The 72,089-nt window shown below is 45.4% G+C and overlaps 1 protein-coding gene across 1 annotated transcript; it reads right to left on the bottom strand.

The window, feature by feature from the left end:
* Positions 1 to 44,492: 44,492 nt before the first annotated feature.
* LOC137097986 (carcinoembryonic antigen-related cell adhesion molecule 19-like) lies at positions 44,493 to 71,450 on the bottom strand. Its single transcript, XM_067473546.1, has 8 exons — positions 71,311 to 71,450; positions 67,176 to 67,396; positions 61,684 to 62,058; positions 58,214 to 58,409; positions 50,347 to 50,387; positions 47,428 to 47,522; positions 46,394 to 46,435; positions 44,493 to 44,648 (listed from the first exon to the last, which is right to left on the bottom strand). The coding sequence occupies exons 2-8, from the start codon at positions 67,225 to 67,227 to the stop codon at positions 44,601 to 44,603; spliced, it is 849 nt and encodes a 282-aa protein (XP_067329647.1). The 5' UTR covers positions 67,228 to 67,396; positions 71,311 to 71,450; the 3' UTR covers positions 44,493 to 44,600.
* Between the last annotated feature and the right edge of the window lie 639 nt (positions 71,451 to 72,089).

Genomic DNA, 72,089 nt, shown 5'->3' with positions numbered 1-72,089 from the left:
ATGGTAGATAGTACTGTTCCCCGTGGGACCTCACAAATCAATGGTTGTGATGACAACTAGGTGTCCCCCAGCAACACCTTCTGGGAATCTTACATATTTTTGTGCATGAAACCAAAATTAGAACTATCAGAGAAAAAAAGGTGTCACTCTCTCAGCCATCCATGGGCACAATTTAGGATTATTTTGGGTTTCATGCTTCTAGGTAAAGTATGCTTGAGTCAATGTATTGTCGAAGGCTTTCATGGCTGGAATCACTCAGTTCTTGTGGGTTTTTTCGGGCTATATGGCCATGTTCTAGAGGCATTTCTCCTGATGTTTCGCCTGCATCTATGGCAAGCATCCTCAGAGGTGACTTCACCTCTGAGGATGCTTGCCATAGATGCAGGCGAAACGTCAGGAGAAATGCCTCTAGAATATGGCCATATAGCCTGAAAAAGCCCACAAGAACTGAGTATACTTGAGTCAATTTGGGAAATCTATAGATGGGGATTGTGGGATATACGAGAGGGGTATTTTTTAAGTAAGGTCCATTTGAACGTAAGTACACAACGAAAGTTTATTTCAGAAAGTACATACATCACTCTATTTTTCGACATAGTAGCCAAGTTTGTTCAAACACTTATAATACCTCTGAACCAATTTTAAAATACCCTCTTCACGAATCCTCGCTTCAACTGAAGCCACCAAATCGTCTGTAAACAAAGAAGGGCGAACGGAGCAGTCCTCATCATGGATGTTGTCACAGCCATATTTGAATTTTCGTACCCACTTACGCACTTTGCTTTCACTCATAACAGTATCACCGTAAACTTCACAAATCTGTCGATGAATTTCTGCAGCAGGCAGGTTCCTTGCTGACAAAAACCATATCACTGAGCGAACCTCACATGTGGTGGCGGGTGAGTTGATAGTCTTAAACATTTTTAAAGCACAGAACATAGAATCATAGAATCATAGAATCAAAGAGTTGGAAGAGACCTCATGGGCCATCCAGTCCAACCCCCTGCCAAGAAGCAGGAATATTGCATTCAAATCACCCCTGACAGATGGCCATCCAGCCTCTGTTGAAAAGCTTCCAAAGAAGGAGCCTCCACCACACTCCAGGGCAGAGAGTTCCACTGCTGAACGGCTCTCACAGGTGAGCTACAGAGCGGAAACTGAGCACAGTTGTTCACGAGGCATGCCGGTACATGAGGCACGCGCTCGTTGCGGTATGTGCACGAACTACTAGTGTCTACAACAAAACGGACCTTACTTAAAAAATACCCCTCGTATAATCCCATTTGTTTGAAATATATACATGTATATTCCAATCAAGTTTCTTACCTACAAGGAGAAACCTTGGCCAAGAGGTCTTCCTCGCAACGGAGACTTGTTGGTGTCCCATTGAGTGATGCTCAAATCCGGCTATGAATGCTTGCCCCTGAATAAATGAAGTATTATAAAGAAATAAAATCAAGTTATAAAGAGCCTGCGCTGGTTAAAATGTATTGCAATGTCTTAAACCTCAAAATCTTGGAAAATACGTTCGTAGATGACAACTTCTTCGTCTTGGAAGATATTTGGAAGGCAGAATCTCGTCTTACTGGTTGGTTCTCCACTCTTCGCCTTGGAGGTGGGTCACAGTTATGGGTTTGGACCTTTGAGGTTTCACAGTTTAATACCCAGACACCTGAGTTGTTTGGGACGGACCATCGAGATGCACAAAAGATGTCAAATTTTGAATCCCTCGCTTTTTGGAGCCATTCAGAGTCAAAACCAAGCAAATCTCCATCTTGGACCGATACCATCTATGCAAAGCAAGGAGACAATGGGACCCTTGTGTGAGTCCTAAAACAGGTGCATGCAACACACACTGGGAGAGGAGGGTGATGACAATAACAATCATTCCAGAACACCCTAGAAAGGTTACGTATCCTCTAGTAAAACTTTCCACTAAAATGTAAACAAACATTAGTGGAATTGCACAATATTGGAACACTTTGATATTACTTCCTAAAATCGTTCTGGGGCCCCATCTACCTTGCCATAGAATGCAGTATAGGGTCAGTGTAGACTGCTGGTTCTCAAGTTTTGGTTCTCCAGTTGTTCTGGACTATAACTCCCAGAAATCCCACCCAGTTTTTTACCAGCCATTAGGAATTATGGGAGCCGAACTCCAAAACTAACAAAATGAAGTTCATCAGGGACAAATGCAAGATACTCTACTTTGGCAGGAAAAACAAAATGCAAAGAGACAGAATGGGGGACAATGCCTGGCTCGAGAGCAGTACGTGTGAAAAAGGTCTTGGAGTCCTCGTGGACAACAAGTTAAACATGAGCCAGGAATGTGATGTGGCAGCAAAAAAAAGGCAATGGGATGTTGGCCTGCATCAATAGTAGCCTAGTGTCTAGATCTAAGGAAGTAATGCTCCCCATGCTCTATTCCGCCTTAGTGAGACCACACCTGGAATATTGTGTCCAATTCTGGGCACCACAATTCAAGAGAGAGATTGACTCTAAGCTGGAATGTGTCCAGAGGAGGGCGACTAAAATGATCAAGGGTCTGGAGAACAAGCCCTATGAGGAGCGGTGTAAGGAGCTGGCATGTTTAGCCTGAAGAAGAGAAGGCTGAGAGGAGATATGATAGCCATGGATAAATATGTGAGAGGAAGCCACAGGGAGGAGGAGGGAGCAAGCTTGTTTTCTGCTTCCTTGGAGACTAGGACGCAAGGGAACAATGGCTTCAAACTACAAGAGAGGAGATTCCATCTGAACATGAGGAAGAACTTCCTGACTGTGAGAGCCATTCAGCAGTGGAACTCTCTGCCCCGGAGGGAGTGTGGTGGAGGCTCCTTCTTTGGAGGCTTTGAAACAGAGGCTGGATGGCCATCTGTCAAGGGTGATTTGAATGCAATATTCCTGCTTCTTGGCAGAATGGGGTTGGGCTGGATGGCCCAGGAGGTCTCCTCCAACTCTAGGTTTCTATGATTCTATCTGGAGGACTGAAGGATGGGAACCACTAGTGTAGACTCATATAATGCAGTTTAAATGCATTGAACTGTATTATATTATGATTCCCCTTTGGAAGAGATAAAGCAGGGTATTAATAATAATAATAATAATAATAATAATAATAATAAATGCCATAAAATGCAGTATATGGTCATATAATGCAGTGTAGACTCGTATAATGCAGTTTAACTGCATTGAACTGCATTATATTATGAGTCCCTTTCAGAAGAGATAAAGCAGGGTATAAATAATAATAATAATAATAATAATAATAATAATAATAATAATAAACACCATATAATGCAGTATATGGTTATATAATATAGTGTAGGCTAATATAATGCTGTTTAATTGCATTGAACTGCATTATATTATGAGTCCCCTTCAGAAGAGATAAAGCGGGATATTAATAATAATAATAATAATAATAATAATAATGCAGTATATGGTCATATGATGCAGTATATGGTCCTAGAATCTGTAGTTTTACTAAGGGTGCATCTACGCTGTCGAATGAATGGAAAAAGATCAAGGTTTTCTGAGAGTGTACCTACATTGTGGAATGAATACAGTTTGGCACAGCTTTCACTGCCATAGCTCCATACTACGGAATCCTGGGATGTGTAGTTTTACTAAGGGTGCATCTACGCCGTCAAGTGAATGGAAAGACATCAAGGTTTTCTTAGGGTGCACCTACACTGTGGAATGAATACAGTTTGGCACCACTTGAACTGCCATGGCTCCATGCTATGGAATCCTGGGATCTGTAGTTTTACTAAAGGTGCATCTACGCCGTCGAATGAATGGAAAGAGATCTAGGTTTTCTGAGAGTATGGAATGAATACAGTTTGGCACCCCCTTCACTGCCATAGCTCCATACTATGGAATCCTGGGTTCTGTAGTTTCACAAAGGGCCCATCTATAATGTAGACGTAATATTTGAAGCTGTAGTTTCCCCAAAGGTGCATCTATGCTTTGGAATGAATGCAGTTTGGCACCTTTTTCACTGCCATAGATCCATACTATGGAATCCTGGGATCTGTAGTTTCACCAAGGGCCCATCTACATTATTGAATGAATATTGGAAGCTGTAGTTTCACCAAAGGTGCATCTGCACTGTGGAATGAATGCAGTTTGGCCCCACTTGAACCGCCATGGCTCCATCCTATGGAATCCTGGGATCTGTAGTTTCACCAAGGGCCCATCTACATTATTGAATGAATATTGGAAGCTGTAGTTTCACCAAAGGTGCATCTGCACTGTGGAATGAATGCAGTTTGGCCCCACTTGAACCGCCATGGCTCCATCCTATGGAATTCTGGGATCTGTAGTTTCACCAAGGGCCCATCTACACTGTTGAATGAATATCGGAAGCTGTAGTTTCCCCAAAGGTGCATACACACTGTGGAATGAATGCAGTTTGGCACCTTTTTCACTGCCATAGCTCCATCCTATGGAATTATGGGATCTGTAGTTTCACCAAGGGCCCATCTACATTGTTGAATGAATATTGGAAGCCGTAGTTTCCCCGAAGGTGCATCTGCACTGTGGAATGAATGCAGTTTGGCCCCACTTGAACCGCCATGGCTCCATCCTATGGAATTCTGGGATCTGTAGTTTCACCAAGGGCCCATCTATAATGTAGAAGTAATATTTGGAAGCTGTAGTTTCAACAAAGGTGCATCTACACTGTGGAATGAATGCAGTTTGGCACCACTTGAACCGCCATGGCTCCATCCTATGGAATCCTGGGATCTGTAGTTTCACCAAGGGCCCATCTACACTGTTGAATGAATATCGGAAGCTGTAGTTTCCCCAAAGGTGCATACACACTGTGGAATGAATGCAGTTTGGCACCACTCGAACCGCCACTGCTCCATCCTATGGAATCCTGGGATCTGTAGTTTCACCAAAGGCCCATCTACACTGTTGAATGAATATTGGAAGCTGTAGTTTCCCCAAAGGTGCATCTACACTGTGGAATGAATGCAGTTTGGCACCTTTTTCACTGCCATAGCTCCATACTATGGAATCCTGGGATCTGTAGTTTCACCAAGGGCCCATCTACACTGTTGAATGAATATTGCAAGCTGTAGTTTCACCAAAGGTGCATCTGCACTGTGGAATGAATGCAGTTTGGCCCCACTTGAACCGCCATGGCTCCATCCTATGGAATTCTGGGATCTGTAGTTTCACCAAGGGCCCATCTATAATGTAGAAGTAATATTTGGAAGCTGTAGTTTCAACAAAGGTGCATCTGCACTGTGGAATGAATGCAGTTTGGCACCTCTTTCACTGCCATAGCTCCATCCTATGGAATTCTGGGATCTGTAGTTTTACTAAGGGCCCATCTACACTGTGGAATGAATGCAGTTTGGCACCACTTGAACTGCCATGGCTCCATCCTATGGAATTCTGGGATCTGTAGTTTTACTAAGGGTGCATCTATGCTGTCGAATGAATGCAGCCTGGCACCACTTTCACTGCCTTGATATCTCCGTGCTTTGGAATCCTGGAAGTCATAGTTTGGCACTCTTGGGCAGAGAAGGCAAGAGATCTTGCAAAACTACAACTCCTGGGACTCCATAACATGGAGCCATGGCAACCTGCATTCATTCCACAATATAGAGACACCCTTGGAAACCCTGGAGAGGTTGTTGAGGGCAAGGTAGCTTGAATCATGCCCTCGTAATCCTTTTTTGCAGACAGCGTCGCGAGTGAGTAACCCATCGCCCACGATGCTGCTTCCCGGCTTAGTGCGCAAAACACAACACGACTCAGGTTTGCTTCGTTTGGTTGCGAAACCCGCTTCATGCTCTGCCCGTGTGGCAACCTGTGGCTACGGGCTTCCTGGCAAACATTGGGAAAGAACCTGTTGCTGAGATAGTTTCTCCAGCCGTTTGAAATGGAGCAAGCGACCACATCAATGCTGCAACACAGCTGGTCTGGAAAACATTGCACACCGTGCAGCAATGGTCCTTCTATTGGAGGTTGCCAAATGATCAGGAGGAAAAGGCGCATGAGCAGAAAACATGGCAAACTGTGCATAATTGGGGTCTCTCTTGGAGAAGAAAGGTTGCCAAATGATGAGGAGGAAAAGGCGCATGAGCTGAAAACATTGCACATTGTGTGTAATTGGGGTCTCTCTTGGAGAAGAAAGGTTGCCAAATGATGAGGAGGAAAAGGCGCATGGGCAGAAAACACTGCACACTGGGCGTAATTGGGGTCTCTCTTGGAGAAGAAAGGTTGCCAAGTGATCATGAGGAAAAGGCGCATGAGCTGAAAACATTGCACACTGTGCATAATTGGGGTCTCTCTTGGAGAATAAAGGTTGCCAAATGATCACGAGGAAAAGGCGCATGGGCAGAAAACATTGCACACTGTGCATAATTGGGGTCTCTCCTGAAGAATAAAGGTTGCCAAATGATCACGGGGAAAAGGCGCATGGGCAGAAAACACTGCACAATGTGCATAATTGGGGTCTCTCTTGGAGAAGAAAGGTTGCCAAATGATCACGAGGAAAAGGCGCATGAGCTGAAAACATTGCACACACCAGGTGTAATTGGGGCCTCTGTTGGAGAATTAAGGTTGCCAAGTGATAATGAGGAAAGGCACATGGGCAGAAAACATTGCACATTGTGTGTAATTGGAGAAGAAAGGTTGCCAAATGATGAGGAGGAAAAGGCACATGGGCAGAAAACATTGCACACTGGGCGTAATTGGGGCCTCTTTTGGAGAATAAAGGTTGCCAAATGATCAGGAGGAAAAGGCGCATGAGCTGAAAACATTGCATACTGTGCATAATTGGGGTCTCTCTTGGAAAAGAAAGGTTGCCAAATGATCAGGAGGAAAAGGCACATGGGCAGAAAACATTGCACACTGTGCATAATTGGGGTCTCTCTTGGAGAAGAAAGGTTGCCAAATGATCGGGCGGAAAAGGCACATGGGCAGAAAACATTGCACACTGTGCATAATTGGGGTCTCTCTTGGAGAATAATGGTTGCCAAATGATCATGATGAAAAGGCGCATGAGCTGAAAACATTGCACACTGTGCATAATTGGGGTCTCTCTTGGAGAAGAAAGGTTGCCAAATGATGAGGAGGAAAAGGCGCATGAGCAGAAAACATTTCACATTGTGCGTAATTGGGGTCTCTCTTGGAGAAGAAAGGTTGCCAAATGATGAGGAGGAAAAGGCGCATGAGCTGAAAACATTGCACACTGTGCGTAATTGGGGTCTCTCTTGGAGAAGAAAGGTTGCCAAATGATCAGAAGTGAAAGGCGCATGAGCAGAAAACATTGCACACTGTACATAATTGGGGCTTCTGTTGGGGAAGAAAGGTTGCCAAATGATGAGGAGGAAAAGGCGCATGATCTGAAAACATTGCACACTGTGCGTAATTGGGATCTCTCTTGGAGAAGAAAGGTTGCCAAATGATGAGGAGGAAAAGGCGCATGGGCAGCAATGCAACCGGTTTGGATAACATAACATACTCTGTGGCGATGGGCCACTTATAGGAGAATAAAGGTTGCCAAATGATCACGAGGAAAGGGCGCATGAGCTGAAAACATTGCACATTGTGTGTAATTGGAGAAGAAAGGTTGCCAAATGATGAGGAGGAAAAGGCGCATGAGCAGAAAACATTGCACACTATGCATAATTGGGGTCTCTCTTGGAGAAGAAAGGTTGCCAAATGATCAGGAGGAAAAAGGCGCATGGGCAGAAAACATTGCACATTGTGCGTAATTGGGGTCTCCCTTGGAGAAGAAAGGTTGCCAAATGATCAGGAGGAAAAAGGTGCATGGGCAGAAAACATTGCACACCAGACGTAATTGGGGTCTCTCTTGGAGAAGAAAGGTTGCCAAATGATCAGGAGGAAAAAGGCGCATGAGCAGAAAACATTGTACACTGTGCGTAAGTGGGGCTTCTGTTGGGGAAGAAAGGTTGCCAAATGATGAGGAGGAAAAGGTGCATGGGCAGAAAACATTGCACACTGTGCGTAATTGGGATCTCTCTTGGAGAAGAAAGGTTGCCAAATGATGAGGAGGAAAAGGCGCATGGGCAGCAATGCAACCGGTTTGGATAACATAACATACTCTGTGGCGATGGGCCACTTATAGGAGAATAAAGGTTGCCAAATGATCTGGAAGGAAAGGCACATGAGCAGAAAACGTTGCACTCCATGTGACAAAATAAAATTAGAAAATAAAGGTTGCCACAAAAAGAAAAGACTCAGGAGAAGAAAACATTGCACATTGAATGACAAAGCGCGCTTTATTGGGGAGTAAAGGTTGCCAAATGATCAGGAGGAAAAGGCACATGAGAAGAAAGCATTGCACATCAAGTGACCAAGGGCCCTTTCTTTAAGGCACCATTTCTCAACTGGGAGGAAACATGAAGGGGTGTCAAAGGGGTCGCCAAAGATCATCAGAAAACACACAGTATTTTCTGTTGGTCATGGGGGTTGTGTGCCAAGTCTGGTCCAGTTCTATCATTGGTGGGGTTCAGAATGCTCTTGTATTGTAGGTGAACTATAAATCCCAGCAACTACAACTCCCAAATGTCAAGGTCTATTTTCCCCAAACTCCACCAGTGTTCACATTTGGGCATACTGGGTATTCATGCCAATTTTGGTCCAGATCCATCATTGTTTGGGTCCACAGTACTCTCTGGATGTAGGTGAACTACAACTCCCAAACTCAAGGTAATCCCCGCCAAACTCTTCCAGTACTTTCTGTTGGAGTTCTGTGTGCCAAGATTGGTGCAACTCCATCATTGGTGGAATTCAGAATGCTCTTTGATTGTAGGTGAACTGTAAACTCCCAGCAACTACAACTCCCAAATGTCAAGGTCTATTTTCCTCAAACTCCACCAGTGTTCACATTTGGGCATATTGAGTATTCATGTCAAGTTTGGCCCAGATCCATTATAGTCCACATCGATCTCTGGATGTAGGTGAACTACAACTCCCAAATGTCAAGGTCTATTTTCCCCAAACTCCACCTGTGTTCACATTTGGGCAGATTGAGTATCCATGCCAAGTTTGGTCCAGATTCATCATTGTTTGGGTCCACAGTACTCTCTGGATGTAGGTGAACTACAACTCCCAAATTCAAGGTAATCCCCGCCAAATTCTTCCAGTACTTTCTGTTGGAGTTCTGTGTGCCAAGATTGGTTCAACTCCATCGTTGGTGGAATTCAGAATGCTCTTTGATTGTAGGTGGACTATAAATCCCAGCAAATACAACTCCCAAATGTGAAGGTCTATTTTCCTCAAACTCCACCAGTGTTCACATTTGGGCACATTGAGTATTCGTGTCAAGTTTGGCCCAGATCCATTATAGTCCACAGTGCTCACTGGATGAAGGTGAATTACAACTCCAAAATTCAAAGTCAACGCCCACCATAGCCTTCCAGTATTTTCTCTTGATCAGGGGAGTTCTGTGTGCCAAGTTTGGTTCAACTCCATCGTTGATGGGGTTCAAAATGCTCTTTGATTGTTGTTGTTCATTCGTTCCGTCATTTCCGACTCTTCGTAACCTCATGGACCAGCCCATACCAGAGCTCCCTGTCGGCTGTCACCACCCCCAGCTCCTTCAAGGTCAATCCAGTCACTTCGATCCATCTTGCCTTTGGTCAGCCCACCTTCTTTTTTCTTTCCATTTCCCCCAACATAATTGTCTTCGTATTGTCGAAGGCTTTCATGGCCGGAATCACTGGGTTGTTGTAGGTTTTTTCGGGCTATATGGCCTTGGTCTAGAAGCATTCTCTCCTGACATTTCGCCTGCATCTATTCTGAGGATGCTTGCCATAGATGCAGGCGAAACGTCAGGAGAGAATGCCTCTAGACCATGGCCATATAGCCTGAAAAAACCTACAACAACCCAATAATTGTCTTCTCCAAGCTTTCCTGTCTTCTCATGATGTGGCCAAAGTCCTTCATCTTTGATTGTAGGTGAACTATAAATCCCAGCAACTACAACTCCCAAATGATAAAAGCAATCCCACCCCCAACCCCACCAGCATTCAAATTTGTGCCAAATGTGGTCCAGTGAATGAAAATACATCCTGCATATTAGATATTTACTTGACTATTCATAACAGGAGCAAAACTACAGTGATGAAGTAGCAACTAAAATAATGTTCTGGTTGGGGGGTCACCACAATCTGAGGAACTATATTAAGGGGTCACGGCATTAGGAAGGTTGAGAACCACTGGTTTAAGGAGTAAAGGAGTAAATTGGGAGGGAGAGCCAAGACTCCAGAGAACAGGAGCAGGATTCGAAAGGGATCTTGAAAGATTGGAGAGATGATGGGCCAAAAGTAACAAAATGAAGTTCAACAGGGACAAATGCAAGATACTCCACTGAGGCAGGAAAAACAAAATGCAAAGAGACAAAATGGGGGACGATGAGGCCTGGCTCGAGAGCAGTACGTGTGAAAAAGATCTTGGAGTCCTCGTGGGGAGGAAGTTAAACATGATGTGATGTGGCGGCAAAAAAAAAGCCAATGGGATTTTGGCCTGCATCAAGAGGAGCCTAGTGTCTAGATCCAGGGAAGTCATGCTCCCCATGCTCTATTCCGCTTTGGTTAGACCACACCTGGAATATTGTGTCCAATTCTGGGCACCACAATTCAAGAGAGATATTGACTCTAAGCTGGAATGTGTCCAGAGGAGGGTGACTCAAAGGATCAAGGGTCTGGAGAACAAGCCCTATGAGGAGCGGCTTAAGGAGCTGGGCATGTTTAGCCTGAAGAAGAGAAGGCTGAGAGGAGACATGATAGTCATGTATAAATATGTGAGAGGAAGCCACAGGGAGGAGGAGGGAGCAAGCTTGTTTTCTGCTTCCCTGGAGACTAGGACGCAATGGAAGAATGGCTTCAACTACAAGAGAGGAGATTCCATCTGAACACGAGGAAGAACTTCCTGACTGTGAGAGCCGTTCAGCAGTGGAACTCTCTGCCCCGGAGTGTGGTGGAGGCTCCTTCTTTGGAGGCTTTGAAACAGAGGCTGGATGGCCATCTGTCAGGGGTGATTTGAATGCAATTTTCCTTCTTTTTGGCAGAAAGGGGTTGGACTGGATGATGGCACAGGAGGTCTCTTCCAACTCTTTGATTCTAGGATTCTATGATTCTAAGAACTTCCTGACTGTGAGAGCCGTTCAGCAGTGGAACTCTCTGCCCCAGAGTGTGGTGGAGGCTTCTTCTTTGGAGGCTTTGAAACAGAGGCTGGATGGCCATCTGTCAGGGGTGATTTGAATGCAATATTCCTGCTTCTTGGCAGAATGGGTTGGACTGGATGGCCCAGGAGGCCTCTTCCAACTCTTTGATTCTAGGATTCAATGAAAGGTTGCCAAATGATCAGAAGCAAAAGGCACAGGAGCAGGGTGGCAACTTGAGCATCCGTATATGCGTGGACCCCAAATCTGGCTGTGTTAGGACCATGGGAGCCTCAAAAGTGGCTACGCACTGCTTCCAAAGAGGAAATGCTCACTGAAAATAATAATAATAAACATCATCATCATCATCATCACCATCATCATCATATTAGGAAAACAGAAGTCGCCCATTTGCATGGCATTTGGGCATGTTGACAGGTGTAGGTGTGGATTTAGACACGCTTATAGGGATGTAAATAGAATGACGGTTTCGTGTCCTCCCATGTTTGTGTTTTGTGCGACTCTGTGTAAATTTGCATGGCAAAGCGACGACACTTTGGTCCTGCTTTAACTGGTTCCGCTCAATGAGATCCTTGGGATCTCTAGTTTGGTGAATTTCTCCTTCATGTTTTGGTGCGGCAGGTTGTAGGTTTTTTGAGCTATATGACCATGTTCTAGAAGCATTCTCTCCTGACGTTTCACCTGCATCTATGGCAAGCATCCTCAGGGGTTGTGAGAGCTCACAACCCCTGAGGATGCCTGCCCTATATGCAGGCGAAACGTCAGGACAGAATGCTTCTAGAACATGGCCATATAGCCCGAAAAATCTACAACAACCCAGAAAATAACCAAAAACAAAACATTTTCCAAATGTTGTTACGTAGTGTTACAACCAACTGGGGTCCCATTGCTTCTTTTTTAAGGTGCTTCTCCATTGCCAAGCTACCTCTGACCCACAAAATTAAAAGCAGAACTGGGTTGGACCCCCTTCCTCGTAGGCCTTTGGACTCATCCTTTGTCACGCAAAGGTGGCGCAAATCAATGGCAGCCACAGGTCTGAAGATGACAACTCTGCACAATGGTGTTGTGACCACAACTGCATCACCGGTTGTGCAACCCTCCTTCCTTCCTTCCTTTCTTTTGGAGGACAAAAAGGAGAAACACAAGAGAGAGGGGGGCTTGGGACATCCAGGCACAACAGAGGAAGGAGGAGAAGGAGAAGAAGACGAAAGTGTCTCCAACCACCAGAGATTGAACCAGACGCACGAAAGCAATGCTTCTGTCAGGTCAGTTGGGGAAAGAGCCACCATGCGCCTTTATTGGGTGCAAAACTGGTCCTTTATCAATTGCATCCAAAGGAAATGGGGAAAGCAAAGAAAGGAGAAACATAGCCAACCAAAGCAGTCTAGGGAGGCATCTACACTGTAGAATTAATCCAATTTGATGCCACTTGAGCTGCCAGGGCTTTATGCTATGCTATGGGAGTTGTAGTTTGGTGGGGCACGCAGGACTCTTTGGCAGAAAACTGTAAAACTACAGTTTCCACAAGCCGTTGTAGTTAAATACTTCAGAAGACAGGAGCAGAATTCAAAATGATCTTAACAGATGAGAGAGATGATGGGCCAAAACTAACAAAATGAATGGGTTGTTGTAGGTTCTTTCGGGCTATACGGCACCTGCATCTATGGCAAGCATCCTCAGAGAACCCTCACTACCTCTGAGGATGCTTGCCATAGATGCAGGCAAAACGTCAGGAGAGAATGCCTCTAGGCCATGGCCATATAACCCGAAGAAACCTACAACAACCCAGTAATTCCGGCCATGAAAGCCTTCGACAATACATAACAAAATGAAGTTCAATGGGAGCAAATGCAAGAGACTCCACTTAGGCAGAAAAAAGGAAATGCAAAGAGACAGAATGGGGGACGCATGTGAAAAAGATCTTGGGGTCCTCGTGTACAGCAAGTTAAACATGAACCAACAATGTGATGTGGTGGCAAAAGAAGCCAGCGGCGGGATTTTGGCCTGCATCAAGAGGAGCCTAGTGTCTAGATCTAAGGAAGTAATGCTCCCCATGCTCTATTCCGCTTTGGTTAGACCACAGATGGAGTATTGTGTCCAATTCTGGGCACCACAATTCAAGAGAGATATTGACAAGCTGGAATGTGTCCAGAGGAGGGCGACTAAAATGATCAAGGGTCTGGAGAACAAGCCCTATGAGGAGCGGCTTAAGGAGATGGGCCTGAAGAAGAGAAGGTTGAGAGGAGACATGATAGCCATGTATAAATATGTGAGAGGAAGCCACAGGGAGGAGGGAGTGAACTTGTTTTCTGCTTCCCTGGAGACTAGGATGCAATGGAACAATGGCTTCAAACTACAAGAGAGGACATTCCATCTGAACATGAGGAAGAACTTCCTGACTGTGAGAGCTGTTCAGCAGTGGAACTCTCTCTCTGTCCCGGAATGGTGGTGGAGGCACTTTATTTGGAAGCTTTTCAACAGAGGCTGGATGGCTACCTCTCGGGGGGCTTTGAATGCAATTTTCCTGCTTCTTGGCAGAATGGGGTTGGACTGGATGATGGCCCACCAGGTCTCTTTCAACTCTAGAATTCTATAATTCTATGATTTTATGAGATGGCCTTAAGTTGGAAATACCTTGAGATGTTTTAGATGACCATAGGTTGGAGATACCTTGAGATTTTTTAGATGACCATAAGCTGGAGATACCTTTAAATGTTTTAGATGACCATAAGCTGGAGATACTTTGAGATGTTTTAGATGACCATAAGTTGGAGATACCTTGAGATGTTTTAGATGACCATAAGTTGGAGATACCTTGAGATGTTTTAGATGACCATCAGTTGGAGATACCTTGAGATATCTTTGATGGCTACAATGGCTTCAAACTACAAGAAAGGAGATTCTACCTGAACATTAGGAAGAACTTCCTGACTGTGAGAGCCGTTCAGCAGTGGAACTCTCTGCCCCGGAGTGTGGTGGATGCTCCTTCTTTGGAAGCTCTGAAAAAAAGAGGCTGGATGGCCATCTGTCAGGGGTGCTTTGAATGCAATTTTCCTGCTTCTTGGCAGAATGGGGTTGGACTGGATGATGGCCCACCAGGTCTCTTTCAACTCTAGGACTCTATGATTCTATAATTTTATGAGATGGCCATAAGTTGGAGATACTTTGAGATATTTTAGATGACCATAAGTTGGAGATATCTTGAGATGTTTTAGATGACCATAAGTTGAAGATACCTTAAGATGTTCTCGATGACCATACATTGGAGATACCTTGAAATGTTTTAGGTGACCATAAGTTGGAGATAACTTGAGATGTTTTAGATGTCCGTACATTGGAGATACCTTGAGATGTTTTAGATGACCATAAGTTGGAGATACCTTGAGATGTTTTAGATGACCATAAATTGGAGATACCTTGAGATATCTTAGATGTCTTCAATGGCTTCAAACTACAATTTTCCTGCTTCTTGGAAGAATGGGATTGGACTGGATGGCCCACGAGGTCTCTTCCAATTCTTCTGGGATTCTATAATTCTATGAAATGGCCATAAGTTGGAGATACCTTGATATGTTTTAGATTACCATTAGCTGGAGGTACCTTGAGATGTTTTAGATGATCATAAGTTGGAGATACCTTGAGATGTTTTAGATGACCATAAGTTGGAGATACCTTGAGATATCTTAGATGGCTTCAATGGCTTCAAACTACAAGAAAGGAGATTCCACCTGAACATGAGGAGGAACTTCCTGACTGTGAGAGCCATTCAGCAGTGGAACTCTCTGCCCCGAAGTGTGGTGGAGGCTCCTTCTTTGGAAGTTTTCAAACAGAGGCTGGGTGGCCATCTGTTGGGGGTGCTTTGAATGCAATTTTCCTGCTTCTTGGCAGAATGGGGTTGGACTGGATGGCCCATGAGGTCTCTTCCAACTCTAGGATTCTAAAGTGGGTGCCAAATGGCATCAATTCTGCAGTGTAAATGCACCGCCATCTGCTTCTCTGGCCATGGAACTCAACAAAAAAGCTCCTGTTTGGTAGCTGATTTCCTTGAGTGGTGATGGCACGATCATCAGCATAGATGAAGCTCTCTGTCCCTTCTGGCAGTGGCTGGTCATTTGTGTAGATGTTGAACATGGATGGAGCAAGCACGCTCCCCTGAGGCAGGCCGTTCTTCTGTTTCCGCCATCTGCTTCTCTGGCCCTGGAACTCAACAAAAAAGCTCCTGTTTTGTAGCAGGTTTCCTATGAGGCGGGTGAGGTCGTCGTCCTTTTAGGACATTTCATGTGAGGTGGCCATTTTGTGACACTTCCTGAATATTGCAAATGCAAACCTGATCATTGAGAAACAGCTGCAAAAATTAATCATGTCGTCTTCCTTTTCCTTTTTTTGCTTTGCAGGCTTAATCCTAGGCTGCTTTTTGCAGCTGGCTGCAACACAACAGCACAAGTTTTTGGTGCTCGGTAACCCTCACCGACCCCAATTGGGTCAGGATGTCACACTGTCCCTGCAAGGCGGGCCATCCGAAATTGAGGCATGTCAATGGATCCAAGTGGTCGGGACGAGGCGTGTAAAGGTCTTTTCCTTCGGCCCTTCCCCGACTGAAAGCCAGGCCAACCGCAGGCGACACACACTCCGACCGGATTGCTCTCTCCGAATCACAAATCTCGAAGCGGCGGATGAGGGAAACTACTCTGTGACCGTCAACACGAGTTTGAGTCAGAAACGAGAGGATGCCCCGAGTCAAGAGGAAACCTACCAAGCCTATTTCTACCTGCAAGTCTCCAATAAGGGTTAGTACCAGAGTGGCCAGGTCTCTGAATCAGGGGTAAAGGGAGGAATCTCAGGGCAAGGGTGCTGCCTTGAAAGAGGGTCAAGCCAGCAACAAGATGATACCTCACATTGAGGGGGAACCCACCAAGCCTCATCCTGTTTGCACATCTCCAGTAAGGACATCTCTATATAAGTAACTAGCTTTACCCGCCACACATTGCTGTGGCCAACCTTCTCTCCCTCTTTCTCTCCTTCTTTCACTCCTGCCTTCATTTCCTTTTCTTCTTTCCTTTCTTCCTTCTCTACCTGTTTACTTCCTTCCTTAGCTTTTTGCTCCCATCCTTCCTTCTCTTTATTTCTTTCCTTCCCTCCCTCTTTCTCTCCTTCTTTTTCTTCTTCCTTTGCTCCGTCTTTCCTCCGTTCCCTTTTTTCTTTCCTTCTCTCCTCCTTCCTTCTCTTCCTCTTTCCTTCCTCCTCCCTTTTTATTTTCCTTCCTCTTTCTCTCCTTTCTTCCCTCTCTATCTCTTTCCTTCCTTCCTTCGCTCTTGACTTCCAGTCTTCTTTTTCTTTCTTTTCTTCCCTCCCTTTCTCTTCTTCCTTCGCTTTTTCCCTCTCTTCCCCTTCCCAAATTCCCCTTCCTTCCTTCCTTCCTTCCTTCCTTCCTTCCTTCCTTCCTTCCTTCCTTCTGACAACTTCCCTTCCCCTTCCCTTTCTTCTTTTTTTCTATCTTTCTTTCCTTTCCTCCTTCCTTCCTTTCTCCCTTCATTCCCATCCTCCTTCTCTCTCTGTATTCTTTCTTTCCTACCTTTCTTCTTTCATATACCTTCTCAACTTCTCCTTCCTTCCTTCCTTCCTTCCTTCCTTCCTTCCTTCCTTCCTTCATACACCTTCCCTCTCTTCCTTCCTTCCTTTCCTTCCTTCCTTTCTCCGTTCTTTCCCATCCTCCTTCTCTCCCTTTCTTCTTTCTTTCCTTCCTTTCTTCTTTCATATACCTTCTCAACTTCTCCTTCCTTCCTTCCTTCCTTCCTTCCTTCCTTCCTTCCTTCCTTCATACACCTTCCCTCTCTTCCTTCCTTCCTTCCTTTCCTTCCTTCCTTCCTTCCTTCCTTCATACACCTTCCCTCTCTTCCTTCCTTCCTTCCTTCCTTCCTTCCTTCCTTCCTTCCTTCATACACCTTCCCTCTCTTCCTTCCTTCTTTTCCTTCCTTCCTTTCTCTGTTCTTTCCCATCCTCCTTCTCTCTCTGTATTCTTTCTTTCCTACCTTTCTTCTTTCATATACCTTCTCAACTTCCCTCCCTTCCTTCCTTCCTTCCTTTCTTTCCTTCCTTCCTTTCTCCGTTCACACAGCATCCTGGCCCCCAGCGAGCAGGCCGCATTCTAGAACTACAGTTCCCAGAGTGCATTGCGTGTGTACTTCCTCCCCTGGGTACTGCGCATGCTCAGTTGGTTTTTGTAATTGTGAGTTTGTTGAAATGTTGTTTGGAATTTTGATGAGTGTTGTGCATACCTTGTGGGTTGAGGTATGTGCACGGCAAATTTGGTGAGTTTTCGTCGGGGGGTGTTAGCGTTTTGCTGTCCCGTTGAACACCCTTTCCATTTTTATATATATAGATAGCCATCCCCTGCCACACATTGGTGTGACCCAGTTTGTGTATATGTGTTTTATTTGTGTACATATGTGTTTATGTGTATATATATTTGTGTATATATGTGTGTTTGCGTATATATATATGTGGGTGTATATATCTATATACATAAAAATGTAGTGTCCGTTTGTGGGATTAACAGAACTCAAAAACCACTGGACGAATTGGCACCAAATTTGGACACAAGACACCTAACAACCCAGTGTATGTCCTTCACTCAATAATTTTTTATTTTGTCCTGTGGTAGTTGTAGTTGCTGGGATTTATAGTTCACCTGCAATCAAAGAGCATTCTGAACCCCACCAACGATGGAATTGAACCAAACTTGGCACACAGTTCTCCCAAGACCAACAGAAAATAGTGAAAGGGTTTGGTGGGCGGTGTCCTTTGGTTTTGGAGTTGTAGTTCACCTACATCCAAAGATCACTGTGGACTCCAATAATGATGGATCTGGACCAAACTCTACACGAATACTCAATATGCCCAAATATGAACACTGGTGGAGTTTGGGGAAAATAGAATCTTGACATTTGGGAATTGTAGTTGCTGGGATTTATAGTTCACCTACAATCACAGAGCATTCTGAACCCCACCAATGAAAGAATTGGGCCAAACCTCCCATACAAAACCCCCATGTGGGCCACAGCAAAGCGTGGCAGGGGACGGCTAGTCTATATCTATATAAATAAAAATGTAATGTTTGTTTGTGGGATTAACATAACTCAAAAACCACTGGACAAATGGACACCAAATTTGGACACAAGACACCACTCAGGCCAACGAGTGACCATCACTCGTAAAAACACTGAAAAACACAGCAGAAGAGACTTTAAAGGCAAAAAAATACATTACACTGCATGCACAAAACAACACACACACACACACATGTATGCAAACATACATATATATACACATATACACAAATATTTGCACACACATATCTGTACACAAAACACATATACACAGACTGGGCCACAGCAATGTGTGGCAGGGGATGGCTAGTGTATGTATGTGTGTGTATTTGTGTGTGTGTGTGTGTGAGAGAGAGAGAGAGAGAGAGAGAGAGTGAGTGTGGCACAGTGGGTTAAAGCGCTGAGCTGCTGAGCTTGTTGACCGAAAGGTCACAGGTTCGATTCTGGGGAGCGCCATGAGCTTCCGCTGTCAGCCCTAGCTTCTGTCAACCTAGCAGTTCGAAAACATGCAAATGTGGGTAGATCAATAGGTACCGCTCTGGCAGGAAGGTAACGGCGCTCCATGCAGTCATGCCAGTGGCCACATGGACAATGTGTGGCAGGGGACGGCTAGTGTATGTATATATATGTGTGTATCTGTGTGTGGCACAGTGGGTTAAAGCACTGAGCTGCTGAGCTTGTTGATCGAAAGGTCACAGATTCGATTCCGGGGAGCGCCATGAGCTTCCGCTGTCAGCCCTAGCTTCTGCCAACCTAGCAGTTCGAAAACATGCAAATGTGAGTAGATCAATAGATCTACTCCGGCGGGAAAGTAACGGTGCTCCATGCATTCGTCCCGGCCACATGACCTTGGAGGTGTCTATGGACAACGCCGGCTCTTTAGCTTAGAAATGGAGATGAGCACCACACCCCAGAGTCAGACATGACTGGACTTCATGTCAAGGGACAACCTTTACCTTACACACACACACACACACACATATGGTTTTAGGGTAGCCAAATCTCTAAAGTCCCAAGACTGGAATCCAGGATAAAGGGAGGAATCTCTGGGGAAGAGCGCTGTCTTGAAAGAGGTACATTGCGATTTGAAGGCCCAGTTTTCCCCCTTTTTCAAATACTAATACAACACCCTCTGAAAATAGAAAATATTCATCCAGTTTTCATCAAGTAAATGCCATTCGAGATGGAGACGCCTCCACTAAAGACTATGAGGCACAGACATAGATAAATAAAATGCAAACTTTGTGTTTTGCCACTGCCAGAAGGGACAGAGAGTTTCATCTATGCTGATGATAGTGCCATCACCGCTCAAGCAGGGTGATGGTTTGAGATTGTTGAAAAGAAGCTCTCCGAAGCTCTAGGTGCTCTTACTGCCTATTACAGGGAAAACCAGCTGATCCCTAATCCACTCTAAAACACAGACATGCACCTTTCATCTCAAGAACAGACAAGCATCCCGAGCTCTGAGGATTATTACCTGGGAAGGAATCTCACTGGAGCATTGCAGCATACCCAAGTACCTGGGAGTCACTCTGGACCGTGCTCTGACCTACAAGAAGCACTGCCTGAACATCAAGCAAAAAGTGGGCGCTAGAAACAATATCATACGAAAGCTGACTGGCACAACCTGGGGATCACAACCAGACACAGTGAAGACATCTGCCCTTGCGCTGTGTTTCTCTGCTGCTGAGTACGCATGTCCAGTGTGGAACACATCTCACCACGCTAGTGGATGTGACTCTTAATGAGACATGCCGCATTATCACGGGGTGTCTGCGCCCTACACCACTGGAGAAATTACACTGCTTAGCCGGTATTGCACCACCTGACATCCACCGGGAAGGAGCAGCCAAGAGTGAAAGGACCAAGGCAGAGACATCTCCAGCTCATCCCCTGTTTGGGTATCAGCCAGCACGTCAACAACTTAAATCAAGACATAGTTTTCTTAGATCTACAGAGACACTCGCTGGAACACCTCAGCAAGCGAGAGTCCAAAAGTGGCAGTCCCAAACCCAGAACCTCAATCCGTGGGTGATACCAGATGAGAGACTCCCTCCTGGGCACACAGAAGACTGGGCGACTTGGAAGGCGCTCAACAGACTGCGCTCTGGCACCACGTGATGCAGAGCCAATCTTCAGAAATGGGGCCACACAGTGGAGTCCACGCCATGCGAGTGCGGAGAAGAAGAAACCACTGACCACGTGCTCCAATGCACCCTGAGCCCTGCCACATGCACAAGGGAGGACCTTCTTGCGGCAACACCAGAGTCCCTCCAAGTGGCTAGATACCGGTCAAAGGACATTTTTATCTATGTGTTTGTTTTGTTGTGTTAGAAATGTAATACAATGGTATGGTTGCTGATGACATGATAAATAAATACAGACATAGAAAAATAGATGGCTGCCTCTCCTTCCAAACTTTGGCTCTTCTGCTCTCCAAGGTCCTGAATAATAACCGCTCTGGTCTCAACTTCTATTTGCAGGGTCAGGCCGAAATATCATTACGGTGGAGGCCAGGCCGAGGTATCCCACTTCCGGCCAGAAAGTCATCTTGCTCCCCAAAGAAATCCCAAAGAGGTTTCATTTCTGCAAATGGCAACGACAAACCCGTTCTCAGGGCAACGAGTCCCTCCTGTCCTACTCCTCGGAGGACCAGCAGACCCAGCAACGGCAGGATATGGCGTTGAGCGCTGACTGCTCCCTGTCCATCTGGAAAATCAAGGAGTCGGACGCCGGCCAGTACAGTATCCTCGTGAAAGCCCCATTGCAGCATCAGCACCGGCCGGGGACTGGGACCGGTCAGCAAGACACAGAGGAGCCTTCCCAGTTCTACTGGGGCCAAGTGGATTTGGAAGTCAATGACCAATCCAGTAAGTAGCAGGAGGTGATAGGATGCAGCGAGACTGTCAGACGAATTCAGTTTGATCTCGCTTATGTCATGAATATTATAATAATAATAATAATAATAATAATAATAATAATAATAATAATTTAAGAGAGTCATGGTCTCTGGTAATGTAAACATGTTGTTTTCCACCCAAGAGTTCAACCGGTAATCATTGTCAGTGAAATGGCAGGGAGAAGGTTTGAGGAAAAGAGACAAAAGAGAGTTCTTAAGGTCTGTAAAAGCATGGTTTATTTTCAGTTGGCGCCAACTATGGACCCTGCTGGTACTCCAGGAAACAGGGTGGTAAACAAAAGAATGCCCTTGGTCTAAGAAATGTCTAAGGCTTCTGGCAAATATCAAGAGACCCTCCCATTTCGTACCAAGCAGGGCTTATCGTAAGATTAATGAGCCTTGCTATCAAGAGGCTTATTCAGGAGGGATTTATCTCAAGATGGATGGAAGCTCTTGCTATCAGTAGCCGTTAGCAGACAGTCTGGCACTATGGGGTACAGGTGGTCCTCTAATGAGCATGAAGCAGTGTTTGAGGACCGGGACATCTGTAGGGATACCAAGGTGCTTGTCTTCAGGTGGCAGAGTATTATATACCCTTTAAAATAATATGCATCATACAAGCATCACAAGGTGCGTCACAAAATTCCACTTTTACATTGACTTCAATAGCATATTTTAACTTCAACACCTTTAATCTTCCATTAAGCATCTTTATCTAAAGAGCTCCTCATTACTTACTTAGGCGATCCCTCATTGGACGAGTAGGATAGTCTTCCATTATCAGTAGTCTTGTGGATCCATAGGTGGCTGTGGAGCCCTATTCTTGACCTGCATCTTCTCCCACAGTGAGGACATTGGTTTCCAGGTGGAAGGCGGTCTCGGTCGGGGTTGGCTTGACGCACCTTCCTCCTGGCATGTTTCTCTCTTTCGCCCTCCATTCATGCCTCTTCAAATTCTGCAGCACTTCTGGTCACAGCTGACCTCCAGCTGGAGCCCTCAAGAGCCAGGGCTTCCCAGTTCTCAGTGTCTATGCCAGAGATTTTAAGGTTGGCTTTGAGCCCATCTTTCAATCTCTTTTCCTGTCCACCAACGTTCCGTTTTCCCTTCTTGAGTTCAGAGTAGAGCAACTGCTTTGGGAGATGGTGGTTGGGCATCCCGACAACGTGGATGGTCCAGCAGAGTTGATGGTAGAGGAGCATCACTTCAATGCTGGTCATTTTTGCTTCGTCCAGCACGCTGACGTTTCTCCGCTTGCCTTCCCAAGAGATTTGCAGGATTTTCCGGAGGCAACGCTGATGGAATCATTCTAGGAGTTGAGTGTGATATCTGTAGACAGTCCACGTTTTGCAGGCTTAGAGCAGGGTTGGGAGGACAATAGCTTTATAGACAAGCACCTTGGTATCCCTATGGATGTCCCGGTCCTCAAACACTCTCTGCTTTATGCTCATTAGAGGACCAACCTGTACCCCATAGAGCCAGAATGTCTGCTAAAGGCTACTGATAGCAAGAGCTTCCATCCATCTTGAGATAAGTCCCTCCTGAAGAAGCCTCTTGATAGCAAGTCTCATTAATCTTACGATAAGCCCTGCTTGGTACGAAATTGAAGGGTCTAGAAGCATTCTCCCCTGACGTTTCGCCTGCATCTATGGCAAGCATCCTCAGAGGTTGTGATGTCTTACTGTATTCTTACTGTATTCAAAAACAACCTGAGAAATGGAATTAATATTGTCCTTGTTTCATTTTATTTCAGAGGCTCCATCTATACTGTTTGGAACTGCTTTATGTGGTCAGTGTAGACTCATATAATATAGTTCAATGCAGTTTGCACTACATCCCATGACTGTACACTGACCATATAAGGCAGTTGTAGATTTTCACCCCTTCCATGGGAGTCTTGGGAGTCCTGGGAGTTGTAGTTTTACAAAGGTCTATGGCCTTGTCCTAATATAACATCATCATCATCATCATTACCATCATCATTTATACTCTGCTTTATCTCTCCTAAAGGAGAATCAAGTGGCAGTTTGGCACCTTTTCAGCTGCCGCAAGTCCCATGCGACCCTGGGACTTGTAGTTTTACAAAGGTCTTTGGCCTTGTCGTAATATAACAACATTATTACTATTACGATTACTAATATCTCTCCTTAAGGAAACTCAAAGTGGCAGTTTGTCACCTTTTTGGCTGCCACAACCCCATAGTATGGGACCCTGGGAGTTCTAGTTTTACAAAGGTCTTTGGCCTTGTCCTCATATAACAACATTATTACTATTACTATTAGTAATATCTCTCCTTAAGGAAACTCAAAACGGCTGTTTGGCGCCTTTTGGGCTGCCACAACCCCATAGTATGGGACCCAGGGAATTGTAGTTTTACAAAGGTCTTTGGCCTTATCCTAATATAACAACATTATTACTATTACTATTACTATTAGTAATATCTCTCCCTAAGGAAACTCAAAGCGGCAGTCTGGCACCTTTTTGGCTGCCACAACCCCATAGTATGGGACCCTGGGAGTTCTAGTTTTACAAAGGCCTTTGGCCTTGTCCCATCCTAATATAACAAAATTATTGCTATTACTATTACTATTAGTAATATCTCTCCTTAAGGAAGCACAAAGCGGCAGTTTGACACCTTTTTGGCTGCCACAACCCCATAGTATGGGACCATGGGAGTTCTAGTTTTACAAAGGTCTTTGGCCTTGTCATAATATAACAACATTATTACTATTACGATTACTAATATCTCTCCTTAAGGAAACTCAAAGCGGCAGTTTGGCACCTTTTGGGCTGCCACAACCCCATATTATGGGACTCTGGGACTTGTAGTTTTACAAAGGTCTTTGGCCTTCTCCTGATATTGCAACACCATTGAATGAATGCAATTGAACAGCCATGGCTCATTGCAATGAAATTGTGGAAGTTGTAGTTTGGCAGGGTCTTACTGCCAAGGAGTGCCAGTGCTTGACCAAACTACAATTCTTAGAATCTCATTGTATGGAGCCAAGACCATTCGAACCATATCAAACTCCATGGAATTTGCAATGTTAAGACGCACTTGGGACTTTTGCAAAATTGGGTCATCTGAGTATGCTGCAGAATTAATGCGGGTTCACCCTGCTGTAACCCCTGTAGCTTAATGGGAGTTGTAATTTGGCAGAGAAGGCGAAAGACCTTGTGAAACTATAACTCCCAGAATTCCATCGGATTGAGCCACAGCAGCTAAAGTGGCGTCAAACGGCATTCATTCTACAATGCAGACAGCTGTGTGATGCCAATTCTGGCCCTTTTCTCTCTTCCAGAAACAGACCCACACGTTAAAGACAGCACTTGTGGGCCCCTCTCCGTGAGCTTGGGGGCCTGGATCGTGGCCGTAGCCTTCTTGGGGTCCATCGCTTGGTGAAGTCCTTACTGGTGAGTGGCATTCTCCTTTGGCGAGAAATTGGGGAGGGGGATTTATATTAGATGACTAGGGATCCCCTTTTTAATGGAGCTGTCGGTGGCGCAGCGGTTTAAACCGCTGAAATGCTCAACTTGCTGACCAAAACGTTGGTGGTTCGAATCCAAGGAGTGGGGTGAGCTCCTGCTATTAGGCCCAGCTTCTGCCAACCTATATTTATATACCGACCCTCTCAGCCCCACATAGAGTGCATTGCAGAATCTATTCTAAAGGTAACAAGAATGTGGACCACTGGACAGTCTTCAAGGGCAGCCCCATGTAGAGTGCATTGCAGAAGTCTATTCTAGAGGTAACAAGAGTGTGGACCACCAGACAGTCTTCAAAGGCAGCCCCACATAGAGTGCATTGCAGTAGTATATTCTAGATGTAACAAGAGTGTGGACCACCGGACAGTCTGCAAAGGCAGCCCCACATAGAGTGCATTGCAGCATTCTATTCTAGATGTAACAAGAGTGCGGACCACCACGCAGTCTTCAAAGGCAGCCCCATATTGAGGGCATTGCAGTAGTCTATTCTAGAGGTAACAAGAGTGTGGACTACCAGACAGTCTTCAAAGGCAGCCCCACATAGAGTGCATTGCAGTAGACTATTCTAGAGATAGCAAGAGTGTGGACCACAGGACAGTCTTCAAAGGTAGCCCCACATAGAGTGCATTGCAGTAGTCTATTCTAGAGGTAACAAGAGTGTGGACCACTGGACAGTCTTCAAAGGCAGCCCCACATAAAGTGCATTGCAGTAGTCTATTCTAGAGGTAACAAGAGTGTGGACCACTGGACAGTCTTCAAAGGCAGCCCCACATAGAGTGCATTGCAGTAGTCTATTCTAGAGGTAACAAGAGCGTGGAACACCGGACAGTCTGCCAAGGCAGCCCCACATAGAGTGCATTGCAGTAGTCTATTCTAGAGGTAACAAGAGCGTGGAACACCGGACAGTCTGCCAAGGCAGCCCCACATAGAGTGCATTGCAGTAGTCTATTCTAGAGGTAACAAGAGCGTGGAACACCGGACAGTCTACCAAGGCAGCCCCACATAGAGTGCATTGCAGTAGTTTATTCTAGAGGTAACAAAAGTGTGGACCACCGGACAGTCTTCAAAGGCAGCCCCACATAGAGTGCATTGCAGTAGTCTGTTCTAGAGGTAGCAAGAGTATGGACCACCGTACAGTCTTCAAAGGCAGCCCTGCATAGAGTGCATTGCAGTAGTCTATTCTAGAGGTAACAAGAGTGTGGACCACCAGACAGTCTTCAAAGGCAGCCCCACATAGAGTGCATTGCAGGAGTCTATTCTAGAGGTAACAAGAGCATGGACCACTGGACAGTCTTCAAAGGCAGCCCCACATAGAGAGCATTTCATAGTCTATTCTAGAGGTAGCAAGAGTATGGACCACCGTACAGTCTTCAAAGGCAGCCCTGCATAGAGTGCATTGCAGTAGTCTATTCTAGAGGTAACAAGAGTGTGGACCACCAGACAGTCTTCAAAGGCAGCCCCACATAGAGTGCATTGCAGGAGTCTATTCTAGAGGTAACAAGAGCATGGACCACTGGACAGTCTTCAAAGGCAGCCCCACATAGAGAGCATTTCATAGTCTATTCTAGAGGTAACAAGAGTGTGGACCACCGGGGGACATGAGAGAAGCCTCCTCACAGGATTGCAAGACATCCGGGCGTCTCCTGGGCAACGTCTTCGTAGACGGCCGATTCTCTCAACCCAGAAGCAACCAGAGACGACTTGAAGCATGAAAACAAGGAAGCAAAACAACCAACGGTCCTTTTCAGGACCAACCATGACAATAATCGCAATCAACATCGAAGGCATGTCAGCTGCCAAAGAACAACTGCTCTATGAACTGTGCCGAGATAAGAAATGTGACGTGCTGTGTGTCCAAGAAACACACAGGGATGAACGACAGAAACGACCCAAAGTTCCAGGAATGATCCTAGTAGCGGAAAGACCACATGCGCAGTATGGAAGTGCTGTCTTTGTCAAACCAGGCCTCCAAGTCAGCAGTGCCCACAACACTGAAGAAAACAATATCGAGGTTATAACAGTAGAGCTTAATAACATCACCATCACCTCTGTGTATAAGCCCCCAAATGAAGAGTTCTGCTTCTCCTCCCCCAAGAACTTTGACAGGCACCAAAGGGCGGTAGTAATTGGTGACTTCAACAGCCATAGCCATGTATGGGACTATGCCCAAGAGGACAGAAATGGAGAGGCTGTCCTGTCCTGGTCTGAACTGCACAAACTATCACTCATCCATGATAGCAAGCTCCCACCATCCTACAACAGCGGGAGATGGCACCGAGGTTATAACCCAGACCTCTTATTTGTGAGCAACAGCATCGTACAGCAATGCACCAAATCAGTGGGACCACCAATCCCAAACACACAGCACCGACCAATAATATGCCAACTGTTCCCAACAATAAGGCCTCAGGAAGTTCGATTTAAACGAAGATACAACTTCAGAAAGGCAGATTGGACTAAATTCTCAGGCATGTTAGACGACATGATCACATCGGTCGCGCCAATCCCTGAGGAATACGAGCATTTTATTGAAATAGTGAAAACCTGCTCACGGGCCTCTATACCGAGAGGCTGCAGAACCCACTACCTCCAGGGCATTACCCCTGAAACAGCTGCCTTGTTGGAAAACTATTACAGGCTCCACAACGAAGACCCATTCAGTGAGCAGACTCTTCAGGCAGCACAGAGCATTGTGTCCTCCATCTCTGAAGCCAAGAAAGAACAGTGGATCAAGTTGATCACAGAGGTCGACATGGGCAGGAGCAGCCAGAAGGCGTGGAGGCTGCTGAGACGGCTGAGCAACGATCCCTCACAAACTAATACCCATGCCAACATAAAGGCAGATCAGATAGCACACCAACTCTTGAAGAATGGGAAACCCAACTTTGCCACCAAAGTAGGAAAGAAACCAATAGCCAGGCAACCAGAGATTGAGAACAACAACCTTCATGAACCCTTTACATCTACTGAATTGGACATGGCTCTCAATAAATGTAAAAATGGCAAAGCAGCTGGCCTGGATGATCTACGGATGGAACAAATCAAGAACTTTGGTCCAAAAGCAAGGCACTGGCTGCTGGAGCTGATGAACAATGGCACTGCATCCTGTCAGATCCCCAAAATCTGGAGGAAAGCAAGAGTCATCGCCACCTTGAAGCCAGGCAAAGACCGTAATGACCCAAAAAGCTACAGACCAATCTCCCTGTTGTGCCACCTCTACAAAGTTCTGGAGAGACTTATTTTGCATAGAATTATGGAAAAAATAGACCCCTGTCTGATCCCACAGCAAGCTGGCTTCAGAAAAGGCAAAAGCTGCACATCGCAAGTGCTGAACCTGACTCAGCACATAGAAGATGGCTTTGAAAGGCAGCAGATCACAGGAGCTGTCTTCATAGACTTGTCAGCAGCCTATGAGACTGTGAACCACCATTGCCTCCTCCTGAGAAAAATGTATAGTATCACAAAGGACGACCACCTCACCCGCCTCATAGGAAACCTGCTACAAAACAGGAGCTTTTTTGTTGAGTTCCAGGGCCAGAGAAGCAGATGGCGGAAACAGGAGAACGGCCTGCCTCAGGGGAGCGTGCTTGCTCCATCCATGTTCCACATCTACACAAATGACCAGCCACTGCCAGAAGGGACAGAGAGCTTCATCTATGCTGATGATCGTGCCATCACCGCTCAAACAGGGAGCTTTGAGATGGTGGAACAGAAGCTCTCCGAAGCTCTAGGTGCTCTTACTGCCTATTACAGGGAAAACCAGCTGATCCCTAATCCATCTAAAACACAGACATGCGCCTTTCACCTTAAGAACAGACAAGCATCCCGAGCCCTGAGGATTACCTGGGAAGGAATCCCACTGGAGCATTGCAGCGCACCCAAATACCTGGGAGTCACTTTGGACCGTGCTCTGACCTACAAGAAGCACTGCCTGAACATCAAGCAAAAAGTGGGTGCTAGAAACAACATCATACGAAAGCTGACTGGCACAACCTGGGGATCACAACCAGACACAGTGAAGACATCTGCCCTTGCGCTATGCTACTCTGCTGCTGAGTATGCATGCCCAGTGTGGGACACATCTCACCATGCTAAAACAGTGGATGTGGCTCTTAATGAGACATGCCGCATTATCACGGGGTGTCTGCGCCCTACACCACTGGAGAAATTACACTGTCTAGCCGGTATTGCACCACCTGACATTCGCCGGGAAGTAGCAGCCAATAGTGAAAGGACCAAGGCAGAGACATCTCCAGCTCATCCCCTGTTTGGATATCAGCCAGCACGTCAACGACTTAAATCTAGACATAGTTTTCTAAGATCTACAGAGACACTCGCTGGAACACCCCAGCAAGCGAGAGTCCAAAAGTGGCAGGCCCAAACCCAGCACCTCAATTCATGGGTGATACCAGATGAGAAACTCCCCCCTGGGCACTCAGAAGACGGGGCGACTTGGAAGGCGCTGAACAGACTGCGCTTGGGCACCATGAGATGCAGAGCCAATCTTAAGAAATGGGGCTACAGGGTGGAATCCTCGGCATGCGAGTGCGGAGAAGAGCAAACCACTGACCACCTGCTGCAATGCAACCTGAGCCCTGCCACATGCACGATGGAGGACCTTCTTGCGGCAACCCCAGAGGCACTGCAAGTGGTCAGATACTGGTCAAAGGACATTTAACCAAATACCAAATTTACAAAATCTGTGTGGTTTTTTTTTTCTTTCTTTTTTTTCTTTTTCTTTTTAATCTCTGTGTTTGTTTTGCTCTGTTAGAATTGTAATACAATGGTTGCTGATGACACGATAAATAAATACCGGACAGTCTTCCAAGGCAGCCCCACATAGAGTGGATTTTACATTTCCAAATATATGGAATTTCCTACCTGAAATAAATGGAAACGGCCAATAGATGTCAGTCTCACCTCAAACAACTAATTTTGCTAAGGGCATATCAGCACCACAATCATGAGAGTTGTAGTTTGACTATAGGCACATCTACCAAGGAATCCTGGGAGCTGAAGTTTGACTAAGGGCACATCTACCAAGGAATTGTAGTTTTACTAAGGGCACATCTACACTGGAATCCTGGGAGTTGTAGTTTTACTATGGGCACATCTAATCTAGAATAATGAGAGTTGTAGTTTTACTAAGGGCACATCTACACCAGAATTCTGAGCGTTGTAGTTTGACTATAGGCAGATCTACCAAGGAATCCTGGGAGCTGAAGTTTGACTAAGGGCACATTTACACCATAATCCTAGGAATTGTAGTTTTGCTAAGGGCACATCTACACCGGAATGCTGGGAGTTGTAGTTTTATTACAGGCGCCTCTACACTGGAATCCTGGGAGCTGTAGTTTTACTAAGGGCACATCTACACCAGAATCCCCGGAGTTGTAATTTGACTACAAGCACATCTACACCATAGTTCTGAGAGTTGCAGTTCTGCTAAGGGGCACATATACACTGGAATCCTGGGAGTTGTAGTTGTACTAGGGGCACATCTACACCGGAATCCTGGGAGTTGTGGTTTTACTAAGGGCACATCTACACCAGGATCCTGAGAGCTGTAGTTTTGCTACAGGCATCTCTACACCTGAATCCTGGGAGTTGTAGTTTTACTAAGGGCACATCTAAACCTGAATCCTGGGAGTTGTAGTTTGACTACAGGCACGTCTACACCATAATTCTGAGAGTTGCAGTTCTGCTAATGGCACCTATACACCATAATTCTGAGAGTTGCAGTTTTGCTAGGGGCATATATACACCAGAATCCTGGGAATTGTAGTTTTACTAAGGGCACTGGGGGATGAATGCACTTTGAGACCACTTCAACTGCCATGGCTTCATGTTATAGAATCCTGGGAGTTCTAGTCTTATAAGGTACTTCGTCCTTCTAGGCCAGAGAGGGCTGGTTGGCAAACTACAACTCCCCAAAGCATTAAACCGCCTCTTTTTCCTCTCCAACTCTTTCCACAGTTTCTTCGGTTGATAAACGGATCGCAATGGATTAGAAGAACCACACGACGCCTCTTGAGCTGGAATCCCAACGCTGCCTTTTGAATATCCATTTATTGCCTGCGTCCTTTGTGTTAATGCTGTTGTTGTAACCCACAATAGATGCAACCCTATAAGAAGCTATATCAGATACTGCATATGTCTTTGTATTTTTTTTTCCTCACTTTCCTGGACATCAATGTATGTTTTCTCGTTTGGAATAAAATTATTTTAATGGAGCGCTCAGAGATTTCATTTGTGAAAGTTTCGTTTGTCAGATGAATGTGTCTTCCAGTCATTTCTGGTTGAGAGTGACCCCAAAGCAAACTTATTATAGGGCTGCCTTGGTCAGATATACCCTCCCCTTTGAGGCTGAGAGTGTGTGACTCGGACAAGGTCTCCCAATGGGCAGAGGCGGCCCTAGGTAATTTTCAAAGGTATCTAGTCTCCTTCCCTCCAGTGAGCTTTAGTTGGGCTTTCTTTCCTGGAGGATGGACGGGTTGGATCTTCTCGCCGTCCAAGGCACTCTCAGAACTTTCCTCCAACACCACAGCTCAAAAGCATCTCTCTTCCTTGGCTCAGCCTTCCCTAAGGTCCATCTCTCACCTCCGTAGATGTGACTACAGGGAAGACCATGGCTTGGACTAGGCAATGGATCTTGGTTGCCAGTCTGATGTCTCTACTCTTGACTATTTTATCGAGACTGGACCTTGCTCTCCTCCCAAGAAGGAAGCGTCTCCTGATGTCCTGGCCACAGTCTGCATCTGCACTCATCTTTGCGCCTAGAAATACAAACCCTGTCACGGCCTCCACATCTTCTCCCTCTATTTTCCAGTTGTCAATCATTCTTGTTGCCATCATCTTGTTTTTTGTTTTTTTTACATTTAGCTGCAACCCAGCTTTTGTGCTTTCTTCTTTCACCTTGATTAGAAGGCTCCTCAGCTCCTCCTCGCTTTCGGCCATCAGAGTGGTGTCATCTGCATATCTGAGGTTGTGAATATTCCTTCCAGCCATCTCCACCCCAGCTTTGGATTCCTCAAGCCCCGCACATCCTCGCATGATGTGTTCTGCATACACGTTAAAAAGGTTGGGTGAGAGTATGCAGGCTTGCCGGATGCCTTTCCCAATCTGGAACCCGTCTCCTGTTCTGTGGTCAGTTCTGACCGTGGCTCCTTGGTCCTTGGACAGATTCCTCAGGAGAGAGGGAAGGGGGCTTGGGATGCCCATCCCACCTAGAACTTTCCACCATTTATGATGTTCCACACAGTCAAAGGCTTTAGAAGAGTCAATGAAGCAGAAGTAGATGTTTTTCTGAGACTCCCTGCCTTTCTCCATTCTCCAGCATCCGGAGATTGGCAATTTGGTCTCTCATTCCTCTGCCTTTTCTAAGCAATGAGGCACGGTCGTTCAAAAGCTGCATTCCTTCCTGTGTTTTGCACCTTTCCGCTTCTGCCTTTTGACAGGTCCTTGCTCAAGAGAAGAATTAGAAGTTGAGGATCTTTCCCAATTTGCAAGGAAGTCTCTGCAAGCCTTTTGCAAGTTCTTGCAAACGAAAACCTTGGGTGCGTCTACATAGCAGAACTCCTGCAGTTTGACACCTCTTGAAGTGCTCGATGCTACGGAACCCAGGGAGCTTTAGGTCTTTAATGCTGCCAATGTTGGGGCCTTCCTGATGTCCTTGGGGAGGAGTCCCAGAGTCACGGGGACACCACCGAAAAGGCCCTACAGTGTAGACTAGTGTTTCTCAACCTGGGGGTCGGGACACCTCATGGCGTCGCGAGGGGGTTGCAAAGAGGTCATCAATGACCATCAGAAAGTATATTTAATTTATTTATTTACTATATTTATATACCGTCCCTGTCGGCCCACAGGTGATTCGGAGCGGTGAACAGTTGGTACCAAGACCATAAAATACAATTACAACAACATAAAAACAATCAGAGAATATGAAGCCATCGCAAAGTCAATTAAAAACACATATCATTAGGGTCTCCTTGTTCAAACATTGTCCACTCACATGGTCATCCATTCCATTTTCCTATGTCTGTTACACTGTATTTGCAAGCGCCTGCTCAAAAAGCCAAGTCTTGACTCTTTTTCGAAAGGTCAAAATGGAGGGGGCCAATCTGATATCCTTAGGGAGGGTGTTCCATAGCCGAGGGGCCACCACTGAGAAGGCCCTGTCTCTAGTCCTCACCAAACCTGCTTGTGACAAAGCCGGGACGGAGAGCAGGGCCTCCCCAGACGATCTTAAAGTCCTGGAAGGTTTATAAGGAGAGATGCATTCGGACATATAAGTTGGACCAGAACTGCTTTATAGGCTAAATCCAGCACTGAATTGATGATCTTGGGAACCCATTTGGCAGAGAAGGCTGAAGATCTCTCCAACTGCCCTTCTCTTCCTTTCTGGAAACAGATGGTGAATCTTCCCACCAAAAGCCCTCCTCCTGCCGTGATTAGCTGGCCTCTCAGCCAAGGGGAAGGCTGCTTCTGAGACTCCAAGGGGAGAGCAGGTGTGCTCAGTGCATGGCAACGTGGTGTGCATATACAGAGGGAGAGCGTGCAAGGCTGGAGGGAGGTTCACGTCAGCGAGTCCCTTCAAGGCATGGGGGTTCTGTGTGCCAAGACTGGTTCAATTCCACCGTTGATGGAGTTTACAATGCTCTTTGATTGGAGGTGAACTATAAATCCCAGCAACTACAACTCCCAAAAGTCAAGGCCTATTTTCCTCAAACTCCACCAGTGTTCACATTTGGGCATATTGAGGATTCGTGCCAAGTTTGGTCCACATCCATCATTGCTTGAGTCCACAGTGCTCTCTGGATGTAGGTGAACTACAACTCCAAAACTCAGGGTCAATGCCCACCAAACCCTCCCAGTATTTTCTGTTGGTCATTGGAGTTCTTCTGTGTGCCAAGTTTGGTTCAATTCCATTATTGGTGGGGTTCGGAATGCTCTTTGATTGTAGGTGAACTAGAAATCCCAGCAACTACAACTCCCAAGTGACAAAATCAATCCCGCCCTCAACCCCACCAGTATTCAAATTTGGGCATATTGAGTATTCATGCCAAGTTTGGTCCAGATCCATCATTGTTTGCATCTTCAGTGGATGTAGGTGAACTGCAACTCCCAAACCTCAAGGTCAATGCCCACCAAACCCTTCCAGTATTTGTTGTTGGTCATGGGAGTTCTGTGTGTCAAGTTTGGTTCAATTCCATCATTGGTGGGGTTCAGAATGCTCTTTGATTGTAGGTTAACAATCAATCCAAGCAACTACAACTCCCAAATGTCAAAGTCTATTTTCCCCAAATTCCACGAGTGTTCATAATTGGGCTTATTGAAGATTCATGCCAAGTTGGATCCAGATCCATCATTGCTTGAGTCCACAGTGCTCTCTGGATGTAGGTGAACTACAACTCCCAAACTCAAGGTCAGTGCCCACCAAACCCTTCCAGTATTTTCTGTTGGTCATGGGAGTTCAAGTTTGGTTCCATTCCATCATTGGTGGAGTTCAGAATGCTCTACAACTACAACTCCCAAATGACAAAAGTATTCAGATTTGGACGTATCTGGCATTTGTGCCAAATTTGGTCCAATGAATGAAAATACACCCTGCATATCAGATATTTACATGACAATTCGTAACAGTAACAAAATGACAGTTATCAAGTAGCAACAAAGATAATGTGATGGTTGGGGGTCAACACAACATCAGGAACTGTATTAAGGGGTTGTGGCATTAGGAAGGTGGAGAACGAGTGCCTTAACTTTTCCTTAGCTCTCTCCAACCAGAGACCTAATCTCATATCACGGGACAACAGTAGCAAAATTACAGTTGTGAAGTAGCAACGAAAATAATGTTATGTTTAGGGGTCACCACAACATGAGGAACTGCATTAAGGGGTTGCGGCATTAGGAAGGTTGAGAAACTCTGGTCTAGGGAACTGTATTAAGGGGTCGCGGCATTAGGAAGGTTGAGAACCACTGCATTAACTTTTCCTTGGCTCTCTCCAACCAGAGACCTAATCTCATATCACGGGACAACAGCAGGATGAGAAACACTGCTTTAATGGCTCGGTTTGCAGGAAGAGTCGCATGCAATGCCAGCAGCATCCCTTCATTTTTGATTCCGGACTTGGGATATAGGACTCAGGCTTTAGGCCAAGTCTTATTCACACCCGGAACTTCATATTGTTGTGATTTTGGATCCTGGATCCAGATAATTTGGGGATTTTGATTCCAAAATATCATGCAGGTTGGACTCTTTGCTGCCCATGACTAGAGACCACAACATGCCCATCAATAGGTATTTCCTGAGCTCGAGATGGAACAGAAACAACTCATTCGGTGCCAAAAGGAGGTGCCTCATTTGGGTTACATTTGCACCACAGCTCCTTGTGGAAAAGGGCTGCTGGGAAACGTAGCGTGGCTCAGGGCAAAGGGCAAGCATGACTTCAACAAGCTGGGCTGTGCAAGCCAACATCGAGCCATGAGATCTCATTGTTTCGGCGTCGCAAAGCCAACGGAGTGGTTTTTCTCTCTCTCTCGTCTCAGACCTTTGCCCGAAAGTTTCCTGACTTCGGGGAAGCTTTTAGTTATTAGCTAATGGGTGAACAAACACAAGAAGAAAGTGTTCCAACTTTGCAAAGAAAGAGTTATGAAAGCGGAGTGCCAGGAAATGTGCAAGCAAGGATATAAAGATTAACAAAGGTGTTCCGTAACCAAATTTGGCAGCGCAAAGTGCAGCAGACGATATCCAACTCCATTATTATTATTATTATTATTATTATTATTATTATTATTATTTGTATTGTTGAAGGCAGAGGCAGCCCTAGGTAATTTTCAACGGTAAGCAAACAGTATCCCCCCCCCCCCCCAACCAATCATTGATTATATATTTTCTGTTCGTCGTGGGAGTTGTGTGTGCCATATTTGGTTCAATTCCATCCTTGGTGGAGTTCAGAATGCTCTTTGATTGTAGGTGAACTATACAGTACATCCCAGTAACTACACTTGCCGCACTTGCTCCCTTGCCTGGCCCGCTTTGGGTCCAGAGGTGTGCCTGAAGACCCCGGCGTGTGCACCAAAAGTCACCTCTTCTCCTGACTTTCTCCTCAGCCATTGGGACCGAGAGAGAGAGAGGGAGAGAGAGAGAGAGAGGTGGAGATGCCCACCTTTCCTGAAGGTAGGCACAAAAACAAAGGAGGGAGCGGAGGTGGGAGATACCTCCAGCCGGAGGGGCTCTCTCTCTCTCTCTCTTGGTCCCAATGGCTGAAGAGAAAGTCAGGAGAAGAGACGACTTTTGGTGCGCATGCTGGGGTCTTCAGACACACCTCTGGACCTGAAGCTGGCCAGATATGGCGGCTCCGCCCCTTGGCCCACCCGCGGATTGGGGAGAGGAGAGGAGGCGAGTGGAGCATCAGGGGATCAGGAAAGGGAGCCGGTCATGGGGAAGGGATCAAACGCGGAGAACGATTGAGCGCCGGCTCCGTTCGCGCACCCGGTGGCTGGGTGGAGCAGGAACGAGAGGGGCTAGGCGAGGCTCAAGGGCCCAGTCCCTTTGGGAAGAGGATCGCTTGGCAGCGAGGCAAGAAAGCCGAGGCTCCCCCCGGACTGCGAGGGCTGTTGTGAGCTGAGGGGGCGCTCCTCACGTGGCGGTCGAGGGGCATTTACAGAGGAGCCTCTGCGCCCCTGGCAAAAAAAAGTGTTCTGCGACCGCTTACTTCGCGTAATGGACGAACCACCCCTGGTTGAAGGTTTTCATGGCCAGAATCACTGGGTTGTTGTAGGTTTTTCGGGCTATATAGCCATGGTCTAGAGGCATTCTCTCCTGACGTTTCACCTGCATCTATGGCAAGCATCCTCAGAGGTAGTGAGGTCTGTTGGAACTAGGGAAAAGGGTTTATATATCTGTGGAATGGCCAGGGTGGGACAAAGGACTCTTTTCTGCTGGAGCTAGGTGTGAATGTTTCAACTAACCACCTTGATTAGCATTTGGTGGCCTGGCAGTGCCTGGGCTAATCTTTTGTTGAGAGGTGATTAGATGTACACAGATATATAAATAATAATAATAATAATAATAATAATAATAATAATAATAATAATGTTGTTGACGGTTTTCATGGCCGGAATCACTGGGTTGTTGTAGGTTTTTTCGGGCTATATGGCCATGGTCTAGAGGCATTTTCTCCTGACGTTTCGCGTGCATCTATGGCAAGCATCTTCAGAGGTAGTGAAGTCTGTTGGAACTAGGAAAAAGGGATTTATACATCTGTGGAATGACCAAGGTGGGACAAAGGACTCTTGTCTGTTGGAGCTAGGTGTGAATGTTTCAACTGACCACCTTGATTAGCATTTGGTGGCCTGGCAGTGCCTGGGGCAATCTTTTGTTGAGAGGTGATTAGATGTACACAGATATATAAATAATAATAATAATAATAATAATAATGCATTGTTGAAGGTTTTCATGGCCGGAATCACTGGGTTGTTGTAGGTTTTTTCGGACTATATGGCCATGGTCTAGAGGCATTCTCTCCTGACGTTTCGCCTGCATCTATGGCAAGCATCCTCAGAGGTAGTGAGGTCTGTTGGAAGTAGGAAAATGGGTTTATATATCTGTGGAATGACCAGGGTGGGACAAAGGACTCTTGTCTGCTGGAGCTATGTGTGAATGTTTCAACTGATCACCTTGATTAGCATATAATGGCCTGACAGTGCCTGGGGCAATCTTTTGTTGAGAGGTGATTAGATGTCCTTGTTTGTTTCCTCTCTGTTGTTGTGCTGTTTTAATTTTAGAGTTCTTTTTAAAACTAGTAGCCAGATTTTGTTCATTTCCATGGTTTCCTCCTTTCTGTTGAAAATTACAACAGCACAACAACACAAACAAACAAGGACATCTAATCACCTCTCAACAAAACTTTGCCTCTTATTGGAATACCTCTCCCCATGCAATCTTTTCACCAACTGAGCTTTCCTTCAACCTGCTGGGAATAATGCAGAACTGCTTTGGGGACTACAGATCCCATTATCCTTCCCTCCAAAGCTTGGCAAGTCCAAATAAGGAACTCCAAGTGAGTTAGTCCCAGTGCGAGATGCTTTTCCGCATACACAAACAATGGCCCAGACACACTTTGGGAACGGAGGAAGCCAGCTATGATTCATTGGAGGGAACCGGTCCCGGCTGCGAAACTCTGGTTTGGAGTCATGAGGCAACAACACCCATGTTCCGGATTCTCTCTCTTGCAAAGGCCCTTTAATAACACGGTACATACATGACAGGTTGGCTCTCCCTTCTCTGAAACCCTTGGGAACGGAAGTGCACATTATTTTGGAATGTTTGCATAGACATCACGGGAGATCTTGGAGACGGCGCCCAAGTCAAAGCTTCAATGGAGAAGGCATCCAAGTCTAAGCATGAACATTCTTGCTATTTCATACAAATCACATGAAGATAATTCCATACACAACATATTTTTAAAATATTTTTGGGCATGAAACAGACCTGTGGATTTTAAATGGCAAAAGTGGATAATAATAATAATAACAACACTATGCAACAAAATTTGGAAAATGTTCTGTTCCTGGTTTGAAAGTGTTGTTTCCTGTTTGACTCTTCTATATACCTGCGAAACGTGGACTGTCTACAGAAGTCACACTCAACTCCTGGAACAATTCCATCAAAATGGGCAGGACCTCCAAGACATAACAAGAGCGTCTGAGGACCGGAACATCCGTAGGGAGACCAAGGGGCTTGTTGATAAAGTTATTGTCCACACAACCCTACTATATGCCTGTGAAACTTGGACTGTCTACAGAAGTCACACTCCTGGGACGATTCCATCAAAGCTGCCTCAGAATGGGCAGGACCTCCAAGACGTAACGAGAGTGTTTGAGGATCAGGACATCCGTAGGGAGACCAAGAGGCTTGTTGATAAAGTTATTGTCCTCACAACGCTGCTATATGCCTGCGAAATGTGGACTGTCTACAGAAGTCAAATTTAACTCCTGGAACAACTCCATCAGTGCTGCCTCAGAATGGGCAGGACCTCCAAGAGGTAACGAGAGTGTTTGAGGACCAGGACATCCGTAGGGAGACCAAGGGGCTTGTTGATAAAGCTATTGTCTTCACAACCCTGCTATACACTTGTGAAACTTGAACTGTCTACAGAAGTCAAACTCAACTCCTGGAACAATTTCATCAGTGCTGCCTCAGAACAGGCAGGACCTCCAAGATGTAACGAGGGTGTTTGAGGACCGGGACATCCGTAGGGAGACCAAGGGACTTGTTGATAAAGCTATTGTCCTCACAACCCTGCTATATGCCTGCGAAACGTGGACTGTCTACAGAAGTCAAACTCAACTCCTGAAACAATTCCATCAAAGCTGCCTCAGAATGGGCAGGACCTCCAAGATGTAACGAGAGTGTTTGAGGACCGGGACATCCATAGGGAGACCAAGGGGCTTGTTGATAAAGCTATTGTCCTCCCATCTCTGTTATACACCTGTAAAACTTGGACTGTCTACAGAAGTCACACTCAACTCCTGTAATGATTCCATCAACCTTGCCTCCAGAATGGGCAGGAATTTGGGAGATGAATGCAAGCAAACTCCCTTCATATGAGGTGCAGTTTTGAGAGAATAAGAAATCATTTATCATTTGCATCCCCTTGGCAGACACCTCTCCACAAAAGTCAACATTGACACTGAAATACTACACCGCCAGAGCACTGTGAGTGCAGCATTTTTCCAAATGAAGCAGAGAGTGTTTGAGGACCGAGACATCCATAGGGAGACCAAGGGGCTTCTTGATAAAGCTATTGTTCTCACAACCCTGCTCTATGCGTGTGAAACTTGGACTGTCTACAGAAGTCACATTCAACACCTGGAACTATTCCATCAGCACTGCCTCTGGAAAATCCTGCAAATCTCTTGAAAGACAGGCGGGGAAATGTCAGCGTGCTGGAAGAAGAAGCAAAGGCCACCAGCATTGAAGCAATGGTCCTCCACCATCAACTCCACTAGACTGAAGGCCACATTATCCGAATGCTTAAAGATTACCACATCCCAAAGTAGTTACTCTACTCCCAACTCAAGAATGGGAAACATAATGCTGGTGGGTGGGAAAAGAGATTGAAAGATGGGCTTAAAGCCAACCTTGAAAACTGTGGCATAGACATGGAGAACTGGGAAGCCCTGGCCCTTGAGCACTCTAGCTGGAGGTCAGCTGTGACCAGCAGTGATGCAAAATTCGACGAGGCACAAATGAAGGGCGAAAGGGAGAAACGTGCCAAGAGGAAGGCACATCAAGCCAACCCTAACCAGGACTGCCTTCCGTATGGAAACCGATGTCCTATCTGTGGGAGAGCATGCAGATCAAGAATAGGGTTCCAGAGCCACCTACGGACCCAGCAAGAGAGAACTGGGAAGCCCTGGCCTTTGAGCGCTCTAACTGGAGGTCTATGGCGGGTGATAGAGATTTGTTTTTAACCTGAATCTGACCCCCAACCTCTGAGGATGCTTGCCATAGATGCAGGCGAAACGTCAGGAGAGAATGCTTCTAGAACATCTAGAACCTAGTGATTCCGGCCACGAAAGCCTTCAACAATACATTCTATAAATTGGTTGTGAGTCCATGAGAAATTCATTGAAAACAACACTAAAATGCGCTGCAGGGATGTTCTCCAAAAAATAACATTTTTTTTTTGCAGTGTAATACATTTTTTCCATGTTTTAATGATAGAAACAATTAGGAAATGACATTAATAACTCAGAAACATAAATTGTGTTACAATAATAATAATAATAATAATAATTGACCACTCGAAAGCAAAGATGTCACTGTATCAGCCACACAGATGGAGAACTTTTCAGCACGTATGTTTTGTCATTGTATTTCAACTTTGTTGTACTCTGCTTTGAACATTATTATTATTATTATTATTATTATTATTATTATTATTTGACATAGTTTTGTCAGCTTCCATACCAGGCATAAATCCAACATTTCTTTCCCTTTTTTGCAATAAGGAAAATATAAATGCTTTTTTGAAACAACAACAACAACTGTCTTTGCCTGTTGCTGAATTCTCCCTATTGTCCGCATTCATATACAATACCCAAGATGGAAGACTATCCTTCATTGCAAGCTATTAAACAGAAACTGGATGGCCATCTGTTGGGAGTGCTTTGATTGTAGCCTTCCTGTTTGGCAGAAGGGGGTTGGATTAGATGACCTTTGGGAACCCCTTCCAACTATAAAAGGTTTTGGACTGTCTTTGGAGTGTGGTAGAGTTTTTTAAACAGAAGCTTGTATGGCCATCTGTTGGGAGTGCTTTGATTGTGGACTTCCTGCTTGGCAGAAGGGGGCTGGATTAGATGATCTTTGGTGACCCTTTCCAACTATAATAGTATTTGGACTGCCTATGGAGAGTGATAGAGATTTTTTTAACCTGAAACTGGATGGCCATCTGTTGGGAGTGCTTTAATTGCTTCTTCGTGCTTGACAAAGGGGGTTGGATTAGATGACCTTTGGAGCCCCCTTCCAACTATAATAGTATTTGGACTGCCTTTGGAGGGTGATAGAGATTTTTTAAATCTGAAGCTGGATGGCCATCTGTTGGGAGTGCCTTGATTGTGGCCTTCCTGCTTGGCAGAAGGGGGTTGGATAAGATGACCTTTGGTGACCCTTTCCAACTATAATAGTATTTGGACTGCCTATGAAGGGTGATAGAGATTTGTTTTTAACCTGAAGCTAGATGGCCATCTGTCTGGGGTGCTTTGATTTCATCTTCCTGCTTGGCAGAAGGGGGTTGGATTAGATGACCTTTGGTGACCCTTTCCAACTATAATGTATTATGGACTGCCTATGGAGGGTGATAGAGATTTTTTTTAACCTGAAGCTGGATGGCCATCTGTTGGGAGTGCTTTGATTGTGGACTTCCTGCTTGGCAGAAGGGGGTTGGATAAGATGACCTTTAGAGACCCCTTCCAACTATAATGTATTATGGACTACCAACTATAATAGTATTTGGTCTGCCTATGGAGAGTGATAGAGATTTTTTTTAACCTGAAGCTGGATGGCCATCTCTCGGGAGTGCTTTGAATGTGGCCTTCCTGCTTGGCAAAAGGGAGTTGGATTGGATGACCTTTGGGAACCCTTTCCAACTATAATGTATTATGGACTGCCTATGGAGGGAGAGATATTTTTTTAAACAGAAATTGGATGGCCATCTGTTGGGAGTGCTTTGATTGTAGCCTTCCTGCTTGGCAGAAGGGGATTGGATTGGATGACCTTTGATGATCCCTTCCAACTATAATAGTATTATGGACTACCTTTGGAGGGTGATAGAGATTTTTTTTAACCTGAAGCTGGATGGCCATCTGTTGGGAGTGCCTTGATTGTGGCCTTACTGCTTGGCAGAAGGGGATTGGATTAGATGACCTTTGGGAACCCTTTCCAACTATAATGTATTATGGATAGCTTTTGGAGGGTGATAGAGATTTTTTTAACCTGAAGCTGGATGGCCATCTGTCGGGAGTGCTTGATTGTATCTTCCTGCTTGGCAGAAGGGGGTTGGATTAGATGGCCTTTAAAGTCCCTTCCAATTCTAAGATTCTATGATATATTATATACATCTTTCTCAATTATATCTATTTATCTTTTGGCTTTTATCTATGTTTGGAAGGCTATCTGTTGGAAGGGTTTAGATGGTGTCTAGCAAAAGTGGGTTGGGCTAGATAGCCCTTGGAGTCCCTTCCAATTGTATGTTTCCGTGACCCATATTCTTAGTCTCCAGAGAGGGAATTTCCGAGGAAACACAAGAAGTGGCTTATCTCCAAAACGCCTTGACATTCTCTACATGTGTTGTTTAAGGAAAGCCATTATTTTGTCTGTCTTTAGCCAAGAATGTAACTTTTCCAGATCAGGGACACAAAAGTCAGATGCATGGCGATAAAGAGGCTTCGCTCGTCCAAGACGTAACAAGTTCTGATGAACTTCCAAATGGACCTCCAAGATGCAACGAGTTTTGATGGTTTTCCAAATGGAACTCCAATATGCAACGAGTTTTGATGGTCTTCCAACTTGACCTTCAAGACACAACGAGTTTTGATGGTCTTCCAAATGGAACTCCAAGATGCAACGAGTTTTGATAGTCGTCCAAATGGACCTCCAAGATGCAGCGGGTTTTGAGGGTCTTCCAAATGGACCTCCAAAATGCAATGAGTTTTGATGGTCTTCCAACTTGACCTTCAAGACGCAATGAGTTTTGATGGTCTTCCAACTTGACCTTCAAGACGCAACGAGTTTTGATGGTCGTCCAAATGGAACTCCAAGATGCAACGAGTTTTGATAGTCGTCCAAATGGACCTCCAAGATGCAGCGGGTTTTGAGGGTCTTCCAAATGGACCTCCAAAATGCAATGAGTTTTGATGGTCTTCCAAATGGACCTCCAAGATGCAACAAGTTTTGATGGTCTTCCAAACGGACCTTCAAGATGCAATGGGTTTTGAAGGTGTTCCAAATGGACCTTCAAGATGCAACAGGTTTTGATGGTCTTCCAAATGGACCTTCAAGATGCAACAGTTTTGATGGTCTTCCAAATGGACCTTCAAGATGCAACGGGTTTTGATGGTCTTCCAAATGGACCTCCAAGATGCAATGGGTTTTGAAGGTGTTCCAAATGGACCTTCAAGATGCAACAGGTTTTGATGGTCTCCTAAATGGACCTCCAAGATGCAACAAGTTTTGATGGTCTTTCAAATGAACCTCCAAGACGCAATGGGTTTTGATGGACTTCCAAATGGACCTCCAAGATGCACAGGGTTTTGATAGTCTTCCAAATGGACCTTCAAGATGCAACGAGTTTTGATGGTCTTCCAAATGGACCTCCAAGATGCAACGGGTTTTGATGGTCTTCCAAATGGACCTCCAAGATGCACAGGGTTTTGATAGTCTTCCAAATGGACCTTCAAGATGCAACAGGTTTTGATGGTCTTCCAAATGGACCTCCAAGATGCAACGTGTTTTGATGGTCTTCCAAATGGACCTTCAAGACACAATGGGTTTTGATGGTCTTCCAAATGGGCCTCCAAGATGCAACGGGTTTTGATGGTCTTCCAAATGGACCTCCAAGACACAACGAGTTTTGATGTGGACCTCCAAAATGCAACAAGTTTTGATGGTCTTCCAAATGGACCTCCAAGATGCAATGAGTTTTGATGGTCTTCCAAATGGACCTTCAAGAGTTTTGATGGTCTTCCAGATGGACCTTCAAGAGTTTTGATGGACTTTCAAATGGACCTTCAAGACGCAACGGGTTTTGATAGTCTTCCAAATGGACCTCCAAGACACAATGAGTTTTGATGGTCCTCCAAATGGACCTCCTAGACTCAATGAGTTTTGATGGTCTTCCAAATGGACCTCCAAAATGCAACGAGTTCTGATGGACTTCCAAATGGCCCTCCCAAGACGCAACCAGTTTTGATGGTCTTCCAAATGGACCTCCTCCAAGATGCAACGAGTTTTGATAGTCTTCCAAATGGACCTCCTCAATTTGGGGCCTTCTGGGGGGTTTGTACTCCAACTCCCACCATCCCTAAAGCCTTTGTGGGTCAGTAGCTGGGAAAGGATGACCAGCATCCCTGAAGTCTTTGGAATGGCCCCAAAAATATAAAGCAAAATTGGCCTTCTTGGAGACAACTTCAGCTTGTTTTGACACCCCATTCGAATCCAGTTTTTAATGCTGTCTCCTTCTGGTTCAAGTCCCAAACGAAGCCTAGCAATGGACCATGCGTTGCAATAAGGTGGCCATGCTCATGATCATGAAGAAGCTACGTCCTGGATCCCATTGGCAGGGAAAGAAAAGGGAGCCAGACATCTCCGTCCCCCCCAAGTCCTTTTGGACGGATGAGCCAGGAGTTTGGAGGTCTGGAAGTATGGTCCACGTCACCTCCTGATCTCTGAATAAAGGGATTCGGATCTCCGCAGCAACTCCTAAAAGAGAGGAGAGGATATTAGAAGAGACAGGGATCGAGGGGGTTGAGCAGGGACAACTGGGACCCACAAATTCACCCACTGCCCAGTCTTCTCCCACATCCTTCCAAAAGATATTATCTCCTCCGTTCTGGGTCAAGGGTTAAGACTAGATGATCTTTGGAGGTCCCCATTTTAAAGAGGCTGTAGTCAAGGAGCATATAAATACCCTGGGCATAAAGAGAGAGGGAAAGAAGGAGGGAAGGAGGGAGGGAGGGAAGGAGGGAGGGAGGGAAGGAAGGAAGACAGAGAAAAGAGGAAGGAAGGAGGAAAGTGAGGAGGGAGGGAGGAGGGAGGGAGGGAAGGAAGGAAGGAAGGAAGGAAGGGAGAAGGAAGAGTGAAGGAAGGAAGGAAAACAGAGAAAAGAGGAAGGAGGAAAGTGAGGAGGGAGGAAGAAGGGAAGGAAGGAAGGAAGGAAGGAAGGAAGGAAGGAAGGAAGGAAGGAAGGAAGGAAGGAAGGAAGGAGGAAGACAGAAGGAAGGAAGGAAGGAAGGAAGGAAGGAAGGAAGGAAGGAAGGAACAAGAGGGAAGGAAGGAAGGAAGGAAAACAGAGAAAAGAGGTAGGAAGGAGGAAAGTGAGGAGGGAGGGAGGGAGGAAGGAAGGAAGGAAGGAAGGAAAACAGAGAAAAGAGGAAGGAGGAAAATGAGGAGGTAGGAAGAAGGGAAGGAAGGAAGGAAGGAAGGAAGGAAGGAAGGAAGGAAGGAAGGAAGGAAGGAAGGAAGGGAGACAGAAGGAAGACAGAAGGAAGGAAGGAAAGAAGGAAGGAAGGAAGGAAGGAAGGAAGGAAGGAAGGAAGGAAGGAAGGAAGGAAGGAAGGAAAACAGAGAAAAGAGGAAGGAGGAAAGTGAGGAGGGAGGAAGAAAGGAAGGAAGGAAAACAGAGAAAAGAGGAAGGAGAAAAGTGAGGAGGGAGGAAGAAGGGAAGGAAGGAAGGAAGGAAGGAAGGAAGGAAGGAAGGAAGGAAGGGAGACAGAAGGAAGATAGAAGGAAGGAAGGAAGGAAGGAAGGAAGGAAGGAAGGAAGGAAGGAAGGAAAACAGAGAAAAGAGGAAGGAAGGAGGAAAGTGAGGAGGGAGGGAGGGAGGGAGGAGGGAGGGAGGGAGGGAGGGAGGGAAGGAAGGAAGGAAGGAAGGAAGGAAGGAAGGAAGGAAGGAAGGAAGGAAGGGAGAAGAGGGAAGGAAGGAAAACAGAGAAAAGAGGAAGGAAGGAAGGAAGGAAGGAAGGAAGGAAGGAAGGAAGGAAGGAAGGAAGGAAGGAAGGAAGGAAGGGAGACAGAAGGAAGGAAGACGGAAGGAAGGAAGGAAGGAAGGAAGGAAGGAAGGAAAACAGAAAAGAGGAAGGGAGGAGGGAGGGAGGGAGAAGGGAGGGAGGGAGGGAAGGAAAGAAGGAAGGAAGGAAGGAAGGAAAGAAAACAGAGAAAAGAGGAAGGAAGGAGGAAAGTGAGGAGGGAGGAAGAAGGGAAGGAAGGAAGGAAAGAAGGAAGGAAGGAAGGAAGGGAGACAGAAGGAAGACAGAAGGAAGGAAGGAAGGAAGGAAGGAAGGAAGGAAGGAAGGAAGGAAGGAAGGAAGGAAAATTGGAAGGAGAGAAGGGAAGGGAAGGGAAGGGAAGGGAAGGGAAGGGAAGGGAAGGGAAGGGAAGGGAAGGGAAGGGAAGGGAAGGGAAGGGAAGGGAAGGGAAGGGAAGGGAGGAATGTATCCAGGACCTACCATATAGTTTGACTCCAGGTTGGGGCAGGTTTCTGGCAAGGGCTGGAAGAGAGAGACAAAAGTTACTCCACTGTGATAAATAAAGGGTTTGGGAAAGTATGGAATGAAAGTATTCTATTTTTGCCCTTTGTTGGGGTCCAATGCCCCAGTGTCCACACATGCTTCCTCCCATGCTTCCCAGCCAAGGATGTAGACCAAAGGTGTATCTACTATGCAGCAAAAGGAATGCATTTTGGCACTGCTTGAACTGCCATGGCAACATGGGATGGGATACTGGGAGCTGCAGTTTTGCAATTGTCCCCGAGAGCGGCGGAGGCCCCCGCCTTCAAATTGGTGTGAACCGCAGCGGAGAGTTCCGCAGTTCCTGGAAGCCAAGTTTGGGACCAACTGATGAAATGTGCCCCAGCAGGCAGCTCAAAGCCAGGACTGCACTCAGTCTCCCATTACTTTCCCCTCTCCTTACTTTGTAACAAATCCCCAATAAAGGTACTTAAATTTTGTAACTTTTGACTTTTTCGCTTGATACATTGTATCCTTCCCTGCCTCAAACTAACTCAAACCTGAAATAAACTTCTTTCCGGGCTCCGGGCAACCGCGGGCCCGCCTGCGATGCCTTCTGGGTGTCCCAGGGAGGCCGAATCTGCGCCTGTTAAAACCGCGGATATGGAAACCTTCCTATTGGACCCCCGTATCTGCTAAAATCTCAAAATGGCGGATCGGCCCCGTTTCAATTTCACATTTTTCTATACCCGATTCCCAACTAAACTGCTATCTCGCTTTTCTCGTTTTGGATCCCTACACTCAAAGGCCTTGCAAGACGGCAGCTCCCAATATGCCACAGCATGAACGTGGCGGCGAGGGTGGTGCCAAAGTGCATGAGTTGTACAGTGCAGAAGCACCCGGAGGAATCCAGGCCAGGGCCAGGCACCTCTCTCTCTCCCTCTCTCTCTCTCTCCCTCCCACAATGTTCCCAAACCCAGATCCAGGCCAAGAGCGAGAACAGGTTCTTTTGGGCGGAGGGCGCTTCGACTCACAGGGAGCGGTCCTGGCAGTGGGGGCGGCTCCTTGCCCTCCGTCTTGGGCGACTTCACCGGGGAATCCATCACTTCGTAAATGGGCTCCTTGTCATCTGGAACACAAACACAGCCAAGCTCTCACCCAGTTGGCATGACACTGGGCGCATCTGCCAACTGACTGTACTTTCACTACTATGGCTTCACTGCTATGGCTCAATGCTATCCTGGGAGTTGCAGTTTCACTAAGACGCATCTGCAATGAATGCACTTTCAAAATATACACGTATACACAAATATATACACACACAAAGCATATATACACAGACTGGGCCACAACAACATGTGGCAGGGGGTGGCATATATTTATATACATATACATACATATATATATATATATATATATATATATATATATATATATATACACACACACACACACACACACACACACACACACATATATATATATATATATATATATTCATATTTTGGTAGTCAAATTTCTAAGGTCTCAGGACCTGAATCCAGGATAAAGGGAGGAATCTCAGAGCAAGAGAACTGCCTTGAAAGAGGTTGAAACCTGCAGCAAAGTGATACCTTGAATCCTATGGAAATCTATCAAGCCTCATTCCATTTGAAAGTCTATTTGCAGTTATCATTATCATTATTATGATTTGTGACACTACAAGATGAGTCCACAGCAGACACTCTGCTGGCTGTTGAATTGGATCACACGTTGGACACAAGTGTCTAGGGCTGTGTGATGTATCGGTGAACAATGCGTGCAGATCCCAGTAAGGTGTCCTTTTGCAGCTGGCAGGTGGTAATCTTGTCATCATTGATTGTGTTTAAGTGCAGGCCAAGGTCTTAGGCACTGCACCCAGTGTGCCGATCACCACTGGGACCACCTTGACTGGCTTGTGCCAGAGTCTTTGCATTTCAATCTTTAAATCCTCATATCGTGTCAGCTTTTCCAGTTGTTTCTCTTCAATCCTGCTGTCACCTGGGATTGCAACATCAATGATCCATACTTGGTTTTTTCCCATGGTTGTGAGGTCAGGCGTCTTGTGCTCCAAAACTCTGTCTGTCTGAATCCGGAAGTCCTAGAAGAGTTTGACGTGCTCATTTTCTGTAACTTTTTTCCGGCTTGTGATCCCACCCGTTCTTTGTGGCAGGCAGATGGTGTTTGTGGCACAAGTTCCAATGAATCATCTGAGCAAGGGTGTTGTGCCTCTGCTTGGAGTCTGTCTGCACGATCTTCTTGCAGCAGCTGAGGATGGGATCTCTTGTTTCATCTGCTTCCTTGCAGAGTCTACACTTGGGATCTGTCACTGACTTTTCAATTCTGGCTTTGATGGCCTTGGTTTTAATGTCTTGTTCTTGGGCTGCCAGAATCAGGCCCTCCTTTGTCTCCTTTTTCAAAGTTCCTTTTGGGAGCCACAGCCATGTTTTCTCTTTCTCAATTTGGCTCTCAATGTTTTCCAGGAAGTGCCCATGGAGAGCCTTCTTCTTTCACCAGTTTTCTCTTCTGCTCTGCATCATGTTTTTACGGCATTCCCTCTTTGTCTTTTGCACTTTAAGCAGTTTTCTCCTCTTGACTTCCCTCCATGTTGGTTCTTGACTGCCTTTCCCATCATCTGCCAGTCCGTGTTTCTCTTCTTCTTCTACCATTTGTTTCCCTTGCAGAAGCCCTCTTCTCTCTTCCTCCTGATTTTCTGGGCAGGTCAAGTCTGTCGACATCATTACACGGGTGTCACGAGGAGTGGATGGTCATCAGTTGTCTTGTTTTTCTGTCCTATTATTATTAGTATTATTATTATTATTATTATTATTATTTGCCTGCCTCTCCTTGCAGCTCGAGCAAGGCACAACATATCATAAAGCATTGTGTAAAATGCATATATTAAATGCATATATGAAACAGATACATTAAAATACAGTAAATACTGGACATTGTTGCTTCTAAGGTATGTAGAGATTTAGAGAGATGGGCCAAAACTAACAAAATGAAGTTCAACAGTGACAAATGCAAGATACTCCACTTTGGCAGAAAAAACGAAATGCAAAGAGACAGAATGGGGGACAATGCCTGGCTTGAGAGCAGTACGTGTGAAAAAGATCTTGGAGTCCTCGTGGACAACAAGTTAAACATGAGCCAGGAATGTGATGTGGCGGCAAAAAAAGCCAATGGGATGTTGGCCTGCATCAAGAGGAGCCTAGCGTGTAGGTCTAGGGAATTAATGCTACCCCTCTATTCTGTTTTGGTTAGACCACATCTGGAATATTGTGTCCAGTTCTGGGCACCACAATTCAAGAGAGATATTGACAAGCTGGAATGTGTCCAGAGGAGAGCGACTAAAATGATAAAAGGTCTGGAGAACAAGCCCTATGAGGAGCGGCTTAAGGAGCTGGGCATGTTTAGCCTGAAGAAGAGAAGGCTGAGAGGGGATATGATAGCCATGTATAAATATGTGAGAGGAAGCCACAGGGAGGAGGAGGGAGCAAGCTTCCTTTCTGCTTCCTTGGAGACTAGGACGCAATGGAACAATGGCTTCAAACTACAAGAGAGGAGATTCCATCTGAACATGAGGAAGAACTTCCTGACTGTGAGAGCCGTTCAGCAGTGGAACTCTCTGCCCCGGAGTGTGGTGGAGGCTCCTTCTTTGGAAGCTTTTAAGCAGAGGATGGATGGCCATCTGTCAGGAGTGATTTGAATGCAATATTCCTGCTTCTTGGCAGAATGGGGTTGGACTGGATGATGGCCCAGGAGGTCTCTTCCAACTCTTTGATTCTATGATTCTATGATTCTATGTCTATATGTATGGTTGTGTGTGTGTGGGTGGGTCTGAAATTGCAGAAAATTCTGCAACTGTTGATCCTGCAATATGAACACATTACAGCCTTCTCTGTCTTGCAAAACAGGATGGAAATACTCACCGTGTTTTGGTGACAGCGATTTCCTCCCTCTGGGATCCAGCCTGAAAGGAGATTTGCATAGGTGAAAGGGGGGAAAACCCATGCTATACAGATTGATATAGCGATTGCAAGACTCTAACAATGCTTTGATGCAATGTTGTATTACAGATTGTTATATCATACTTTGTTATATCATACTCCCCAACTTTCTCCGTTTGGCAGAGAGGGACAGTCCCAGTTCACCCTATGACCCTCCTTGGAAGGAATGGAAACCATCTGAGATTGGAAGGAGAAGATGTCTAGGGTTGGTTCTAAGGCTGGTGACATAATACAGTTTGAACTGCATTGAACTCCTGGCCCTATAATGAAGTTCAATTGCATCTTCATCACCATGATACTTCAGCTTGTCAGAAGCATACACAAAGCTTGGCCTGTCACTGAACATCGAGAAAACCAAAGTGCTCTTCCAGCAGTCACCAGCCAATCCCTCTCCAATGCCAGAGATACAGCTTAATGGTGTAACATTAGAAAATGTGGACCATTTCTGCTCCCTTGGCAACCACCTCTCCACCAAAGTCAACATCGACACCGAAATACAACACCGCCTGAGCTCTGCGAGTGCAGCATTTTCCCGAATGAAGCAGAGAGTGTTTGAGGACCGGGACATCCGTAGGGAGACCAAGCTGCTTGTCTATAAAGCTATTGTCCTCCCAACCCTGCTATACGCCTGCGAAACGTGGACTATCTACAGATGTCACATGCAACTCCTGGAACGATTCCATCAGCGCTGCCTCCGGAAAATCCTGCAATAGGGCTGGGTAACCACGGAAAAATTTGTTTCTAAACTCGATTCGTTTTTAGGGGGTTTTTGCGTTTCGTTTTTTAAAAGAATTCCTAAATTTTTCTTTTAAAAAGTTCGAAATATACAAAATTTCGTAAATTACGAAACAATTACAAAACAATTATGAATCGATTCGTTAATGGCGGACGCGATTGCGCAATATGCAAATAAAACCCTCCAAATGGGACAGGGGGAACTTCTGAAGCTTCCCTCTCCCTCTGTTGTTGACTGTTGGTGTGATAATTATATTTTTTATAAGAGATAAGACAAACAACAACCCTACAACTTGCACCAGACATACGGAAACAATTACGAAACAATTTCGAAACAATTTCAAAACAATTACGAAAAAATTACGAAATAAATTGAAAAATTCGTTTCGATTTTTAATTGCTCCTGCATGGCTCAATATCGGATCGTAAGCTAATTTAAATACGAATTAATAACGAATTACGAAATTAACGAATGAAACCGCCCAGCCCTATCCTGCAAATCTCCTGGGAAGACAAGCGGACAAACGTCAGCATGCTGGAAGAAAGCAAAGACCACCAGCATTGAAGCGATGGTCCTCTGCCATCAACTCCTGGCTCAATATCGGATCGTAAGCTAATTTAAATACGAATTAATAACGGATTACGAAATTAACGAATGAAACCGCCCAGCCCTGTCCTGCAAATCTCCTGGGAAGACAAGCGGACAAACGTCAGCATGCTAGAAGAAAGCAAAGACCACCAGCATTGAAGCGATGGTCCTCTGCCATCAACTCCTGGCTCAATATCGGATCGTAAGCTAATTTAAATACGAATTAATAACGAATTACGAAATTAACGAATGAAACCGCCCAGCCCTGTCCTGCAAATCTCCTGGGAAGACAAGCGGACAAACGTCAGCATGCTGGAAGAAAGCAAAGACCACCAGCATTGAAGCGATGGTCCTCTGCCATCAACTCCTGGCTCAATATCGGATTGTAAGCTAATTTAAATACGAATTAATAACGAATTATGAAATTAACGAATGAAACCGCCCAGCCCTGTCCTGCAAATCTCCTGGGAAGACAAGCGGACAAACGTCAGCATGCTGGAAGAAAGCAAAGACCACCAGCATTGAAGCGATGGTCCTCTGCCATCAACTCCGCTGGACTGGCCACGTTGTCCGGATTGTCCGATTATACACTGACTATATAATGAAGTTCAAACCACATTACATTAGTGTAGAACCAACTTAGGATAAGAAGTTAGTGAGATGACAATACTATTTCCAACTTATGCCTTTAAGTTCACAGATAGGAAGTCCATTTTAACTTTATTATTTTGAAGTTCATTTTACTGGGTGTATCTATAACAAATATGCCCTATATTGGAAAGTGGCTGTCTTTACAAATTGGACAACGACACTTTTGCACTCTGAGCCAGGAACACCTTTCCACCCAGATCTGCAGAGTCCAGACGTAGCTAACTACAGGAGTTTATTTACAAAAGTATATACAAAGGGAAAATGGGCATTTCCCAAAAAGCAGTGGAAAGGGGGCTAAGAAAGAGCAATAGTCCAAGTATCCATAGATCAATAGTCCAAGATGGCAAGGTACATGAAATCCATGAAGTCAAGAGCATAGGAATAAAGCCATAAGCATAAAAACAGGAACTTTTTCCAATACAAAACTCATTCAGGAACAAAGGCAAACTTGAGAGCTGAACATAAATTTGATTTTATGACGACGTTGTCTGCTCTGAAGAGGCCAGGAAAACACCACTTAATTTAAGTTCAAACCCAACCAAACAGTCATGAGATCTGGGTTGTTGTACTTTTTTGGGGGCTATATGGTCATGTTCTAGAGGCATTCTCTCCTGACGTTTCGCCTGCATCTACCTCTGAGGATGCTTGCCATAGATGCAGGTGAAACGTCAAGAGATAATGCCTCTAGAATAGGGGTTCTCAACCTTCCTAATGCCACGACCCCCGTGATACAGTTCTTCATGTTGTGGTGACCCCCAACCATAAAATTAGTTTCATTGCTACTTCATAACTGTCATTTTGCTGCTGTTATGAATAGTAATATAAATATCTGATATGTAGGATGTATTTTCATACACTGGACCAAATTTGGCACAAATACCCAATACACCCAAATTTGAATACTGGTGGGATTAAGGGAGGGTATTGATTTTGTCCTGTGGGAGTTTTAGTTGCTGGGATTTATAATTCACCTATAATCAAAGAGCATTCTGAACTCCACCAACGATGGAATTGAATCAAACTTGGTACACACAACTCCCATGACCAACAGAATACTGGAAGGGTTTGGGAGTTGAGTTTTGGGAGTTGTAGTTCACCTACATCAAGTGAGAACTGTGGACTGAAACAATGATGGACCTGGACCAAACTTGGCACGAATTCTCGATATGCCCAAATTTAAACGCAAGTGGAGTTTGGGGGAAAATAGACCTTGACATTTGGGAGTTGTAGTTGCTGGGATTTATAGTTCACCTACAATCAAAGAGCATTCTGAACCCTACCAACGATTGAATTGGGCCAAACTTCCCACATAGAACCTCCATGACCGACAGAAAATACTATGTTTTCTTGTGGTCTTTGGTGACCCCTCCGACACCCCCTCGCGACCCCTCCAGGGGTCCCAACCCCCAGGTTGAGAAACATTGCTCTAGAGTCATGAGATCATCATTACGGCACCTGGATTTCAAGGACTATTTCTCACTGAGTCTTTCTGAATTTCTATTAACCTCTCCTTTTCTCTCTCCAAGCAGGGACCTAAGCTTATATCCTGGGGCAACTCCCCATCTTTTGAAGGCTGAGAAGGCCAAGAAGGCTGATTCTCAAGAGAAACAAAATCCCAAACATCCTCCATCTCTTCTGTAGCTGTCAGCCCTTCTCTCTGATCTACAGCCTGCGTTTCTGTCTGTGTTTCAGCCTGAACACACACAGACACAGTGAAAAACCCATCATCCCCTTCATCCTCTGAGACAGAATCCCCACATCTTGCTGCTGATCACAACAGATACATACATTGCTGAAAAAAGTTAATAAATATATCCATGTTTAAAATTCCATTTCTTGGCTACTTTCCTGTTTCCTTCTTCCTCCTTTGTCCTCAGCTCGCTTCAGTTCCTGCAAACTGAGTTCAAAGGGAGGAAAGCAGGCAAATCTTGCCACTCCCAGTGGATAAATACAAAAGCAAACTGTTGCAATTTTTCCTAACTTGGGCTTTCACTCTTTTCCATTGTAGCCCAAATGGGGCAATGGGTTAAACCCTTGTTTCGGCAGGATTGAAGACCGACAGGTCGGTGGTTCAGATCTGGGGAGCAGGGTGAGCACCCTCCTTTCAGCTCCAGCTTCCCATAAGATGGTAAAACATCTGGGCATCCTTGCAGGCGGCCAATTGTCTCTGTGCTGGTATTGCTGTACCAGGAGCTCCAACTTTATTTTCTTTCTGTTGTCTGTTTTGCAGTCATAGGACAGGCCTCCTGTCCATCATAATTACGCTTTGGTTCTGCCCCTTGTTCTGGGCTCTGGGAGGGAAAGGAGCCATTTTTGGGGCAGTCTCACACAAGGTAGCTAAGCTATAGGATGTAGACCAGCTCGTCCTGTAGAAAAGCTTCCTTTTTCAATAACCACCCAGGGAAAAAGTAGCATCCAGGGAAACAGAGCATCCAGGGAAAAGGTCTCAAGGCTCTGGCTGAGAGCTCACAGCCTCTCAGCCTCACAGCAAACAGGGGGAAAACAGCCCTGAAGTTTCAAAGAATTCTCTGAGAGAGGACAGCACTACAGATCCATGGAACTCCAGCTGAAATATCTTCAAGCCTCGGCTGGTAGGTCTACTCGATACCCAGACGCATTTGGAATCGGTAGTAGGTCCCACACCGATGAGGCATAGATAGAAAGCAGCCTGGGAGAAGTTAAATAGGGCTTTTTCCTACAGAGAAGGTTCAGTTAATCAAAGTCAGGTGCCAGTCCATTGAGGACTAGACTAAGAAAGCCTCGAAGTGTTGTTTGAAACATTGAAGATTTATTGTTTGTTCCATAATAAATACTTTGTTGCATTATTAAAGACTCTAAAGACCATCACTTCAGGAAAATCGCTAAGAACCTCTCTTTGAGGCCCCGCTGGGCTTAAAGTATACGTCCTATCAGAGGCGGCCCTAGGTAATTTTCAATGGTAAGCAAACAGTATTTTGGTGCCCCACCCCAACCAATCATTGATATATATTTTCTGTTCATCGTGGGAGTTCTGTGTGCCATATTTGGTTCAGTTCCATCATTGGTGGAGTTTGGAATGCTTTTTGATTGTAGGTGAACTATACATCCCAGTAACTACACTTGCCGCACTTGCTCCCTTGCCTGACCCGCTTTGGGTCCGGAGGCATGCCTGAAGACCCTGGCGTGTGCACCAAAAGTCACCTCTTCTCCTGACTTTCTCCTCAGCCATTGGGACTGAGAGAGAGAGAGAGAGAGAGAGAGAGAGAGAGGTGGAGATGCCCACCTTTCCTGAAGGTAGGCGCAAAAACAAAGGAGGGAGCGGAGGTGGGAGATACCTCCAGCCGGAGGGGCTCTCTCTCTCTCTCTCTCTCTCTCTTGGTATCAATGGCTGAAGAGAAAGTCAGGAGAAGAGGTGAGTTTTGATGTACACGCTGGGGTCTTCAGACACACCTCTGGACCTGAAGCGGGTCAGGCACAGCAGCTCCGCCCCTTGGCCCACCCGTGGATTGGGGAGAGAAGAGGAGGCAGGTGGAGTGCCGGGGAATCGGGAAAGACAGCCGGTCATGGGGAAGGAATCGAATGCAGAGAACAACTGAGCGCCGGCTCTGCTCGCGCACTTGATGGCTGGGTGGAGCAGGAATGAGAGGGGCTAGGCGAGGTTCAAGGGCCCGGCCCCTTTGGGAAGAGGATCGCCCAGCAGCGAGGCAAGAAAGCCGAGGTTCCCCCCGGACTGCGAGGGCTGTTGTGCGCTGAGGGGGCGCTCCTCAAGTGGCGGTCGAGGGGCATTTACAGAGGCGCCTCTGCGCCCCGGGCAAAAAAAAGTGTTCTGCGACCACTTACTTCGCGTAATGGACGAGCCGCCCCTGCGTCCTATAGAAAAGTACAGCTGTTACAGGCTCAACGCGCGACAGAACAGTCTCATACCAGAAATGACTTGCAGTTTCTCAAGTTGCTACTGACATGAAAAAAAATCCTTTTCCATTACACTATGTAACAAAATTTAAAATAAACATTCTGTCCCTGGTTTGCAAGTATTATTTCCTATTTAATTGTGCTGTTCTTACTTCGAAAATAGTTGCCCTACTCCAGAAACTTTTTTTTGTGCCACAAACTAGGTTGAATTGGTTGAGACTTTATAAGATACTCATTGAAAAACTAGAGCAAAATGCGCTGCGGCTGGATGTCCCATCAAAACAACGTTTCAGCAGCTTAATAAACTTTTCCAATTAGAACCAATTAGGAGATGACATTGATAACCCAAGAACAAAAATGGTGTTACATACTGTAATAATAGTAAACATTGAAAACTTGAAAGCAAAGATGTCACTCTGTCATCCACACAGATGGAGAACTTTTCAGTACTTATGTTTTGTTGATGTATTGCAACTACGTTACATAGTGTTATCACGCCATCTTTATATTTACTAGAACTCAACGGCCTCTACCAATTAGAGAGCTTCATCTATGCTGATGATCGCGCCATCACCGCTCAAGCAAGGAGCTTTGAGATGGTTGAACAGAAGTTCTCCGAAGCTCTAAGTGCTCTTACTGCCTATTACAGGGAAAACCAGCTGACCCCTAACCCATCTAAAACACAGACATGTGCTTTTCATCTCAAGAACAGAGAAGTATCCCGAGCTTTGAGGATTATGACCTGGGGAGAAAGGAATCCCACGGGAGCATTGCAGCGCACCCAAATCCCTGGGAGTCACTCTGGACCGTGCTCTGACCTACAAGAAGCACTGCCTGAACATCAAGCAAAAAGTGAGCGCTAGAAACAACATCATACGAAAGCTGACTGGCACAACCTGGGGATCACAACCAGACACAGTGAAGACATCTGCCCTTGCGCTATGATACTCTGCTGCTGAGTATGCATGCCCAGTGTGGAACACATCTCACCATGCTAAAACAGTGGATGTGGCTCTGAATGAGACATGCCGCATTATCACGGGGTGTCTGCGCCTGACACCACTGGAGAAATTTCACTGTTTAGCCAGTATTGCACCACCTGACATCCGCCGGGAAGTGGCAGCTAATAGTGAAAGGACCAAGGCAGAGACATCTCCAGCTCATCCTCTGTTTGGGTATCAGCCAGCACGTCAACGACTGAAATCCAGACATAGTTTTCTAAGATCTACAGAGACACTCGCTGGAACACCTCAGCAAGCGAGAATCCAAAAGTGGCAGGCTCAAACCCAGAACCTCAACCAATGGCTGATACCAAATGAGAGACTCCACCTTGGGCACACAGAAAACTGGGCGACTTGGAAGGCGCTGACCAGACTGCGCTCTGGCACCACGAGATGCAGAGCCAACCTTCAGAAATGGGGCCACAAAGTGGAATCCTCGACATGCGAGTGTGGAGAGGAGCAAACCACTGACCACCTGCTGCAATGCAACCTGAGCCCTGCCACATGATGCACCATGGAGGACCTTCTTGCGGCCACACCAGAGACACTCCAAGTGGCCAGATCCTGGTCAAAGGACATTTAATCAACTACCAAACTCACACATTTTGTATTTTCTGTGTTTGTTTGCTTTGTTCTGTTAGAAATGTAATATAATTGACTGGCTGCCCTGACACGAGAAATAAACCAATTTTCTCTCTTTTTTGGGGGGGGGCTCAGATTAGGAGAAGGCAGTTGCAGAAGGCAGGGAGACCATATTCACCTTCCAAATGTTCTTGGATTGCTTTACTTTCCTTTAAAGGAGGATGGTTCAGGGATTGGAGAACTTGCCAAACTCTGCTGATAACTTATGCTTAAGCAATGCTTCCAATCTCTTACAGGTCACGGCTTTTCATGACATGTCGGAAGGTATGTGCTGCCTTACCCGCCGGTGCTGGGCTCGTTCTTGTACAGGACGAAGCGGTAGACCAGCGTGGCCCCCACGGCCCCCGCCAGCAGGATGCCCACCACCACCCCGGCCACGATCCACCCCAGCATCAATGGGGGCTTGGTGGGCTCCTTGACGGCTGGCGTCTGCGGAGTAGATGTTGTCGCCGTGGAAGGTGGATGCGTGGTCGGACCTGCAAAGAGAACGCAGGCAGAATTAAGCCTCCCGTTATCAGAGTTGATGTGAGGAGAAAGAGGTCTAGATCTAGGGAAGTCATGCTCCCCATGCTCTATTCCGCTTTTGTTAGACCACACCTGGAATATTGTGTCCAATTCTGGGCACCACAATTGAAGGGAGATATTGACTCTAAGCTGGAATGTGTCCAAAATGATCAAGGGTCTGGAGAACAAGCCTTATGAGGAGCCGGAGTGTGGTGGAGGCTCCTTCTTTGGAAACTTTTAAACAGACGCTGGATGGCCATCTGTCAGGGGTGCTTTAAATGCAATTTTCCTGTTTCTTGGCAGAATGGGGTTGGGCTGGATGATAAGGCCTTCGACAAGGTCCCCCATGACCTTCTGGCAAGGAAACTAGTCCAATGTGGGCTAGGCAAAACTACGGTGAGGTGGATCTGTAATTGGTTAAGTGGACGAACACAGAGAGTGTTCACTAATGCTTCCTCTTCATCTTGGAAAGAAGTGACGAGTGGAGTGCCACAAGCAGGGTTCCGTCCTGGGCCCGGTCCTGCTCAGGATCTTGATTCATGACTTAGATGAAGGGCTAGAAGGCAGGATCATCAAGTTTGCAGACGGGACCAAATTGGGAGGGAGAGCCAATAGTCCAGAGGACAGGAGCAGGATTCAAAACAATCTTGACAGATTAGAGAGATGAATGGCCAAAACTAACAAAATGAAGTTCAACAGTGACAAATGTAAGATACTCCACTTTGGCAGAAAAAATGAAATGCAAAGATACAGAATGGGGGACAATGCCTGGCTCGAGAGCAGTACGTGTGAAAAAGATCTTGGAGTCCTCGTGGACAACAAGTTAAACATGAGCCAACAATGTGATGTGGCAGCAAAAAAAGCCAATGGGATTTTGGCCTGCATCAAGAGGAGCCTAGTGTCTAGATCTAAGGAAGTAATGCTACCCCTCTATTCTGCTTTGGTTAGACCACACCTGGAATATTGTGTCCAATTCTGGGCACCACAATTCAAGAGAGATATTGACAAGCTGGAATGTGTCCAGAGGAAGAGGGCAACTAAAATGATCAAGGGTCTGGAGAACAAGCCCTATGAGGAGCGGCTAAAGGAGCTGGGCATGTTTAGCCTGAAGAAGAGAAGGCTGAGAGGAGATAGGATAGCCATGTATAAATATGTGAAAGGAAGCCACAGGGAGGAGGAGGGAGCAAGCTTGTTTTCTGCTTCCATGGAGACTAGGACATGGAGCAATGGCTTCAAACTACAAGACAGGAGATTCCATCTGAACATTAGGAAGAACTTCCTGACTGTGAGAGCCGTTCAGCAGTGGAACTCTCTGCCCCGGAGTGTAGTGGAGGCTCCTTCTTTGGAAGCTTTTAAGCAGAGGCTGGATGGCCATCTGTCAGGGGTGATTTGAATGCAATGTTCCTGCTTCTTGGCAGAATGGGGTTGGACTGGATGGCCCAAGAGGTCTCTTCCAACTCTTTGATTCTATGATTCTATGATAGCCCAGGAGGTCTCTTCTAACTCTTTGATTTTATGATTAATAATAGAATTGGAAGAGACCTCATGGGCCATCTAGTCCAACCCCCGTCATGCAGGAAAAGCGCCATCAATCCATAACGTTTTCTTTGCCACCTGATGGATTGGAGACAGGGAAGGACACCTCCCTGTTGGGACAAATAAGGGAGTATCTGCACCTGGGTGGATTGTACCTTCAGAATGATTGATTACATTGGGAACAACAAAGGGGACCCCTGGACAGGTGCAATAGGGCGTACCGAGGATACTGCTATGGGCTGTTTGATATGGCTATGGACCAAGAGTTGAAAGGAATGTGGAACACAACCATGAATTGAGATACACTTGAAAATAATATAAAAAGCCCCCCCCCCCCCCCCCCAGATTATAAGTGTGTCGGCTTGGCCGCTGCATCTGCACTCATCACTTCTACATAGGAACTGATCTACTCTTTGGGAGGGGCCTTGTGAAGATGAATGCATGAGAGCATGAATGTGTTGAGACCTCACAGCCTCTGAGGATGCCTGCCATAGAAGCAGGCGAAACGTCAGGAGAGAATGCTTCTGGAACATGGCCAGATACCCCAGAAAACACACAACAGGTCTGCATTTTGGGGTCCTCCTAGAGCTTGAAGCTCAGGTGCCAGTGGTAGCCGGGAGGGCCTACACAGTCCCACTACAGTCAGTCCCACCACTGTCACAAGTGTCGTTGGTGGAGACGAGGGAGAGAGCCTTCTTGGAGGTGACCCAATTTACCTATAAAACCCTACATGGCTTGGGCCCAGCCTATTTGCATGAGCGTGTCTCCCCTTACGAGCCTGCAGGGGCCCTGAGATCCACCAGGAAAGCCCTCCTCTCAGTCCCACCACCGTCACAAGCGCAGTTGGTGGAGACGAGGGAGAGGGCCTTCTTGGTGGTGACCCAATTCACCTATAAAACCCTACATGGCTTGGGTCCAGCCTATTTGCATGAGTGTGTCTCCCCTTACGAGCCTGCAGGGGCCCTGAGATCCACCAGGAAAGCCCTCCTCTCGGTCCCACCACTGTCACAAGTGACGTTGGTGGGGACGAGGGAGAGGGCCTTCTTGGTGGTGACCCAATTCACCTATAAAACCCTACATGGCTTGGGTCCAGCCTATTTGCATGAGTGTGTCTCCCCTTACGAGCCTGCAGGGGCCCTGAGATCCACCAGGAAAGCCCTCCTCTCAGTCCCACCACCGTCACAAGCGCAGTTGATGGAGACGAGGGAGAGGGCCTTCTTGGTGGTGACCCAATTCACCTATAAAACCCTACATGGCTTGGGTCCAGCCTATTTGCATGAGCGTGTCTCCCCTTACGAGCCTGCAGGGGCCCTGAGATCCACCAGGAAAGCCCTCCTCTCGGTCCCACCACTGTCACAAGTGACGTTGGTGGGGACGAGGGAGAGGGCCTTCTTGGTGGTGACCCAATTCACCTATAAAACCCTACATGGCTTGAGTCCAGCCTATTTGCATGAGCGTCTCTCCCCTTACGAGCCTGCAGGGGCCCTGAGATCCACCCGGAAAGCCCTCCTCTCAGTCCCACCACCGTCACAAGCGCCGTGCTGAAGAACAGTTACATGTAAGGTGTTTAAACCCGGATCTGGTATGTTTGGATAATATTATTGCAAGCCGAGAGTCTCAAGCTGCAGATGATTCAGTTTCCCTTCTTCCCTGGAGAACATGAAACTGCATTTGCTTACAAATCAAAGGGTCAAGAGGAGCCCAACTTACTGGCCAAGTGCAGCTCGAAGGTGCCTTTGAGGGTGACTTTGGGCCGGAGCAGGAGCAGGACGGTGTAAATCTTGGCGTCACTGGGCCGGAGGTGTGTGATGAGGAGGGACCCGTTGGGGAAGCCAAACTCTCGCTGTGTGCTTTGGACCCCATCGCGCTGCGGACGGACCGGGTTTGCAGGGAAGTAGGTGAAGATCCTGGTGGAGCCGTCAGTGGCCTGGCCCCGGTACCAGCTGACCTCCCGCAGGACGCCGGTCACGTTCTGAACCGAGAGGGTGACGTTCTGGCCCTCAGAGGGTTCTTCTGGAATGGAGACCACGGAAACAGGATCAATGGTGCCCAGGATCGGGGCCACCCACGAACTCAAAAGGCAGGCTGTCGGAGGAAGGGGTCAGAAAGGAGAAGTCAGAGCTCAACATGAATGCCAACAAAGACAAAGTCCTACACTTAGACAACAGAACCAATATGGATAGATACGCATTTTCCCAAGTCTAGTGCAACATCGAATCTCATGCGCACCTCAATTTCCAAAACCCTGAAGCCAAAAAAATATATTTGTTGACAAATGTAATGCGCAGTGGCAAAAAGTGCACTCTGTTGGAGCATGTAAAAATCAGTCAGTGAGTGTGTTAACTGAAAAATGCAAAGCGTAAAGCTGATTGGTTGGGTCACACCCAGAAGCTAGCTGAGCCTGCGAGTTTTGGCAACAGTTATATGTTTAAGTTTTCTGCGCAGGAGCTTGCCAAGACAGTTAGTATTTTTGCTTCTTGGAAGCTGGAAGAAAATCTCTCATATGGACACCTGGGACCATTTTGAATCTCTCTCAAAGGGCATTGTGTGAGTTAATGCAACTGTTCACATGACTGTATCTATGAGAATCATTTTCCTGTCTGGAGGACAAAGGGTTCCCGAAAAACCTTTTGCCTTAGCTCTGGTTAACTCAACTATCTCCCCAGCAAGAAACAATCACACCAGTCTTAATTTCATTGTCCTCATGTTTGCTGGCTAGTAAAATCCAGACTTTCCTTTACACATGTTGATTCATTTCAATCAGAACACAATAGATCAGCCCTGCTTGAGACTTCCTTTTTTGTCTCGCAGGCCACATGGCATTTTTTTTCAGAACTCATTAACAGATTCCTTTGTGTTCTATCATCCCACCTCCCTCTCTCCTGATTTGCTGCTGCCACTAGGTGGCAGGAGCCTCCCCATTGGATCCTACGGACCGCTGGAGCTTCCTGATTGGTCCAGAGGTGCCGGGGGCGGCAGGGCTGCCTCCCAGCTGTTTGCCCATTGTCCAATCACAGTGGAAGGCGGCAGAGAGGCCGGGGCGGGAAGTTTGAACTCTGCAACTTTGAATTTACTATAAATATGACTGTATTGGTGTATTTTCTTATGCTATGCTGGCGAATGATTGCAGCTCTGCATCCTTTTCAGCTGAATCCCTAAATAAACCTCGATGGCTTTTCTTCAACCTTGGTGAGATTTATTTGGGAAAAATCAAGGGAAATTCTAAGCCTTCTCCTCTTTCGCTTGCCAAGGGTTTCGGACTCTCTTTGGTGTGTCTAAGGGCTCCTCTCTCCTGGACAGTAGCCTCCAAATTCTAGCTCGATAGCATATGTTGCTCTGCATAACAAAGAGTTAACAACTTATTCCTTACTGATCATCTGTCTGGCATATCTTTTCTCTAGCAAGACAGTGTGCGGATGGGTGAAGATGTGAACTACATGTAATTCCCGTTCTGCCATACACTCTTTGTAATTTGGCCAAAAAAAGGTGCGCATTACAGTGGCGTCATGCTTAGAATGCCTTCTTTAAGAGCTTCCAGCAAAGGAAACCTTGGGGTGCATCTATGTTGGAGGATGAATGAATCCACTTTTAACTGCCGTAGCTCCGCCTCCCTTTCCCAACCTCATCCTTTTTCCACAGCGAAAAAAGCCAATGTGATTCTGCCTGGGTTGCATCTCGAGGAGTCTAGTGTCCAGATTGAGGGAAGTCCTAGTCCCATTCTCTTCTGCTTTGGTCAGGCTTCACCTGGAAAAATAATAAGGCTATTTCCAGTTCTAGGCATCCAAAATCAAGAAGGATGTTGACCAACTGGAAGGTGTCTATGGGAGGGTCCCCAAACTGGTCCTAGATCTGGAAACTATGCATCCCTACGAGGTTTAGAGAGGTGGGGATGTTTAGCTCTGAGAAGAGAAGGCTGAGAGAAAGGGATGGGAAACCTAGAATTGGAGAGCCCTCAAGGATCATCTTGGCTGTTTGTTTACACTGTAAATCTCAACCAGTTTCGGGCAGACTTTAAACTGTTGGTGGCTCCCAGCTAGGAAACTCAAGGAATTCACAACACAATTCGTCCTAACTTGTTCTAGATTGCCGGTTTTTCAACCTGACCTGACAACTGTGCTTTGTCCCAGGGTTATTAGATGGCTTGCCAACTGCCGTGCTTTGTTCTAGGTTGCCAACTTTCCAACCAGACTTTACTCCTGTGTCTTTAAACGACAGACCACAGCAGACAATTCGACAACTGCACTGAAGGCTGTGCTGCCCTTCCTAATTTCTATACAAGGTGGAAGAGCATGGGTGGCATGGGTCAGTTGGCAACCATATATACCTCGTGACCAACAGAAAATACTGGAAGTGTTTGGTGGGCATTGACCTTGAGTTTAGGAGTTGTAGTTCACCTATATCCAGAGAGCACTGTGGACTATAATTGATCTGGGCCAAACATGGCACAAGTACTCAATATGCCCAAATGTGAACACTGGTGGAGTTTAGGGGGAATAGACCTTGATATTGGGGAGTTGAAGTTGCTGGGATTTGTAGTTCACCTACAATCAAAGAGCATTCTGAACCCCACCAATGATGGAATCGAACCAATCTTGGCACACAGAACTCCCATGACCAAGAGAAAATACTGGAAGGGTTTGGTGGGCATTGACCTTGAGTTTGGGAGTTGTAGTTCACCTACATCCAGAGAGCACTGTGGACTATAACTGATCTGGGCCAAACATGGCACAAATACTCAATATGCCCAAATGTGAACACCGGTGGAGTTTGAGGAAAATAGATATTTACTTTTGGGAGTTTTAGTTGCTGGGATTTATAGTTCACCTACAATCAAAGAGCATTCTGAACCCCACAAATGATAGAATTGGGCCAAACTTCCTACACAGAACCCTACGAAAATACTGGAAGGGTTTGGTGGGTATTGAACTTGAGTTTGGGAGTTGTAGTTCACCTACCTCTAGAGAGCACTGTGAACCCTAACAACTATGAATCTGGACCAAATTTGGCACAAATATCTGATACACCCAAGGAGGGATTTGGGAGGAATTGACAGTGATTTAGGGGAGATGTATTTCACATACCTCCGGAGAGCACTGTGAACCCAAACAACTATGGATCTGGACCAAGTACCAGATACACCCAAATCTGAATACTGGTGGAGTTCGGGGCGGGATGGGTTGATCTTGTTATTTGGGAGTTGTAGTTGCTGCCATATGCCAGCAAATATGGGAAACACAAGAATGGCCATCAGACTGGAAGAAATCAACTTATATCCCCATACCAAAAAAGGGAAATGCGAAAGACTGCTCCAACTTCCGTACAGTGGCCCTTATTTCTCCTCATGCCAGGAAGGGAATGCTCAAGATCCTGCAAGGAAGAAGACTCCAGTGAGACATGGAGCAAGAGTGGCCAGATGTTCAAGCTGGGTTTAGAAAAGGCAGAGGAACCAGAGACCAGATTGCCAATCTCCGGATGCTGGAGAATGGAGAAAGGCAAGAGGGAGTGTCAGAAAAACATCTACTTCTGCTTCCTTGACTCTTCTAAAGCCTTTGACTGTGTGGATCATCATAAATGGTGGCAAGTTCTGGGTGGGATGGGCATCCCAAGCCCCCTCCCCTCTCTCCTGAGGAATTTGAACAAGGACCAAGGAGCCACGGTCAGAACTGACCACGGAACAGGAGACAGGTTCCAGATTGGTAAAGGCGTCCGGCAAGGCTGCATCCTCTCACCCAACCTTTTTAACGTGTATGCAGAACACATCATGCGAGGATGTGCGGGGCTTGAGGAATGCAAAGCTGGGGTGAAAATGGCTGGAAGAAACATTCACAACCTCAGATATGCAGATGACACCACTCTGATGGCCGGAAGCGAGGAGGAGCTGAGGAGCCTTCTAATCAAGGTGAAAGAAGAAAGCGCAAAAGCCGGGTTGCAGCTAAACATCAAAAAAACCAAGATTATGGCAACAAGAATGATTGACAACTGGGAAATAGAGGGAGAAAAAGTGGAGGCCGTGACAGGGTTTGTATTTCTAGGTGGGAAGATGACTGCAGATGCAGACTGTGGCCAGGAAATCAGAAGACGCTGTCCTGGGCCCGGTCCTGCTCAGGATCTTTATTAATGACTTAGATGAAGGGCTAGAAGGCATGATCATCAAGTTTGCAGACGACACCAAATGGGGAGGGAGAGCCAAGACTCCAGAGGACAGGAGCAGGATTCAAAGGGATCTTGACAGGTTAGAGAGATGATGGGCCAAAACTAACAAAATGAAGTTCAACAGTGACAAATGCAAGATACTCCACTTTGGCAGGAAAAACGAAATGCAAAGATACAGAATGGGGAACGATGAGGCCTGGCTCGAGAGCAGGACATGTGAAAAAGATCTTGGAGTCCTCGTGGGGAGGAAGTTAAACATGACCCAGGAATGTGATGCGGCGGCAAAAAAAGCCAATGGGATTTTGGCCAGCATCAAGAGGAGCCTAGTGTCTAGATCTAAGGAAGTCATGCTCCCCATGCTCTATTCTGCTCTGGTTAGACCACATCTGGAATATTGTGTCCAATTCTGGGCACCACGATTCAAGAGAGATATTGACTCTAAGCTGGAATGTGTCCAGAAGAAGAGGGCGACTCAAATGATCAAGCGTCTGGAGAACAAGCCCTATGAGGAGCGGCTTCAGGAGCTGGGCATGTTTAGCCTGAAGAAGAGAAGGCTGAGAGGATATATGATAGCCATGTATAGATATGTCAGAGGAAGTCATAGGGAGGCTTTTCTGCTTCCTTAGAGACTAGGACGCGAAACAATGGCTTCAAACTACAAAAGAGGAGATTCCATCTGAACCTGAGGAAGAACTTCCTGACTGTGAGAGCCGTTCAGCGGTGGAACTCTCTGCCCCAGAGGGAGTGTGGTGGAGGCTCCTTCTTTGGAAGCTTTTAAACAGAGGCTGGATGGCCATCTGTCGGGGGTGATTTGAATGCAATATTCCTGCTTCTTGGCAGGATGGGGTTGGACTGGATGGCCCATGAGGTCTCTTCCAACTCTTTGATTCTATGATTCTATGATCCTAAGACCCTCAGACATACGTGTTTTCTGATCGTCTTTGGCAACTACCTGAAACCTCTCTTGTGACCCCCCTCCCAGGGGTCCTGATGCCCAAGATTGAGAAACCCTGATATATATAGAGAGAGATATGAATTCCATGACTCACCTACGAGAAAGAAACTCTTCCCGGAGACATCCCGGATCCTCGATGCTTCCATACTCAAAATAGACTACGTCTCTCTATTTGGGTTGGAAACGATCCTCGAAGATGTGAAGGAATGGTCACTCTGTGTGTTGCTGGACGCCTGGCCTCTGTCCCGGTGCCATCCTAGGGAGAGAATTCCTGGGCTTTTCCTTGGCAACAATGGAGAAGGCTTGATCCTGACCCTGGAAAGATATCCAGTGCGTGGGTTTTGTTGTAGTCTTTGTGTAAGAGAGAAGGCTGGGGGTGCCAACTTTCGTTGGTTGAGAACCGTAACTCCCTCCTGTTTGGCGTCAAAGCCACCCAGGCTTGACCGATTGGCCTCCAGGAATGTCCAGGAACATTAAGAGACCCTTGGCTCCCACCCAAAAGTGCACGCTTGCTGCCTCATTGCCCTCGGTACGGAGGAGGGACGGGGATGCTGGGAACTCCAGTACCAAGGGATGGGCACACCTGGACTTGTTTTGGACTTCGACCCCCACAATTCCTAACAAACGGTACATATAACTTTAATAAATAATGTATTGCCGAAGGCTTTCATGGCCGGAATCACTGGGTTGTTGTAGGTTTTTTCGGGCCTGGCAGTGCCTGGGGCAATCTTTTGTTGAGAGGTGATTAGATGTACACAGATCTATTAATAATAATAATAATAATAATAATAATAATAATAATGTATTGTTGAAGGTTTTCATGGCCGGAATCACTGGGTTGTTGTAGGTTTTTTCGGGCCTGGCAGTGCCTGGGGCAATCTTTTGTTGAGAGGTGATTAGATGTACACAGATATATAAATAATAATAATAATAATAATAATAATAATAATAATAATAACGTATTGTTGAAGGTTTTCATGGCCGGAATCACTGGGTTGTTGTAGGTTTTTTCAGGCCTGGCAGTGCCTGGGGCAATCTTTTGTTGAGAGGTGATTAGATGTACACAGATATATAAATAATAATAATAATAATAATAATAATAATAATAATAATGTATTGTTGAAGGTTTTCGTGGCCGGAATCACTGGGTTTTTGTAGGTTTTTTCGGGCCTAGCAGTGCCTGGGGCAATCTTTCGTTGAGAGGTGATTAGATGTACACAGATATAATAATAATAATAATAATAATAATAATAATAATAATAATGTATTGTTGAAGGTTTTCATGGCCGGAATCACTGGGTTGTTGTAGGTTTTTTCGGGATATATGGCCATGTTCTAGAGGCATTTTCTCCTGACGTTTCGCCTGCATCTATGGCAAGCACCCTCAGAGGTAGTGAGGTCTGTTGGAACTAGGAAAATGGGTTTATATATCTGTGGAATGATGTCCAGGATGGGACAAAGAACTCTTGTCTGTTGGAGCTAGGGGTGAATGTTTCAACTGACCACCTTGATTAGCATTTGATGGCCTGGCAGTGCCTGAAGCAATCTTTCATTGAGTGGTGATTAGATGTCCTTGTTTGTTTCTAACAAACCTAATGTGCATGTATGCTGTGGTGTTATGTACATGAACATGTAAATATAATAATAATAATAATAATAATAATGCATATAATATAATAAATGGTACAATATAATAATATACAATATATTATTTTATTCCTTATATTTATTTATACCCCATTTTATCTCTCCTGCAGGAGACTCTAATAATAATAATAATAATAATAATAATAATAATAATAAACATGACCTGAGTAAAACTGTTAAGGAGAGGAAGGCTTGGAAGCCTCTCATTCATAGATCACAATAAGTCAAAGTCAGTGTGATGGCTTTCCCCAAAGTCAGTGTCTACTGACCCATAATAATAATAATAATAATAATAATAATAATAATAATAATAATCTATATAAATAAAAATGTTCCACCTGAACACGAGGAAGAGCTTCCTGACTGTGAGAGCCGTTCAGCAGTGGAACTCTCTGCCCTGGAGTGTGGTGGAGGCTCCTTCTTTGGAAGCTTTTAAACAGAGGCTGGATGGCCATCTGTCAGGGGTGATTTGAATGCAATATTCCTGCTTCTTGGCAGAATGGGGTTGGACTGGATGATGGCCCAGGAGGTCTCTTCCAACTCTTTGATTCTAGGATTCTATGTAATGTTCGTTTGTGTGATTAACAGAACTCAAAAACCACTGGACGAATTGACACCAAATTTAGTCACAAGTCACCTAACAACCCAATGTATATCCTTCACTCAAAAGAATTGATTTTGTCATTTGGGAGTTGTAGTTGCTGGGATTTATAGTTCACCTAAAATCAAAGAGCATTCTGAACCCCACCAACAATGGAACTGAACCAAACTTGGCACACAGTTCTCCCATGACCAACAGAAAATACTGGAAGGGTTTGGTGGGCAGTGTCCTTTGGTTTTGGAGTTGTAGTTCACCTACATCCAGAGAGCACTGTGGACTCAAACAACGATGAATCTGGACCAAACTTGGCATAAATACTCAATATGCCCAAATGTGAACAGTGATGGAGTTTTGGGAAAACAGAATCTTGACATTTTGGAGTTGTACTTGCTGGGATTTATAGTTCACCTACAATCACAGAGCATTCTGAACTCCATCAACGATGGAATTGAACCAAACTTGGCCCACAGTTCTCCCACGACCAACAGAAAATACTAGAAGGGTTTGGTGGGCAGTGTCCTTTGGTTTTGGAGTTGTAGTTCACCTACAACCAGAGATCACTGCGGACTCAAACAATGATGCACCTGGACCAAACTTGGCATAAATACTCAATATGCCCAAATGTGAACACTGATGGAGTTTTGGGAAAACAGAATCTTGACATTTGGGAGTTGTACTTGCTGGGATTTATAGTTCACCTACAATCACAGAGCATTCTGAATCCCACCAATGATAGAATTGGGCCAAACCTCCCACACAGAACCCCCATGTGGGCCACAGTAACATGAGGCTAGTAATAATAATAATAATAATAATAATAATAATAATAAATAAGTCCGATATTCAGATGCAAATCCCAGACATTGGGACCTAATGTGCATTTGTGCTGTGGTGTTATGTACATGTAAATATAATAAATAATAATATAATATATTATTATATAATATGCATTATATATATATATATATATATATATATATATATATATATTATTGCATATAATAATAAGTAAATATAATAACGATATAATGTGCACTATAATAATATACCATATATTATTATTATATTTATTTATACTCTCCTGCAGGAGACTCTAATAACAATCATAATAACAATACCGTAAGTCAAAGTCAGTGTGATGGCACCGAACACCAACCATGGCTTTCCCCAAAATCAGTGTCTACTGACCCATAATAATAATAATAATAGCAATAATAATAATAATAAATAAGTCCAATATTCAGATGCGAATCCCAGACACTGGGATCTAATGTGCATTTGTGCTGTGGTGTTATGTACATGTAAATATAATAATAATAATGCATATAATATAATACATGTACAATATAATAATATACAATATATTATAATATTCCTTATGTTTATTTATACCCTGTTTAATAATAATAATAATAATAGCAATAATAATAATAATTAATAAGTCCGATATTCAGATGCGAATCCCAGACACTGGGATCTAACGTGCAAATGCATATTATATTATTATTATTTATTATATTTACATGTACATAACACCACAGCACAAATGTACATGTAAATATAATAAGTTATATATATATATATATATATAACATATAATATTACATATAATAATAATAATATAATGTGCACTCTAATAATATACCATATATTATTATTATATTTATTTTATATATATATATATATATATATATATATATATATATATATTATTACATATAATAATAAGTAAATATAATAATAATAATAATAAATAAATAAATAAATAAATATAATAATAATAATGGGCACTCTAATAATATACCATATATTATTATTATATTTAATATTATTATATATAACATATAATATTACATATAATAATAAGTAAATATAATAATAGTAATAATAATAATAATAATAATATCATGTGCACTCTAATAATATACCATATATTATTATATTTATTATATTTATTTATATTCTCCTGCAGGAGACTCACCTTCAGCCGGAGAGGCGCGTCCTACATATTCTGCGCTTCCCAAGGTTTGCTTCTTCTTCTTCCTCTCCTTCGTCCTTCTCACCTGTGCATTCCTGAGCCTGACTCACCTGACCAGTTGCATTGCAGGATCCTTGCAGAGAGGGAGAGATGCCTTCGGTTGAGGCCCGGAAGGAGGAGGCAGCCAGGTGCTCCCAGGCTAATTTGGGGGTGTGCATCTTATTGTTTACCTGCCTGTTGCATCACACCTGGCAAAATATGGCGCTGCATCGGTTGGATTTCTACCTATGCTGCAAAAGGAGAACTTAGTCGTCGTATGATATCAAAGGCACCCCACTTTCAGGAAAGGCCTGCAAAGGCACTGGCATGTGTTTGGTAAGGGTTGGGGTGCAAAAACACCCCAAAAGTGGAGTAAACAATGATGTAAACAATGAAGAAGAAGCTATCCATTTGGTCAGTTCCTCCAAAACAATTCAATTTGGCACAAGCATCTCTAGACTGTGGAATGGATGCTGTTTGACCCCATTTGAACTCACTGCTCACTGCTGGGATTTAAAGTTTGGTGAAGCACCCACACTCTATAGCTAGAGAAGGTTGAAGACCTTGTGAAACTACAACTCTCAGAATTCTATATCACAGAAAGAGTTCTATATCCCTTTTGCTGCATCTCTAGACTGTGGAATGGATGCAGTTTGACCCCATTTGAACTCAATGCTCACTGCTGGGATTTAAAGTTTGGGGAGGCACACACACTCTATAGCCAGAGAAGGTTGAAGACCTTG

The sequence above is a fragment of the Anolis sagrei genome, chromosome X (genome assembly GCF_037176765.1).
Source record: "Anolis sagrei isolate rAnoSag1 chromosome X, rAnoSag1.mat, whole genome shotgun sequence".
NCBI lineage: Eukaryota > Metazoa > Chordata > Lepidosauria > Squamata > Dactyloidae > Anolis > Anolis sagrei.
Note: the sequence above shows the minus strand (reverse complement) of the source record. Positions and strands in the feature narration are given on the sequence as shown.

Bases quoted from the DNA above. Each gene is read 5' to 3' on its own strand.
- LOC137097986 (XM_067473546.1), bottom strand. From the start codon at position 67,227: ATGGAAGCATCGAGGATCCGGGATGTCTCCGGGAAGAGTTTCTTTCTC. The intron at 58,410-61,683 runs GTAAGTTGGGCT...TTCTCTTTGCAG, and splicing joins CTTCGAGCTGCACTTGGCCA to GTCCGACCACGCATCCACCT. The intron at 50,388-58,213 runs GTAAGGCAGCAC...ATCTCCTTTCAG, and splicing joins AACGAGCCCAGCACCGGCGG to GCTGGATCCCAGAGGGAGGA.